Source organism: Ricinus communis, chromosome 6 (assembly GCF_019578655.1).
Source record: "Ricinus communis isolate WT05 ecotype wild-type chromosome 6, ASM1957865v1, whole genome shotgun sequence".
In the NCBI taxonomy this organism is placed as follows: domain Eukaryota; kingdom Viridiplantae; phylum Streptophyta; class Magnoliopsida; order Malpighiales; family Euphorbiaceae; genus Ricinus; species Ricinus communis.
In genome coordinates this window covers 972,023-1,044,111 of record NC_063261.1, presented here as the reverse complement: position 1 = coordinate 1,044,111, position 72,089 = coordinate 972,023, and the positions used below count along the sequence as shown (strand labels likewise).

Sequence of the window (72,089 nt, the reverse complement as noted above, 5' to 3'; positions counted from 1 at the left end):
AATTTGTTAATTGTTGAGTAATTTTAATAATTTGATTGACTTTGAGAAATTTAAAATTGCGTTGAGATGATTTTAGTCATGAAAGCCATTAATTTTTTTCTGTAAATTTTTTGAAAGGACAATAATAAAAGAAAGAAGAATAAAGAGAGCGGGAGAGGAGTATTTTTAATGAAGGAGAAAATGAAATGACAATATAAAGACTTTACTTTTTCATTGGTAAAAAAAGAAAAATGACATTTTCTTCATTTATCATTAAAATATAGACATGAACTTGATGTTTTTCATAATTTAGAAGTTTAAATACACCAAAAATTAGTCGAAGGATAAATTTATTGATTGCACCAAATATTGAGGGCGAAAATGCACATTTTCCTTGAATAACAATTAGTATGCTCCTTGGTCCAAAAAGGAAAAAATATTGGTAGGATCCACAATGTGGTGGATTCCATCATTTGTTTACGTCATTTAAATAATATATATTAAAAATAATAATAAAAAGCCATCACATCATATTTAATGCAACTATATTGCTAATAAATTAATACAAAGTTCTAAATTATCCGAACAGTCATATAATAAAATTAAATTATAAACTTTGAACTTAAATTTTTTATTTTAAATAATTAAATATATATTAATTATTTAATATTAATAATAAAATATAAACATATAAATACAAAATATGAAAAAATTACTAAATAAGCATATTAGAAAATAACAATATATTTTAACTTTTATCAACTTTTATTTATCTACCTCGTTATAATACTGTATTAATATTTTGAGATCATTATTTTAAGAATAAAAATAAAAAATTATATAATTTATTATTTTATAATTTTTTATATAAAATTTTAAATTATAATAAATTAATATTTTTTATTAAAAATTATTGATTAGTATGAATCTAATATTTTTACTTTTAAACTATCATTATTATGTTATCCGTATCTAATTATGTAAATTTAGAGTTTAATAATTTATAATTTTATTGTTTGGATGTTAAATTATAATTTAAAAAATTAGTAATATGCTGAAATTAATTTAACTGTCAAATAATAATATTTTTAGTAATTAAATTTTGAATTTTTATTATTAACTAAATATAATATTTAATACTGATTAATTGGAGTAAAAATTATTAAATTCTTACGAATGAAAAAAATTTAATACTAAATCTTTTTATTATAATTTATAATTAAATATTTTTATTATTAAAAAATATATATATTAAAATTATAAAACACTGAGACGATTTTTTTTTCTTTATTAATAAAGATGGTAGAAGATCTACAAAATGATAAAAATAAAAACAAATATGACGTGTTTCCATCATAGACCCAACAATACGCAACCCATTAATTAAATAGTCTTCTCTTCCTCTGTCATTGAAAACTTTTCAAAACCAGCAAACCAGTTTCAGTTTGAGGTCGGACGGGCGGTGTATAATCATGGGCAGTGAATTGGATGGGTTTAAGTTTGAGCAGAGACACGGTAAGGACAGAGTTAGGGTGACTAGAGTTTGGAGAAGAAACGATGGTAATCATTTCATGGTGGAGTGGAGTGTTAGTATCAGCCTCTTATCTGATTGCCTCAATGCATATTCAAGAGATGATAACTCTAATATTGTTGCTACTGATACCATGAAGAACACGGTATTCACTTTGTCATTTCTGTTTTATCAATTTGTTTTGGATACTGAATACAGGCTTTGATTTTTACTTTAGTTTCTTTAATTGGTCTTATATACATTCTCTCTGTTTATGATTCTTTTGTGTCATAGAGCTGTTACAGTTCAAGAAAGTTCACTGTTCTTGTGTACACTATATTGTCGAAAAAGTTCATTGCTTTTATTTGTACTGTGCTCTATGCTCTCTGATCTTCCATGTCTTTAGATCCCAGATCCCAGATCCCATTTCAGAAATTAATAGCATGGGGCTGAGCTCACATCATAATCCAATTCGTGTGCGGCTGGGCTTCACAACCACAGTCACGGGGCCAACGCTCTACGTCATGTTGTTATAAATTATTTCAATTATTTTTGTTTTGCTTGGGGTCTCAAGGATGGATGAGTGTATGAGACCAGACAGTAATTATCGTTAATGATAATAGCTGCCTACTGCTACTATTGCATTTTGAGTTGGTGACTTGGTAATAAGTGACCAGCTCAAATGAGGTTGTAGTCTTTTTAATAGTTTAGTTGGAATTTTTTACAGGTATATGTGAAAGCAAAGGAATGTACAGAACAACTTTCTGCAGAAAACTTTGCAATTTTGCTGGCTCAGCACTTCACTTCATTTTACAAGGAGGTAATTACTGCAGCATGTCATATTTGTTTGCTTTTAACATGTTTTTCATTTACTATATCCAAGAAAGTATCATATTGATTTTATTAGTATTTTCTGTACTGGAATAGAACGAAATTCTTTGGAGCAATTTTACAAGCAAGATGGATTGTTTTATGCATGTTGTGTTTTTGTTAGTTTTTGACTGAAAATATTTTTCAACTGCACCAAACATTTTGAATGAAAAGTCCTTGTAGTATGTGCAGATAAGATCAATTTTGATAAAGGTGGTTGATTTCATTTATAGTTTGATGAGATAAGTTCTTTAAAATCCTAAAAAGTAAACTTTATGGAATGGCAGTTAGGAAAAACTTTTTCAATTATTTTTAAAAGAAAAATTGGTACGGTGGACCTAGGTTGCCAGCATTTTGATTGATATAGGTGGGGAAGGGAAATTGTCTTTCTCTTTTTTCCTTGTGGGACACTAGCTCCTCTCTTTTCCTAAGTTTGGTCCGCCTTTTCCTTCTCAGTAATTATTTCCAAGCCTAGATTTCTTTCAACTGAAAGAATTTGCTTCTGTTTACTTGGATCTTATCCCTTACCCGCCACTTACCCTACTTGTCATTTCCATATGTGTATGCCCCAAACAAATTACTAAATACCATAATTGCCATTGGGCTCTGGCTTTGTCACCTTAAAAATTTATTTGTAGGTTGTGGTTGTGGTTCAGGGCTTTGGGATGGACCTTCAGAAAAGGAGATGCTTTCCATTAGGCCCAGTGATGATAACCTCTGCATAGAACCTAGTGCCTGTGTGGTCTAAGTGCATGGTCAAGCTACAGGCCCTTCCATTGGTAGATATTTACAATCAGCATTTAAACTAAAATTCTCTGATTTGTAACCCTATTTGCCAGTGTTTTTGGATTTTATTCTTGTGCCATTGACCATTTGTTGTATTTCTTTTTCTTATCTAAATGTCTAGTCACCTAGTCTTGTTTAATACATATTATATTGTTCTAAACTTTGTAGGTAACTACTGCTATCATAAAGATAGTAGAGAAGCCTTGGGAGCGTGTAAGCATAGATGACCAATTGCATACACATGGTAAGATTTCAGAGCTAGTTATGTAGAGAATTGATTCTTAATGCAAGATAACATCTGTGAATTTGCAGCAACAAAGAGAATAATATGGATGTTTGGGCTAAGAATGCAAACACAATAAAGGCATAGAAGAGAAAAAGAGATCTAAATCTATAGTGGAATATGTATGTATATATCTGTAAATAATATGTATAAGACCAAAATATTTGATGTATGCCTACTGAAAAATATGCCCCCTTTAGTGGCGAAGTGACATTGAATGGAAGGGGGGCACTTGCCCCCTTTATTTTTTTGTAAAGTGACATATTAGTACTTTTTTTTTTTTTTGAAAATGTACGTATTAGTATCCTTTAAAAATACTAATTGCCCCCTCTTGTTTTCTTTTCCGTTTAAGTCAATGAATGGAGACCATACATTTTTTTACCCCTCTTAATATTGGAATCTGGCTTCACCATTGGTATTTCATCCCTTTATAAGGAAATGTATGATCACATAGGCAACAGTATAATCCAAGTGAACTCACTAAATAAATCACTTGCTCAGACAGTTTCTAGGCTTGGCAATTACCATAGCCATATTTATTTTTTGTATATTAGAAAAGACTTTCCAACTAAAAGACCTACCAAAGATTATTTTATTCCTTGCAATTTCTTTCGTATCAACTGCAGTACTACTGTAAAATCCCTCAGCTCTATTTACATATTTATCAGTAGAGACCAGTTCGGGTAAATTTGTGAACATTCCATTGGGCAATCTAGTTTGGCAATTGTCAGTATGGCTTGTTACTCAACATAAACCGGATATCATTGCTTCTTTTCTTTTATTTTTTGCAGTAAATTGTGTTACATTCCATGGTTTTCCTTTCTCCTTTTTAAAATCCTCTAACCTTTTTGATGTACTTTAAAAGTAGTTTCCACATTGTCATGATATGGGATTATAAATGCTTATGCATGAATATACATATATATATCTGTATAATCACATTGGTTTTGGTCAGAACTATTTATGGCTTTCATATCTTTACTGCTGAAGGTTTTAAACTTGGATCTGAGAAGCACACAGCAGAGGTGACACTAACGAAGTCTGGAGACTTACAGCTGACCTCTGGCATTGTGGGACTGTCTGTACTGAAGACAACCAAGGTAAATTTAATCCTTTCCTCTTTATTAAATATTGCTTAACGCGAATGCACTCTCCTGTTATTCAAAATCCTCTATTTTGCTTCCATAGATTAAGAAACGTTCATCATCTGTTTTTTCGTCTTCATATAGATTTGCTTATTGTTCAACCTATTTATATGCCAATTCTCCATTTCTTGGATTTATGCTCTCAACAGTCAGGCTTTGAAGGGTTTATAAGGGATAAATATACGGCTTTGCCTGAAACACGAGAGAGGATGCTGGCAACAGAAGTCACTGCATCATGGAGGTATTATTTTTCCCATTATGTTCTGACTTAACAAGAAAGAATGCTGACCTTGGAAAAAGAAGGGTTTGGCATATCATTTTTTACTTAATTGATTACATAGCATATTTGGTTTCTGAAACATTAAAAGTTAAAAGAGAAGAATGTGGATGCATGTAATCACAGAAATCTGTATGTGTGGATACAGGTATTTGTATAGATCAGTCTCTACCATCCCTCAGAATCCACTTTACTTTACAGAGAAATATTTGGATGTGAAAAAAGTTTTGAGCAACACTTTCTTTGGTCATCCTAAGGAGGGAGTTTACAGCGCATCTGTTCAGTGCACTCTTTTTCACATGACAAAGGCTGTACTCAACAGGTTTCTCTTGCATCCCAATAACATAAAGACAAAAATTATCACTTGCTGAGGTGAATCGATTTCATATATGGCAATCTTCTGATATTGTTATCCTCTTAAAATTTGGTAGGTTTCCTGACATATCTTCAGTCCAATTGAAAATGCCAAATCTCCACTTTTTACCTGTTAACATATCAAGCAAGGATCACAATATTGTAAAGGTATGACTACCTATCCTCATCTAAATGCTAGATATAGAACTAAAGTATCGGAATCGTGTCTGAGAAAGTATGTTGCGTATGGACAAGTGGATTAATATTTTTTTTAAATTGTCTTTTTCTCACAATTAGTTTCTCTTTAGTCTGTGCACTTGGAGTTTCTTCTTTCTGAATGGGGTTAGGATTTTCATGTAAAATATCCAAGAATCATTCCTTTCTTGATTTTATTGAAATGAATCACATATAATGACTTACCATTCAGTTGGCTCTAATTTGAATTCCTTGAAGGGTGAGAGGTGAGGGAATGGATTTAGTGGTATTGTTCCAGATGTAATTTTTTTAGTCTGTCTGCATGTCCTTGCGAAGCCACCTAATATTTACCCCAATTATCTACTTTCTAAGTTGCATATTCACATAATGACTTATAAGGATCTTTTTAAATAAACACATCAAAATTAAGAAAGCTCGACTACAATGGTTTAGCTCTTGCAGATATTGATATGGCTCTAAATTGAGAATTGTGCTTCCTATCACATACCTGTAAAATAACGTAAATAATTTCTTTTTTCAAGAAATTGGAAGTTGGTTTGAAGGACAGCACGCATGTAACTTCTTCAAAATACATGTGTGTTTCCTTTTCATCTTTCAAATTAATAACCACTTATTCATTATTGACATGTTAACACTTATAAGAAAAGATAAATTTTGTGCATCCAATAACATTTACTTGAATGACAAAAGTTTCATAAGGGGAGCGGAGCTAGTAGTCGATTGAACTGAAAAATGATGAGGCTATTGGTGATCGACTTGTTTGGAAAATAACGGTGCTTATGGCTAAAAATATATGGTTTTGAAAGTCAGAAGTGATCAACTGATAAAAATTAAAATGGGAAGAAGATGAAACACAAAGATCTGATGTCTTAACTGAAATTTCCATGGGCTAAAATAAGTTTCTTTGGAATTTTTCTATGTGCATGTTATTGTGAATTTAGATATAAATTTACAACCTGAAATTAAACTAACTATTGATGATCACTGTGATGGATTTTGCAGTTCAATGATGATGTATATTTACCAACAGATGAGCCACATGGATCAATAGAAGCAACTTTGAGCCGTTTCTGGTCAAAGATGTAGAACATATGTCATGAAACATAGAACAATACTGTACTGTTACTATAGTGATGATCTTCCAGCTTCTAGTTTTTCTGAAATAATCCAGGGAGCTCTATTTTCCCTCCTAACTTTATGAAATAAACCAGGGATCCTATTTCCCCTTGTCTAAAAATGTTGCATCTATGTATAATGGTCATTTCCATGAAAATGTGTATCTTGACTTGGAGGATGGTCATTCCTTCTTATTTAAATAATATCCCACTGTAAAACTTTCCATTTGACATATTGCAGTTCAGCTCACGAGGAAGGTAGTCAAGGATGGCAGTATCGGATATGACATTTTCAGCACCAAGAGCATCTAACTAAAATGTGACCCTTTGTGTAGTCTCTTTCACTCTCTCTCTCTATTGGGTTAACCCGGCGTTAGGGTTCCCATATCTTTATAGAGCCCTATCTTGTTTTGCGTCAGTTTCATGTCTCTTCCTTTGTGCCTTTGTCACGTTTTGCACCTGTTATTTTCATATTTATATAATGACTAGAGAAAAAGAGAGATCGTGGCAGAAATTTTCACTCACCAATGAAGAGGAAGATGTTAGTTATTTAGAAATTCTGGTGCGATGAACAACAATCTCATTGCCTTATTGGTCGTCTCGCCTGTTAATGGGTAAACCTTCCAGTTTCAGTCTAAGATGTCAAATGCAATGATGGAGGCTTGAAAATTGAATAAGGGGTCATGTGCGAAAGAAATTGCGAATATGGAATCAGAATAAAAGAGGAGACGGGGCATGTGGAATCAGAACATATAAAGGAGGAGGCGGGGCGTGTGGAATAGAAACTACGCATGCAGGGCACTCTTCCACTCCCGGTGGTGATTATTCAGAGAGAGAAGATGGTGGTGGAGGTGCTGGTGATGGGGGACATTCAGGGACTGATGGGGACTGATGGAGGTGGCAAGCCTCAAGTTTATGAAACTGGGTGGGAGATAGATAGGTTGTGTTTGCTGTATAAGCTTGCCTGATCATTCGACTCTTTCTTTCTTAATTTTGTACTCTCTATTAATTCCATGCAGATTTTAAGAATGGGTTTGTGATCTTATCAGTTTGTATATAATGCAAGTGTTAGGAAATATGTTTCAGCTATGAGAAATTGCCACAAATTCATATTGATTTTGTTATTTTTCTAAACATTATCTCTTAAGCCTTTACTTCATAAGCTATAGAAAATTGCAGATTGATTTAGTATTTTCTCTAAACATTGTTAGTTTGAACTAGTAACACGAAAATCTGACTTTTGCCTTCTTGCTAATTCTTAATTCTTATTTTACTCATAGAAGTCATATGCTGACAAGACTGAACTGAACAACACTGTACCAAGAATTATCATTAATATATGAACTTCACTTCTAAGTTTTCTAATGATACCATTCGTCCAATATGTAACAAATTGAAAAATAAGACATCAATTGTTAGAGCATGCACCAAAATCAATTAATTAAACTATAAGTAACTATTCATTTGGCTTTCTGCTTAAATTGCTGAGCATGAGTACTATTGTGGAATTGATCAAAAGTCATATAACTGCAAATCAGAAAATCAGCCTTTTAGTTCCAGTCATTTCTTCATTATCTACTTGCTTGTACCAGTATATTAAACTGAGGTGGTAGGTTCTACACCAACTGGAAAAAATCCTTACCAAAATTATGTCGTTTTCTATAAGTGAATTCTGGCTAGGGACGGCGGCTAAGTAATTTTAACCTTTTAAAATAATCACAAAAGTATTGTTTACAAGGTATAACAAAGATAATCGAAATTTTTTTTATTTCTTAATAGTAAACAGTAAGTATCGATTACTATTTCCATATTAAATAAATTTATTTACTAAATCAATATATAGTAAAATAATAATTATTTCTTAATTTTGATTAAATCTAACTAATAAATAAAAAATAATTAGTATAAAAATATAACTCATATGTACATTAAGAAAATATAAAAAACGAAAAAAAGGGAATGTAACACTACATTATATATTCTGATGGTATTATAGGTATATAATGAATATATACTACTTTTTTTTTTTTGAAAAATTACATAGTACTAATTCTAAATAAATTAAAACTTATATAATAGCCACATAAATATTTTAAAATTAATTATAAGAGCAATTTAGTTTAAAAAAGTTATACTTAAAGAATAAAAAAGCATGGAAATGATATGAAGAATTGAATTACAAATTAAGAACCTATAATTATTCTTTAAATATAATAAAACATAAATAACCCTGAAGTTGAAGCCAATGAGCAATTAGCTAGTAATCTAATTTTATGATCGATGTACTTGGTAACTTGGCAAGAATAATCAATTCAATTCATTCAAAAGATTTAACTAATACAAGAAAATCCAATTAATCCGTGAATTTTATACTAAATGTCAAATTTAAAAAAAAATTCTATTGAGTTAAAATAAAATTACTTAATTTTGACATAATTTACTTTTATTATCCGATAAAATGATTAAATAATACTTTTAACTAAAAATATTAAATTAAATAATATTATCAAACTCATATAAGATTATACATTTATTTAGTTTAATATTGCTAAAGCTTATTTGAAATATTTTCTTTAATAATTTAGATTATTTATTGATGTGTGCTAAGTCAAGCAAGACTATGATCTAAGGCATTGTACCTATTAGTGGAGTATAGCTAACGGTGAGTACCAAGTGTCGTATTCCTCAAAGAATGTGTGAACCTAAATCTACTCAATCTTCTCTGTTATCTAATCACATAAAAAAATGGCGTTAATGAATAATTCCTAAATTAACTAATAGCTACTCTAATTATTGTCGAACTACGTATACTAGAAAATGATTAATTCAAGTAAAGGAATAACCCTTTGGGAATTCTTGTCTCTAAGGAATGGAAACTAAAGGTGGAATTGATTGATTGAATCCAATTTCCGTGGGAAAATCTCTACACAATTAATGCCTTTCTCAAGGACACTAACATCTTAACTTAGATTTATTAGGTTGAAATCTCTTCCTAACTCTAATTACCCAGATTAGCATTATGTACCATTTAACACTATTGAGAGTTGTTAATTCTCAAACCGGTAGAACGAACACCCTATCTCTAGGCGAATTCAATTATAGGTTGCAAAGGACAATCCAAACCTAAATGTCTTTGATACGAACTCAAACCGGATACGTTCAAACACTAAGATAAGTAATGATGAGAAAATCAAACTGATAAACGCTCTCCCTATTTAAGAGGAAGCACCCTTACCAATAAGTTCGAATTTGTCGCCCCAAAATCTAACTTGAAAGTTTGCAATTGATTATGGAACTAACAAACTTAGCAATAGAACTACTAAGCCCTTTAGTTATAAATAGATGAAGAATGTTCAAACAACCCAAGAAACTAATAAAAAGTTAATTGATTGATCAAACATGTAGATGTGAAACTAAATCAAACAAGTTAATTTAATATCAAGAAATTCAATAAGGAGCACCTTAAGGAATAAGAGTTAACAACTCAAATAAAACTTCATTCAGAAATATATATTGATCTTTTTGTTTTAGCCGAAATACATAGCTCTATTTATAGGGCTTTAAAGTGATTCTAAACCCTAAAAGGACTAAGAGATAAGGAATCAAAATCAAACCCTAAAAGATTCCTAATATATGGCCAATCTTATCCCTATAAGGAAGGATAAGATAAAAAGTAATCTAACCCTAATTAAAATCCTAAATTTATGGGAGGAAGTTCTCTTTATCCAATACTTCTAAAAATAGAGGAAATTAACTAAAAACGGATCCATTACGAATGTTTTCTTGAAAAATTCGAAGCTCTTTTTATAGGCAGCTTATATACTGTAAGGCGTGGTCACGCCTTATGGAAGTTGAGCTTCTGCCCCATTTCTGTGCAGCTCACAGGTTGTAAGGCGTGGTCACGCCTTATGGAAGTTGAGCTGCCCCCTTTGCTTATTAATAGCATTTGATGTCACTATCTTCAAGGCATTGTTATCATCATCAAAACCATCAAAAGCACCGTCATTAGCCATCTTCAAAACATGCTCCAAGAAAGAATTTAAGGCTTGCTTGAACTTCTTACTCCTTGCTCGTGTCATTGGTCCTCCACAGGCTAGTGGATCCATGCTAGTTGACTTAGATGCATCCTTGGTTGCATCAGTCTTTCTCAAGATCATTCAAATTTCAAAAATCATTCAACAACATATGAAGAACAAATCAATAAATACTTCCATTGCAAACCAATATTGACAATCAATACATTCAATTCAAAATTGAAGTACAAAAATCCCTAGATAAAGAACCCCAATGGGTTAATAAGTTTAGCTAATCATGTTCATAATCACAACCAACAAGAATTCAATTACAAAAAATGAGTAAAGGTAGAGGAGCCCGAATACACCTTTGGATGAGAATAAATAGCTCCAATTCCTCGTGCCCAATCTTGGATTGATTCTTGTTCCTCTTACTCGGATTGAAAACCAATCGACAATCCTTGCCAATCTTTGATCTTCGAAGAGAATCCAAGTGAAACCTTAATCCAATTCTCATTTTCCCTTAGTTTCAACTCAAAAAACCCTTAGACAGAGAAAAAGATGAGTTTTGGACATTCTAACCCTAGCTGCTTCCCTTTTTTTCTTTTCTTTCTTTTTAAATGAATTTGACCAGCTGCCATGAACATGGCCGTGTTGATGCCCGTGTTCCCAACACGTTCTGGTGTTGATGCCCGTGTTACTCTCTGTGGCCGTGCTCCCTAAGAACCTCTTTTTTCTTTGATGTTTGATGCATCCAACACGGCCGTGTTGGTGGCCGTGTTGGGAACACGGCCGTGTTAACCTTCCTCATGGGCATACTTAGCTTGTTTCGGCAGCTTTGACGTCCAATTATGCTTCAATTCTTTCCTTTATCATACTTTGACTTCTTTTGGACCTAATGCACACAAACAGACACATAGGGTGAGTGTTGGGACCAATTCATATCCAAATGTACATAAAATCAATCTTAAAAACTCCATTTAGATGTATGTATTTTACGCACATCAAATAACCCCACACTTAGCTCATTGCTTGTCCTCAAGCAATCAAAAGTAAAATAAGGAAAATAAACCACTAAGGAACAACACTTGAACTGACAGACAAGCTAGGGAGCTCCTGCACATATCCTTAACAAGCGTAAGTCAAACAAAAAAAAACGAAGCAATCAATTCAAGTATCACAACCAAGATGCCAATAATTCGTAAAACATTGTCTCAACAAAATTATTCAGAACCAACTCCTCACCAGATTCACTCTAAATCACTCAAAGTGTTTAAAGGGTAGTGTTTAATCGCTTAATGCATCAACTACTACCTTACTTACTATATGCTTGCTCTTAAATCCTACTCCTACCACTTATGGAGAGTCAACAACCATGTCAATAGGTCTTTATAAAGGTTGTAATGAGGATTAGGTAGGGGTAGGTAAATTTGGTTAGAGTTGAACCTATGGTGTTCTGCAATGAAATACATGACCTGCACACAAGCCACAATGATCACAAGGGGTAAACAATGGACAGTAGTCCAAGGTGGAAAATAGGAATCAAGTCAAAATGTAAACTCCGAGAAGCAATTAAACAATTAGCTTACTTACTTTCTTTCTTTTCATCACCCTTCCCTCTTATTCTTCTTATTATTTTTTTCTTCTTCTTTTTCTTTTTTTTTTCGTCTCTTTTTTTTTTTCTTTTTCATAAGGGAAGAACATGTTCTTTTGGATTGAAGTAAGCTACTACAAGATTCCAACGCTATTCCCAAGACAAATATTCCCAATAAAAACAACTCATGTGCAGAATCATAACCTAAAGCAGAATAAAACTAAGTGGCAATGAAATATGATAAAAAATGGTGAAAGAGGGGGTTATCTACAGAATCAATAAACGAATAAAGGCTATTTGGCTAGAATGAAAAACCTAAGTGCCTCTATCATACCAAAGTGTTAAACTCTCCTTGTGGCCCTCATAAGCATTACCGAGCAAGTTCTAAAAGTAAAGAGCGATGGTGGCACTCTCAACAAGAAATAAATACAAGCATATAAAGTGTATGCTTACAATTTAGGCTCAATTTCTCACAAGTGTGCTTTTGAGTAGGTTCCAAACAAAAATCATCAAAACAGAATTAGATAAACCAAAGCAACTTAGTACAAAACTCAAACTAATTATCTTACATTCTTCCGCAAGACTCAACACTATCGGTTTTACCCGATCACATGGACATAAACAGGATTTCCAAAAGCAAGTCAACAGTAAAAGCATCGAAACAAAGTGAAAAAATTTCAAAACTTTTATAAAAAATTGCACAAAGAATAAACAAATAACTGAGATGGGATAATTGAAATGCGATATATACACTAGAAAAGGATATGAATTTCATATACAAAACAATAAAACATGAAAGCAAGTGTATATTAATATCACCACCCCACACTTGAAGGACATACTGTCCTCAGTGTATAAAATATAAGAAATGCAAAAGGAAAAAGAAATAATACTGCCCTGACTATAGCTCCGGGGTGAAAAGAGGTGCATTATCAGGTATATCAAGGCGCTGGCTGGTCTGTGGTGGATGAGTGGTTGCTCTCTGAGGGTCGGAAGTAGTGTCACATGCAGGAGCAAAAACCAACTGATGGGAATTGTAGGTTTCATCAATTAACTCCCCAATAGCAAAAATACTATGATAAGTTGAATTAGAAGAAAACTAGAAATTACCAATTTAATCCACAAATTCAGATCGTTCAAATATTGAAGTAAGAAGATGGATGCTACTTAACCCCTTTACCAACAAGGATAAAGATACTAAGATAGACTTTGAATTTCCTCTTATGCCACAAACAAGAAAGTTTGATAAATAACAAGAAAACAAAGATTTAGATTTTGACACCACAAGCTAGAATAAAGCTTGATAAGTCACAAAGTTCAAGCAAGAAATTAAAGACAAAATTCCTCACAATAAAACTCAAACAAAATTTCATATATCAAATTCAATCCTCCTCCAAAAGAAAGAAAAGGACTTGTTTATATAGAGTACAAGTCCATGCACACACTACTAAAATAGACTCACACACATAGGATTACTTTTACTCTTAAATGGCCTTAGTAACCACTATCCACACTAATAGCCATTACTTGGTATTAATTACCCCATTAACTTGTATGTGGTGGCTCTTAATAACTACTACCCATATTGATAGCCATTACTTGGTATTAATTACCATATTAACTTGTATGGTGGCTACATATAACCCTAATTGTTATTAACATAAAAACAAGTTAAATATTATTTCTTGGGCCTCCATGGATGCCTTATTGTGATACGAACTCGAACCGGATACGTTCAAACACCAAGATAAGTAATGGTGAGAAAATCAAACTGATAAACGCTCTCCCTATTTAAGAGGAAGCACCCTTACCAATAAGTTCGAATTTGTCGCCCCAAAATCTAACTTGAAAGTTTGCAATTGATTATGGAACTAACAAACTTAGCAATAGAACTACTAAGCCCTTTAGTTATAAATAGATGAAGAATGTTCAAACAACTCAAGAAACTAATAAAAAGTTAATTGATTGATCAAACATGTAAATGTGAAACTAAATCAAACAAGTTAATTTAATCTCAAGAAATTCAATAAGGAACACCTTAAGGAATAAGAGTTAACAACTCAAATTAAACTTTATTCAGAAATGTATATTGATCTTATGTCCTTTAGCCGAAATACATAGCTCTATTTATAGAGTTTTGAAATGATTCTAACCCTAAAAAGGACTAAGAGATAAGCAATAAAGAATCAAACCCTAAAAGACTTCTAATGCGTCGCCTCCTTCTCTAAGCATAAGTGGTGGCCGCCCTAGGGTTAGTGAGACCTCCAATGCTTCTAGAAACCCTAATGCGCGGCCCAATGCTTCTAGAAACCCTAGGAAAGCCTGTTGACTTTGATCCCTGATCTTTGACCTTGACCTTGTTCCATGACCAGAAGTTTAAGCTTCATTAATAGCAATTAATGTCACTATCTTCAAGGCGTTGTTATCTTCATTAAAAGCACCATCATTAGCCATCTTTAAAACATGCTCCAAGTAAGAATTTAAGGCTTGCTTGAACCTTTTACTCCTTGCTCGTGTCATCGGTCCTCCATAGGCTAGTGGATCCATGCTAGTTGACTTAGATGCATCTTTGGTTGCATCAATCAACTTCATCCTTCACAAGAGACATCTCATGAGTTAGAAGCTTATCTATGAGAACATTCATAGGAATCTTCCTTAGGTCTTCATTTGCTTCTTCAATGCTAGTTCTTGAAGAACTTGTATTATAAATTTTAGTTCTTGAAAACTTATATTACAATTTTAGTTCTTAAGAACTAGTGTTATATATAATTTTTAAAGAACTTATATTATAAATTTTACTTCCTGAAGAACTTGTATTATAAATTTTAGTTCCTAAAGAACTAATATTAGTTGTAGTTCTTGAAGGACTAAATAAATAAATAACTAAAGGTATAAATTTATGAAGAATTTGACCATAACTTCCTGAAGAACTAAGTATCTTAAAATTTATTATCTTAATTTATTAAGGAATTAATATTTTATGTTCCTGAAGAAATAAATATATTAGTCTTTAAAAGATTGATACTAATTAAAGTGTTATTTATTTTTTTTTGTATAGAAAGATAAATTTTTTATGGATCCTACTCAATCATTAGTAGGATTAAGAACAAATGATGCAGATTTATGTCTTGCAGACAGTGCTACCATGCACACTATATTAAGAGATAATAAATATTTTTCTCACTTAACAATAGGAAAAACTTATATAAATACAACATATGGTAGTAAAAGAATAATTGAAGGCTCCGGAAGAGCAAATATATTACTACTTGGAGGTACATATTTCTTTATAAAAAATGCATTATTCTCCCCAAAATCTCTTAGAGATTTATTGAGCTTTAAAGATATTCACTGAAATGGATATCATGTTGAAACTCAAATGGTGAAAAATATAGAATATCTCTATATTACAACCCTTACAATGGGAAAGAAATGTGTATTGGAGAAATTACCTACTTTCTCTTCTGGCTTATATTACACATATATGTGCATTGTTGAAACAAATATGGTAGTAAACCATAAGTTTACTGACCCAAATATTTTTCTTCTTTGGCATGATCGATTAGATCATTTTTGTTGTCCCTTGGAATCAAGAAGGAGGGATTGAATTGGTGACCTCAAATTAAGGAAGTTAATGATTTAGGTAAAAATACAAGAGATTAAGGATAATACAAGGAGAGTAAGGGTTAGAGAAGATGATATAAGGGTTTACAGTGGTTCGGGAACAATCCTCCCTACATCCACTCCTCAAGATCACACTTGAGTATTCCACTATAATCACTAAGATTACAACCATTGAGATTTATAAGTTCACCAAACAACTTGATATTTTCAAGGCTCACACTAAACCTCTTCCCTTAGTGAATCAATCTCTTACTAAGTCTCTTAACCCTTGAGTATTAATGGTTACTCAACAACCAATTCCTTGTATTTTTAATACCTAGGCTCACATAACAACTCTTTAAGGTTTTAGTTGAATAAAGAGTTTCAAATTAATACACTTTATAAAGAAAAATATTTAGTATAGAAAGAGTTTTGGTATATTTAATGTATACACCTTTTTGTAGAGTCTTTAATAGGAGTATTTATACTCATATCAACCCCTTGAAGACATTATAATAAAGCCAAAAACTCTTTAATTGCAAGATTGATGACTTGAAAAAAATTGCCTAAAGTTATGGAAAGTGCCCTTGCGCTTTCCAAGCACGCTCGTGCTTTCTGAAAGAGACTTTGGGGCTCCAACAGCTCCAACCATGTGGCATTGATAGGGTGGCTGATATCTCAATGGTTATTGATATCGCATTAATTGTGAAAATCGCCCTCGCGCTTCTCATCATACTATCCTCTAACTATTTCTGTCTTAAGTTCTAATATGAAGCACCCTCACGCTTCTTGAAGCTTTGATACTTTGACTGCCAAGTGTCATGAGGCAATTGAAGCTTTAAAACTTTGATTGCCAAGTGTCATGAGGCAATTAAACCTTTTAGTCATACGAAAAGCGCTTATGTGCCTTGGAAGCGCCCTCGCACTTTTGTGGTCTTTTTACAATACTTCTTTCAAGGCTCAAGAATGTTTAATCTATACTTAGTTCCTTTGGTGCTCTGTCACTCAGTCATGATGTTAGTGATAATTAATTTAGTTTTTAGAATCAAAATAGAGATCAGTTGCACCTTAGGTCAACAATAATGGATCAACAATGATACAAATATTACTGAAAGCTCTTATGTCCACCCATTGAAGAACTATAAGATTCTTCAATATAATGAGTTCTCATATTCAGCTTGCTCTCAAGGAAAGCTGATTATTAGGTATTCACTAAGCAAAATTCAAAATGAATCACCTAGATTTCTAGAATGTATACAAGGTGATATTTATGGACCAATCCATCTACCATGCGAAATATTTAAATATTTTATGGTATTAATAGATGTATCAAAAAGATGGTCATATGTATGTTTATTATCAACTCAAAATATGGCATTATCAGATTACTTACTCAAATAATTTGATTAAGAGCACAGTTTCTAGAATATGCTATTAAGACAATTAGTCTTGATAATGCTGGTGAATTTACATCTAAAGCCTTTAATGATGATTGCATGTCAATTGGAATAACTATTGAACATCCAATAGCTCATGATCAGACTCAAAATAGTCTAGCAAAATCTTTTATTAAACGTCTCCAATTAATAGTTAGACCATTGCTTATGAAAGCAAATCTCCCAATAATTACTTAGGGATATGCAATTTTACATGCAGCAACTATTATTAGCATTAGGCCAACTAGTTATTATAAATTTTCACCATTACAATTGGTTTCTGGCCATAAGCTAAATATTTCCCATTTGAGAGTTTTTAGATGTATTGTTTATGTCCTAATTGACCCCCACATCGCACAAAAATAGGACCTCATAGGAGATTGAAAATATATATTGGATATGAATCTCCATCTATAATTAAATATCTTGAGCCATTAACGGGAGATGTCTTTATTGCGAGATTTAATGATTATCATTTTAATGAGGTTTTGTTTCCTAAGTTGGAGGAAGAGAACAAGCAATTAGAGAAACTAATTATTTGGAATGAGCTATCACTATCTTGATCATTATTCAAAATAATGTGAACTAGAAGTTCAAATGATCATTCATTTGCAAAGTATAGTAAACCAATTGCCAGATGCATTTTGTGATTCAAAAAGAGTTACTAAATCTCATATACCAACTGAAAATGCTCCAGCTAGAATTGATGTCCCAATAGGATAAAAAGATAATATTATAGCAAATGAGTCCATGACATGCCAGAAGCGTGGTAAGCCACCTGGTTTCAAGGATAAAAATCCAAGAAAGAAAAGGAAACAAAATAAAACAAATGACAGTCCCAAAACTGATGTTCCTAAAGAGTCTATAACAAAAGACATAGAAGAACAAATAACCCCATAAGAGGTTCAAGTGCCTGAAGATGATGAAAATAATAAGATATCAATCAACTATATTTTAGGTAAGAGATAGAACTGAAGTGAAACTATGTCGACATTGTATTTGCATATGTAGTGGCAATTGATATTGTAAAAGAAAATGAGAAAAATGAACCTAAGTCCGTCATTGAACGTCAATAAAGAAATTATTTGTCTAAATAAAAACACACAATCTAGGCAGAATTAAACTCATTAGAAAAAGGCCAAGTCTTTGGAGCCATTGTTTTTATACTTGAAGATATTAAGCTAGTAGGCTATAAATGGATTTTTATGCATAAATGCAATGAGTTAAATAGATTGTGAGATACAAAGCACGACTTGTAGTACAAGGGTTCTCGCAAAGACCTGGCATTGATTATGAAGAAACTTATTTTCCAGTAGTGAATGTAATTACATTTAAATTTTTAATTAGCCTGGCAAGTCTAGAACGACTTCATATGCATTTTAGGGATGTCGTTACAACTTATTTATATGGATCACTTGATTATGGCATTTATATGAAAGTTCCTTAAGGACTAAAAATGCCTAAAGCATGTAGCTCAAAACCTCGAGAAATGTATTTAATTAAGCTACAAAAATCCTTGTATGGATTAAAATAATCTGTACGAATATGGTATAACCGCCTAAGTGAATATCTTTTGAAGAAATGATATACTAACAATTTAATTTATCCATGTATTTTCATCAAGAAAACAAACTCTAGTTTTACTATGATTGCAATTATGTTGATGATTTAAACATCATTGGGACTCTTGAAGAGTTGACAGAAATAATAAATTATTTAAAAAGTGAATTTGAAATGAAAGATTTGGAACGAACAAAATTTGTCTCGGCCTGCAAATCGAACATTTATTTGGAGAGAATTTTATTTATCAATCAACTTATATTGAAAAGATATTAAAATATTTTAATATGGATAAATCTCATCCAATAAGTTCTCTTATGATTGTTAGACACTTGAATATGAAAAGGGATCCTTTTCGTCCTCAGAAAGATGGTGAAAAAATACTTGGTCCATAAGTACCATATCTTAATGCTATTGGAGCATTAATGTATCTTGTTAATTGTATAAGACTTGATATAGTATTTTCTATGAATTTTCTAGTAAGATATAGTTCTTCACCAACTCGAAGACATTGAAATTGTGTGAAATAAGTTTTTCATTATTTACGTGGTACATCAGATATGGGCTTATTTTATCCAAAAGACTCACGGTCAGAATTAATTGGATATGCAGATGCTGGATATTTATTTGATCCATATAAAGCTCGATCATGATTGAGTTACTTGTTTACATATGGTGGCACTACTATATCTTGGCATCTACTAAGCAAACTATAACTGCCACATCATCTAATCATGCTAAAATATTGGCAATGCACGAGAATAGCAAAGAATGCATATGTTTGAGATCTATGATCTAACATATCAAGAAAACATGTGATCTCCCATTTGATAAAGGAAGCCCAACGGTGCTATATGAAGATAATGCTGCTTGTATTGCCCAACTCAAAGGAGAATATATTAAAGGAAATAGATCCAAGCACATTTCGCCAAAGATTTTTGCACACATGAGCTTCAAAAGCAAGGAGTTGTAGATGTTTATCAAATTCGATCTATTGATAATTTTGCAGAATTGTTACAAAAGCACTTCCTACAATAACATTTGAGAAGTTGGTGAATAAAATTGTCATGCGCCGACTAAGAGATCTTTGTTAAAAGTCATATTTTTATAAAGGGAAAATTTTGATGCACTGCACTCTTTTTCCCTTAACTTAGGCTTTGTCTCATTGGATTTTCCTAGCGAGGTTTTTAATGAGGCACTGTTATAGCTCAAACTTCTACATGAATAATACTCTTTTTTCCTTCACTAAGATTTTTTTCTGTAGGTTTTTTTTATTAAGGTTTTAGCGAGGCATATTCACTGTAATAAACATCTAAGGGGGAGTGTTATGATAATATTATAGTATTTGGATTATATTGGATGTATATTATTATGTCCATAGATAGATTTTATTGTGTAAATAGAATTTTATATCTGTAACCCTTTACATCTATAAATAGGTGTTACAATCAATAGATGATACACATAAATACACATACATACGTATACATAATATAAAAAAATTACTCTCCCTTCTTCTTTATTTACTTTGTTCTTAATTCATTATTTTATAATACTCTTTATTCTTCTTCTAATTCTTTATTTTACAACATTTAAGAATTAATCCATCGTACCAAATGTTAGAGACTAATGTGCACCTTTGCCCCTGTGGAAATAATCATTTGGCACCGCTTATAGAGAAAAGCAAGTTTTTCTCTATTTGATTGATTTTTATAACCATAGCCTTAAACAAAGATATTCTAATCATTAACCCTTTGCTTCAGTAGTGATTATCTTTTAGATTTTGAAATTAATGTCAAAAATTATAGATTTACTTTTAAACATTAAATAAGAATATAAATAACCTAATTCATAAGAAATATAAAAAATTATAAGACATCGAAAATTTGATATTACACTATATATTATTACATTTTTAGTGAATTAAGTGGATAATTATCTCTCATTATAACCTATAATGTACTGAGCTTTTCATTAAAAAACGGCAAAATCATCTCATCTACCTGACTTTTGACCATTTTCGTAAATATATCATCATCTTCAAATTTTAGCATTTTGGTCAATTACTTTTGCATTACTAAATCTATCCAAGTTCATTTAGGTATGTGTCTTTGATGATGTGACTTATAGATATGTCTTATTTTTTATCAACACAAAATCCAGCCCATACTAGATCTTTGGTTATTTTCACAAATATACCTTCATAAAAAAGATAGATATAAACGACACCATTGTTCTTTTGATATAGAGATTTTAAAGAGAAAAAGCAAAGAAAGGTTTGTGTTTATAGAAAGAGAAAGAGAAAAAAAAAAGAGTAGCAACTATTATAAACACAGAAGAAAGAAAGAAAGACAATACAATCTTCCTCAAGAGTTTTTAAAGTATAAGAACAAGAACAAGAAAAATAGAAATATCAAATGGCGTCAAAAGTCATTATTTCTCACCAAGAGCTTAGATGTATAATAAATATATATGTGCTTTTAATGTCTTGATGTTTAATTTTCTGTCATTTTCTTTAATTTTATTTGTTTCTTTTCGGGTATTTGTTATTTTTATTATTTTTCTTGGGTCTATTCATCTTATAGTAATTGATTGTTTCTTGGATTTTCTTTAATTGTTTGATTAGTCTGTTCATAATAATATGATGTTTATTGTTCTTGTTTTCTTTTTCTTTTTTGTGATATAAATTAATTTTGACTACTATTTTTTATTAATTTTGTATGAATTCATATAGATGTTTTAATTAAATTTATATTTTATTTAGTAATTTTTCTTTCTGTACGTATAAACCTCTTTTTGCTTTCTCTCTTTAAAATATAGCTTAGACATATAATAAATATATATGTGCTTTTAATGTCTTGATGTTTAATTTTCTGTCATTTTCTTTAATTTTATTTGTTTCTTTTCGGGTATTTGTTATTTTTATTATTTTTCTTGGATCTATTCATCTTATAGTAATTGATTGTTTCTTGGATTTTTTTTAATTGTTTGATTAGTTTGTGATGTAAATTAATTTTGACTATTATTTTTTATTAATTTTGTGTAGATTCATATAAATGTTTTAATTAAATTTGTATTTTATTTAGTAATTTTTCTTTTTGTATATATAAACCTTTCTTTGCTTTCTCTCTTTAAAATATGTTTCTCTGTAAACATACTAATTGATCTATAAGACTTTGATAAAGAAGAAAAGATAGAGACAATGTCGTTTCTATCCTTCTTTTTTTCTTTTTTAATTTGATTAGTAAAATGGTATGTTTTAGCTTGATGATAGTATATTTATAAAAATGGCAAAAAATCAAGATAGATGAAATAGTTTTGGTCAAAATTGGATTCTATATTGGAAAAAAATAAGACATGCATGTATGTCATATCGTCAAAGGCACACGCGCAAATGAGATTAGATAGATTTGGTAGAAAACACAAAAATAATAAATTAAAATGCTAAAATTAAAAAAGGAGAATATATTTACAGATTTTGATATTTTTTCCCTTAAAAAAGAAAAAACCAATTCTCATTGGCCGAGCATCCGTAGGTAGAATCGTCAACAAAAACAAAACGTCAAAACAAATAAAAAGACAAAAGACGAAAGATTAATCATTGCCATGATGTGGGGACGTTGGAACATGATAAGCATAAACAGCTTTTAAAATGGTACAAGAGAAGGAGAAACGCCCAGAGCAGCTATGGAGGTAGAGGCAAACAATTTAATGGCAAATGAACTACACAAAGTGCTACACATGAATGGAGGAGATGGGTACAGTAGTTATGCCAATAACTCCGCATTTCAGGTCAATCTCTACATGAGTCTTTGGATTTTTCTTTTTTATAAGTAATCTTCCGTAATTTCTTTGTTTCTTTGAACAGAGCAGGGTGATCTTAAGAGCAAAGCCAGCATTACAAGCAAGCATTAAGGAGCTATGCGTCATTGAATTCCCAGAATGCATAACCATAGCAGACATGGGTTGCTCTTCAGGATCAAACACTTTCCTTCCCATATGAGAAATCATAGAAGCTGTTAATGAAATATGCCGTCCATTGAACAGGAAAACACCCATGTTGCAAGTGTTCTTAAATTATCTTCCTGAAAATGATTTCAACTTGGTCTTCAAGTCGTTGCCTGCATTTTATAAAAGACTTGAGGAAGTGAAAGGTGCAGAGTTTGGGCCCTGTTTCGTAGCTGCCATGCCGGGAAGTTTTCTATGGAAGGCTCTTTCCACCCGATTCCCTTCACTTCGTTCACTCTTCGTTTAGTCTGCATTGGTGCTCTCAGGTTAACCTTTTAACTCTTCTTAATTTATTATATATTTACATCTATTATTAGTGAAATTTTATACTTATAAGTTCTTTTTTATATATAAATAACAAGTGTGATTTACTAATATTTTTAATTGAAAAAGTATTTGTAAATAGATTTTAAGTTTTGTTTGTCTTTTTTTTCCTGGCTAGCATAGGCTATGTTTATGGCAGGGTCTGGCTCTATACAACTTGACCCAGAATTGTTAGAAAATTATGCATTGTAATTTATAGGATCTTACTCTTTTGACATAGTTGAACTTAAGCTTGATCACTCTAAAAGTTTAATTTAGATTAATGAGATGTGTGGTTGAAATATATAAAGAAATTTATTTTATTTTAAAAAAATAAAAATTATTAAGTTAAAAGAGATATTTTGAGAATATGAAATATATTAACTTATTAATTAAAATTTATTTAAAAATTCTATCTATTTTGTTAAAATTTAATTTAGCTGTAACTAATTCCATACAAATTTGATTATGTGAAACTTTCATTTCATTCAAAGCACATACACTTTATATTGAATGAATTCCATAAATCTTATAAATTTCAATTATATATAATGTAAGTTATCGTTCTTTTAATTATTTATTTTCAGCGTTCCCCGTAAAATTATTATTAAAAATACCAAAATTTGATTAAAATTTGAAGATTTAACTGTCTTGTTTGAAATTTAATATATTTAGATTTACATTTTAAAACATAATTGAAGAACTGAATCTAAATTGACTCGAGATTAAAACTGTTTATATTCAAAATATTTTAGATTCTAAATATTTTGAGAATGAAGTGACTCATGGCTCGAGTTTGAAACTAAACCATTCAAATAAAATAGTAAAAATAACTCAAATATAAAATAATCTAAATTTGAAATATACACCACTCAAAATTATCATTACAACTATTTAAATTAATAGTTTATTTGATTTAATATTTTAAACTAAGCGCAGAGGATTTATAAAAAAAAAAAAAAAGGTGCTGGATACTAGTCTAGTCTAACGTGTGGTGAGATATAAAATTGATGTAAGCACCTAACAAATTCAAGTCTCTCATTCAGAATTGTTGCTATATTGTCATGTTCATATATTTCAAGATTTCCGTTCCAATGATAACAGTTCCAATCGTAATGTCTTTGTTCCTCATCTTTTGTCTAAATATTGTCGGAAGAATTGCTCATGGACTGTTTTTTCTTAAAAAAAGAAAAAAGAAAAAGAGATATTCATGAAAGTAAATAATTTTCACGTGTCTAATAGATTTTGTAAAGAAAGATCATAGAAAAAATGTGTTTAAATCACATAAATGGATATATAAACAATTTCATTTAGAAAATAAAAGTACAAAACGAAAAAGATCGAGTTACTGTAATGTAAAGCTCAATAATAAAAAAATAGTATTTGATGGGGAAATGGACAAACGAACATATAATGTAAAGCTCAATAATAAAAAAATAGTGTTTGTATTCAAAATATTTTAGATTCTAAAAGTACAAACGAACATATAATGTAAAGCTCAATAATAAAAAAAGGTCTCTTTTTTTACATATATAGGGGAAATGGACTGTGCAAATTTATTCTTAAGGTTTAAATTTTTTTTATTTTTATGGTCTAAAATCTGTAAAAATATTATTTGTATTGCTTTCTTTAAAGTATTTTTTATTATTATTTTGATATCATTTTAGTATGATTTTCTTAATAAAGTTATGACAGTATCATCTTCATTTTTTATCTCTATTTACTTTTTCATTGTCATAAAAATTTCAAATAACCGCTATAAATATAAAATTACTATTTTTTTGGCACATTTAAATAACTCTTTTTAGTTTTATATTTTTTGAAACACACCTTTTCAATCCTATCAAAATACACTAGTTACTATAAAATACAATGTAATATCCTTTAAATCAAGGATATCAGATATAAAGATATAAAATAAAAAAATAACACATTATCTTAAAAATTAAATGATATTTTTTTGGTTTCTTTTTTGTATATTGTTAGTATTTTTGACACAATTTTAAAATATAAAAAAAATTGTATAAACAAAAAAAAAACTGGTATAAATAAAAAGAAATTTCTTTTTAAATCATCAAAACAAAATGTAAAATAAACTCAAAAAATTAAAAGTTTTAAAAGAACCACCATGAAATTTCCTCATAAAAAATGGGATTTCTATACAAATGCCTAAAAATCTATACCAACTAACTTTTATACTTTCATTTCTAAAATTTTATAAAATTACTCTAAAACTAAAAAATATTATTTTTATACGCTTAAACTGAAAAGCACATATTTCTTTCCTCAATCTTTTTCTTCTCTTCTCTTTTTTTATTCACAGTTCATTAGATAAAGAAAGATTGAAAAAAAAAAAGAGAAAACAAACTATAATTACTATAATGAGACTAAAAGATTAAAAAAGAATAAAACTATAAGAAGAAAAAAAGAAGAGAACCATGTAACAGAAGGAGGTAGAATTGAAGAAAAGATGAACATTGTTAATAAAAGAAGAAAGCAGTGCCATCGTTATTGTCATTTTTTATTCTCTGTTTCTCTAAACTTTTTCCTTACTAGTTGGATTATTTTGTTACATTCAAATATTTAGTTTTGATATGTAGTGATGGAAGATGATTTTTTGATGGCTAAAAACTTTTTTAAACAAAAATAAAAAAGAGAAGAGTAAAGAATCTAAAGCGACTTTAGTTTAGATTTATTTGAAAGAATTTAAACTATACTATTTCTTTTGTTCTTGTTGAGAATTGCTTGGGACACTAATAAAGATTTTCTCATAATCAAGGAAATAAAATTTCTTTTTTATATATTCTTTAGTATTTGTATTTTGAATTTTTATTTTAAATGAAAAATCACGTAGAAATATAACTGATTTTGTTAAACCAGATATTACAGTTTAGATGTTTGATAAAATGCTCGTATGAAAAGAACTAAATTTTTTATAGTATTGTTATTATTAACCCGAAAAAATATAGTAAACAATATATTATAAGTATATAACGAGTTTATTTCAGGTATATGATACTCTTATTCTTACTAAATCTTCTCCATTAAAATTTTAAAATTATTTTTTATACTTTTTATTTAAATATATACACAGTATCTATTTTTCTTCACCATAAGGGATATTGGCAATGTAAACTTAATGTAATAGACATTCTCATATCAAAGGACAACAACTTTTCAAACCTAATGTTTAACAGTATATAGTATACTCCGAGTATATTATGAGTATATAGTTGACACTGAGTTTCTTTTTCGAGTATACAAAGAGTATCATCAAAATATATTATAAGTATATTGTGAATATATAAAGGATATCTTCATAGTACATTCTGAGTATATTTAACTTACATTTAAACATGCTTAAATCTAAATATGCATTTGATGGCCAAAAGGACTAGCACTTACGTATTTAAACTAAAACAATAATTTTTTTCATATATACAAATCATTTATAACAAAATCAAACAAATAAAATTTACAACTAAAATCATATCTATGAGAAAATAATACCTACTTAGTATCAAAATCAATAATGTACAATGCGTCAACAAAAATACCATATAAAAATTACATCAAGTTTCTTTCCTAAATTTTCTTTTGTCTATCCACCTTCTTAAGCTTGCCACATGATTCAAACTCACTATCAAAACCTTCATCTTTTTTGGATTTTGCGTAAGAGAACAATATGATCACAAGCCTTTTCTGATAGTTATAAGCTTGTTGATTAAAAATCATAATTATACTTGATTTGTTTCTCATAAAAAAGAACCGTAATATGTAAAACTAGTAGAATATAAAAAAAAAATAAAGAAAAGCTACAAGTTCTATATTTTGAAGATCTAATAAAAAATTATAACAATATTTAAAATTTCCTCTTCAACAATATATAATATATGTTGATTATATTATGAGTATGATATGAGTGTCTACTGCCATTTTTTAATTTATTAAGACTTATATATTTATTGCAAAAGTACTATAGATTCTAATAAATAATTTTAACCACTCATAATAGTTATTAACTAATTATAAAAAAATATTTAGTTACACAAATTTTAATTCATTAAACAAAGTCATAAAATTGAATATAAAAGTTATTGCTATTAAATGTCATTTGTATCAAAGTCTATGTATCTCATTTTTTTTCCAATATCTATTGTGGTGAAGAAAAATAGATAGTCCATATATATATTAAAAAATAAGAGTATTTTTAAAAATTGAATGCAAAAAAAATAATGAAAATCATAATATCATATACCTAAAATAAACTCATTATATACTTACTATATACTTTTCAATATACTTAAAAAATTATCTTTATATTTTAGGAAAATAAATTTTTTTCTATATAATATACAAATAATTTATCCTTTTATATACCTATATCATATAATACTTAATATACAAAAATTTTATAAGTCATATATCAAGCACATATAATATAAAAATAAATTTACTAAATTTTAAAAATATATACTTATGATATATTTACATATACTATTTTTTGAATTTTCTATAAAATAGATCTAAGTACTTAGTTTTTGGTAGATCTTAGTTTTGAAATTCAACATTCATCTTTTATAACTTTAAAATATTTAATAAATCACAATGTGATAATTTTTGAAGTATTTTAATATATTAAATTTAAAATAACACAAAATCAACTAAATAAAAGTTTGAAATTAGATTTAATTAACTCTTATAAAGTTAAAGAACTAATGAATTTATCTTCAAAAAATCTCTAATTTTTTATTTTTCTATTTGATGAAGTGAATTTGTGAATTATTGATGAGATAGTTGTTAGATTTGCTGCAATCTTTTTAGAGTTTAGATCAAAAATTGAGAAAATAACAGTTAAAAGTTGTTCTGAAAATAAATCAAAGAAAAAAGAATAAATAGTAACAAAATGCGATGAAAAGTCCATAACCAAATACAAAGCTTCAAAACTACATCCAAAAAGAAAATAAGGATTAGCAAAAAAAAATAAAATTCAAAAGGTGTGGTATAAAAGTAAACATTATATGTAAAAAAAAAAAAAAAAAAACATACACCATGTAAATTCCTCGAAAAAGATTCATACTAAAAACTAACTCAAACCAATAATACACCCAATTCATTGTTTTTGGATGAATTTGGGTTAAGTTGGTTTACTAGTTAAGTTGGATACTGCCTAATGGATTGAATTTGTAATCAAGCCCAATACATCATTAACCGAATTAATAATTGATATAACAAGTAATCAAACAAGATAACTTAAGCACGGAAGTAGATTTTTCCATTTGCTATTTTGTAATTTAGTTTTTATTTTGATTTTTTGAAAAGAATATTTCTAATTATCGTATTATTTATCATAAAAACTGAGACTGAAAATTAAATCATATTTTAAATAAAAATTAAATTAATAATATTGTCAAATACTATTTTTAATAAAAGTTAAGAAACTTGAGTAAAAATGAGAAAATTAATTAAATAAATTTTCAACACTAACAATATTTGAATTTGAAATCTATTCTATTAGAGTAGTGATAGTATCATATTCCACATAAATTCAGAGTTAAGTACTTAAATTTTATAAATTAAATACCAGTTATTTTAGAATCCTTTTCTTTGCAAGGATAAAATTATGAAGTTATGAGTTAATGGAACAGATAATACCTGGAGAGTTTTAGTCTTGACATAGTTTATGAATTGGTCCATCATTATTGCTACTTCTCTTGAAGGGCTAAATTTGAGCCCAAGTTTCCGTAACCAGGAGGTCTATGATGATACCGTAATTCACATTAACCAACAGTCAATCTTATAAAACCAAAGTACAAGTCACAAATTTATAATGATACCGTAAATCACATGTCTATCTAAATTTCGATTTTCATATCAAAAAAGTTTTCTAATGTTAATTTCCATTAAATTCTAGACGAAAAAATAACATAGCAACCTGTAAATTTTTTTTTAGAAAAATACATATATTTAAATAAGACATATTAACAACACATGTATAGCAACCTGTAAATTTTTTTTTAGAAAAATACATATATTTAAATAAGACATATTAACAACACATGTCCTATTATTCAAATTCTCATCTCTTCCCTTCTTTTTCATTTCTTCTTCTTCATTTACTGTATATACTCTAAAATCCATCACATTACAGTCCCTAATTTTAAAGCTCAAAGTAAAAAAAAAAAAAAAAAATTTAATGATCTATCAAAATCAATATAGCAACTTCTGAAATTCTAAATTCATATCTAAAAACCACACTTCTATCTCCACTATCATTATTCTCTCGTCCACCATTACCACCACGAATCATCGTTTCCTTATTACAAAAGAAATAAGATCATAAACTAAAAATTATATATATATAAATAAGAAAAAAAAATTATTATTTTTCAAAATATATTAAACTAATTAAAAAAAATAAAGACCAGTAATTACAGATCAATTTAAACTCTTAAAAACAAAATTCATAAAATTAATTTCTACTGCTAAACTAAATTAAAAAGAAGAAGAAGATCTATAATCACAAATAAAAACTCACAAAAAAAGTATCCGTTCAACTAATTTCTCGTTCCTTTTGATTTTATTGTTGCTTGATCGACATGAATGATAGACACTAAAGAAGAGCAGTGGAACGAGACTGACAAGCAAACAATCAACATTATTTTTGTTGCATTGATGATGGAAAGAGCCTCCTACATTGCAAAAACCTAAAGATAGTGAAGAAGAAATTGTGGGATTTTTAAAATTTATAGTATTTGTATATTTGTGAATTTGATTTTGGTGAAAATAAAAGAAAATAATTTTTGAAAAGTTATTGTTGCTCAATCCACTTGAATGGTGGCTAAAGTTTTGAAAAATTAAAAGATGAAAAGATAAAGAAAAAGAGAAAGGTAGAGTAAAAAGAGGAAGAAAAAAGAAAAAGATAGAAAAGCTGAGAGAGAGAAAGAAATATAGAGAAAAGAAAATAAATGGGACTATGTATTTCACTAAAATAATGTGAATTTATTTATTTTAAAGAAAGTTTTTTATAAGTGGACTATCATATTATATTTCTATTATAGTACTTAACTAAATATGCGGTATGAAGTTTTTTGATATAAAGATAAAAATTTAGAGAATTTAATATTACAAATTGAAAATTAGAGACTTTGGTGGTACTAGCCTTAGAATTCTAGAATAGTGAAAATAATTTAGCCTAAAACCAAATGCAATTTTCCCTTATAAAAATCAAAACCATAAAGCCATAAAATGACAAAGAAAACAACACTATAAAAAGCATATGCTTACTTAGTTTATAGGTGATACATCATCAATTAGTACCACTAAATTAAGAATTATTCATACCAAATTTAGTTTTTATAAGCTTTTTATTATAAACAATTTAATTTCTATGCTTTCTTGTTTGATAGGTGATTCATTATCAATTAGTACCAAAAAATTAAGATTTTTTTTACCAAATTTAGTTTCTATATGCTTTTTATTATAAACAAGTTAATGTCTATGCTTTTTGTGTTTGATGATAATTATATCCTTGTCTTTTTTTTAATACAAACTAGATTTTTACTCACCTGTATTGCACGCGAATATTAATATTTAAACTCGTCTATAATAAAAAAATAAAATAATTACTAAATTTAGAATAATAAATACTATTAATATAAAATTGCATAATTCTTAAATTATAACTAGTTTATCTAAATTTTATTTTTGAAAACTAAGCTATTTATATCTATAAATGCATTAGCCAAGTTAATTTTTAAAATTTTTAAATAATTGAGCTCAATGTTTTCATAATTCAAATTAATTTTACGCTAACATTAATAATTTGTTATTAATAAATTGAAACATTATTAACCAAAATTAGAATTTTTTTTATCTAAACATCTAATCATATGTTTATTTGGTAAATATGACTCATTCGATTTAAATATCCATAGTATCCTAGATTAATATTCATTTTACAAACATATTGTATATTTGTTATTTATCTATATTACATCTAATGATATGTACTACAGGATAATCCTATCATACTTTTTTTAATATGTAAATAGAAATAATTCATCTGGTTCTATTTCACAATAAAAATACACATAAAATCAAATGAGTTTTCATTTATAGATTTTTTTTATATATATTTAGTCCATTTGATACAAATTTCTAATGGATAAATTGAAAGAGTTTCTTTGGATGAAATTCATTATTAGCATTCAATATAATCTAAATTATTTTTATGATTTTATCTATTTTAAATAAAATTTATGATTGAGTCAACATTTTAAAATATTGACTCATTTTCTTTAATTTTAGATAAAATAAATATAATTTTTATATAAATTTTTGATGTTATTTAAATATCTTCTCAAATTTTGGATTGATTATACAACTTCTTCAATATTTAATATATGCATATTTGTTCAATTTAGAAAACTTAAAGCTTCTGATATTAGCTAAAACATAATTCTATTGATATTTTATTAGAAAGATATAGTATTGATTTGATTTCTCTTAAATAATTTAGTTTTTCATTCAATAAAAATCAATAGTTCAGTTTTTAGTGATATGAAAAGTCCATCTAATTTATAAAAGAATGTAGATTTAGTACATAATTATTTTACCGGTTCTATCTTAATTATAATTTTTTATAAAATAATTTATATTTTATGTTTGTATATGCAATTATTCTCGATAATTAAATTTTATATTTATAAATTAAATTATAGTTAAAACTGATTATTTAATATTACTTAAGTAGTTAGACTTTTAGGCAATTAGTTCTATTTAAATACTTATAATCCATTAAATAAAAATAAAAATAATTTTTTTTATCTAACAGTAGTTAGACTTGTAAATAATAAAATAATTATTAAATGTAGACTGAATGAATATATAAATTTTATATAATTTCATAAGATAGAATCTAAATCCACCTCGATAACTAATTGAATATGTCTAATATTTATTATACTGTAAACTTTAAATAACTTAATATTTATTATTCTTGTTTTCCTTTTAAGAACAAAAATCTTAGATTTTTTATTGATTTTGAAATCGGATTTCTTTTGCTATTAGTTAATGCATGGCATATTACTTTTGTTTTTCTTCATTTCTTTCTCTCATGCACACACACTTATTAAGATACATGTTTGCTTTTTTACATTTAAGTAAATTTGGTATCCAATATATTAAATTTGGTATTTAAGTTTTTCATTATTTTCCCTTTTTAATAGAATTCTAGTTGTTTTTTATTTTTAATATTGTAGTGTGCTATTTCTATAAGAATGCTTATATATTATCTTTCTTATTAAATTAGTAAAAACAGTCTTTATAATCTTGTAGTGTCCTATTTCTATATAAGTTTTATCTTTATACTACTATGATCTATTATCTTTTCTATTAAATTATATTAAATGGATAAAGATTAAATTAATCAGTCTTAACAATACTAATTATAAGGGTTTTTTGATAAATTTATCTGTTCTCTCTTCTCTTCACACATTTAAATATACTAATTCTTTTACTCATATGCGTTGCATGTGAATATTAATAATTGAACTCGTTTATAATAAAGTAAATAAAATAATTACTAAATTTAGAATAATAAATACAATTAATGTAAAATTGCATAATTCTTAAATTATAACTGATTTATCTAAATTTTATTTTTGAAAACTAATAAAGCCATTTATATCTATAAATATATTACTTGAATTAATTTTTAAATTTTCAAATAATAAAACTCAATATTCTCATAATTCAAATTAGTTTTACACTAACATTAATAATTTATCATTAATAAGTTGATACATTATTAACCAAAATTAGAATTCTTTTTATCTAAACATCTTATCATATGTTTGTTTGGTAAATATGACTCATTCAATTTAAATATCTATAGTCTCCTATATTAATATTCATTTTACAAACATGTTGTATATTTTTATTTATCTATATTACATGCGATGATTTGTACTACAGGATAATCCCATCACACCCTTTTTTAATATGTAAGTAGAAATAGGTCATCCGATGCTATTTCACAATAGGAAAACAGCTGGTTAGGATAGAAAGCCAGATTCAGAGTTCTACTACAGTCTTGACCTCTGTTAGGTACAGTCGAGTCAAGTCTTAACAAAGGACCTATTAGTTTCAATTGTTTTCCAAATATTACAATTTCTTTATATGATAAAAATGTTTTAAAGAGTATTGTTCTCCATATTAAAACGCATAATTACAAAATGCTTGAAGGGTCTATCCCGATAGCTTTGATTTTCAAATACATTACAAAACCATGATTTCTACTTTTGGTTCGAAACACAAGCTTTAGAGCCAACAAGGTCCTTGGGAAGAGAAAGTTATTTGCATCAAAATTATTTTTGAACACATTTTAAACAAGTGTATTATATCTTTGTTGAACAAACTTGTTCATCTATGTACAGTAGTAAGACCCGTTTTTGACATAAGGGTAGTAAAATTGGTGGCTTGGTTCATGTTTGTTTAAAATAAAGTTATTTTAATTTGTTCCAAAATGAATTTAGAACCACTTTTCTGTAGATTGTCTTCCTTTTCAAACTCTTCTATCTCTGAATCTTCAAGATTCAAAGGTTTGGTAAACAGTGAAGAAATCACTATTGAAGATTTCACAAAGCATATTGATGATCGGGAAACACCCAAGATTTAAAAGAAGCAAATTTATGAGTTTTCAAAATTTCCTATCTTCAAAATAGATTTTACCATTAAAACTGAAGAAAGAGATATTCAAATTTCAAAAGCTTTTGAAGAGATCTATCTTCTAAATCCAAAAACCCTCCAGAAACATAAAGAAAAAGATTACAAATACATCCACAAAGGCCTTGTCCAGGTAGGAATAAAATCCCTTAACAAAGAAGGATTAAATACTTCCATCTTAGCAGTCTTTAGGGATGCTAGGTTTATAAATTTTTATGATTCTCTGTTAGGTACAGTCGAGTCAAGTCTTAACAAAGAATCTATTAGTTTCAATTGTTTTCCAAACATTACAATTTCTTTAAATGATAAAAATATTTTAAAGAGTATTGTTCTCCAGATTAAAACGCATAATTACAAAATGCTTGAAGGGTCTATCCCGATAGCTTTAATTTTTAAAATACATTACAAAACCATGATTTCTGCTTTTGGTTCGAAACATAAGCTTCACTCGCCAAAAAGAGAAAGATGGTATCAAGGAAAGATACTATGAATTTTGCATGCAAAATAAGATCCAAATTACATCTTTTGATTGGTTTCAAATTTATTACAAAGAAAATATTATTTTATATCATTTCAAAGATAAAGTCATTAGTCCAGTTACCATTAGGAACAAAGCCCCAGAATGGAAGGTCGAAAAAACCAAACCATCCAGTCCAAACATCCTCCTCTTAGGAAAATAACCATTTCTTATGGGGAAGACGAAATTGAAGCCACACCTTACAAACTAGTAGGAGAGGATTTTGAAGAGAATATTAAAAATATTGTTCAACAGAACAATTTTTTAGATACCTATCTTAACACAATAGGAAAAAATTTGGTTAGGATAGAAAGCCAAATGCAGAGACCTGCTACAGTCTTGACCTCTGTAATCTCCAATACTGATCATCCAAGGGAGACGAGTCAAACAGATAAATTGAAAAATCCCATCTTCAAACCCTATCAGATTTTAAAGCCTAGTCAAGACCAATTTCAGAAGAAAACTGAGTTTGCTAGAGCAGTCAGAGAACAGCTTAGCAAGTTAGCCACTTCCGAGTCTTCAAAAAACGTAGTACCAGACACTCCTCAATCCAGTAGGAATATCACTACTATAGAACAAGCCCAAAGTAGTGAATCTAATGATTCAGAACTAGAAAGTGTTACTGAAAAACCCTCATAGATCAGTAGATTGGGATGGCAAGCCCTTAGATTGACTTGGCATACTTCTAGGACTACTGCCTCTGACTTAAGCATAGAAAATAGAAATAATGTCCTTACCCAGTCTAGATTCAATGCCTCTTCCTTCTATGAATGGAATACAGATAGAATGTCTGAGTATAACATTCTTGGTCTTTTACAACATATGACCATGGCAACAAATGCCTACAAAGCCCAAAGCGGTACCTTTGATAGAGCCATAACTGAACTCTTTATAGCTGGTTTTTCAGGCTAGCTTAAAGGATGTTGGGATTACCATCTTACTCAAGCACAACAGCTACAAATCCTAGGTGCTATCCAAACCACAATAGAAGGAACCCCTATATTAGATGAATTAGGAAATCCAATTGAGGATGCTGTGTCAACCCTAATCCTTATGATTTCTCTCTACTTCATAGGAGATCCATCTTATCTCAAAGATAAGAATGTTGAACTTCTCAGCAATCTGACTTGCAAAAAACTTAGCAATTTTAAAGCCTACAAAGACACTTTCCTGACCAGAGTAATGCTTAGAGAAGACTCAAACCAACCTTTCTGGAAAGAAAAATTCTTAATTGGTTTACCTAAAATACCAGGTGAAAGAGTTAGGAATACTATCAAAGAAGCCCATAGTGGCCAAATCCCTTATGATCTCTATACTTATGGCAAATTAGTTAGCCTTACTCAGAAAGATGGACTAAAAATTTGACATGATCTTAAGCTTCAAAGACAACTCAAATGGAAAATGAAGAAAACTAAGCAAAAACTAGGTAGTCTTTGCAACTAGTTTGAGTATAATCCCATAGAACCTTCCCCCGCCTGCAAAGGAAAATGTAGAGAATATTTTTCAAAGCCTTATAAGAAAAAACGTTTTAACAAAAGTAGGAAGGTGCCAAAGAACAAAGAAATTTTTTACAAAAGGCCATCTTCTTCAAAATACACTAAACAAAATCCCAAAACTGATTTTAGCAAAATTAATTGCTACAAGTGTGGCAAGAAAGGCCATATTTCAAAGTATTGTAAGTTTTCTAAAAACTTCAGGAGCTCCAAATAGAAGAAGAAGTTTTAACCAAAATTTCAGCTCTTCTAGTTGAAACCTCTGAATTAGAGTTTTCTAATAACGAGGAAGAATTTCAAATTGATGAAATTAAAACCTCATCTGAATACTCTAAATCAGATTTTAATAAGATTCTAAAAAAATATTAATATGCTCACTAGACAACAAGAAGCTTTTCTTGAAGCTGTCAAGCATATTAATGACCCCCAAATTCAAAAGCAAGTTTTGAAAGAAATTTTAAAAACCGAAACTCTTATCGCTTCATCTAGTAAGAACACCTACGATCTTACTATGATTTAGAAAAAAGGAAAAGGCAAATGCATCCCCTTCCTACTATCCAAGAACTCTAGAAAGAAATTAAAACTATTAAAACAAAACTCAAAGAATTAAAAGAAAAGCACCAAAATGATTCTATTATACTCCAAAGCTTGATTCTAAAGCAAAATAGTGAATCAGATTCTGATGAAGAAAATGATTTTCAAAATCTTGAGGTTTCTAAAAATGTTCGAGAAAATTTTATTAATGTACTAAAAGAAATAACCTCAAGAAAATATCTGATTCAGATAAAACTCATTTTTCCTGATGATTTTCAAATAGAAACTATAGCCTTGTTCGATACAGGAGCAGACCTCAACTGTATCAATTATGAGTTAGTTCCTAGAAGATATCATCAAGAGACAAATGAAAGACTCATCTCTACTAATAATTCAAAGATTAAAATTGCCGGAAAAACTGAAGCTGCAATTTTAAATAAAGACATTGCTTTAAAATATTTTTATTCTTACAAAGGATTTGCATCAAACAGTTATTTTGGGGACTCCTTTCATTAATTTGATTACTCCCTTCAAAGTAACTACAGATGGTATCATTTTCAAAGCGAAGGGTTCAAAGTCATTTTTCCTTTTTTAGAAAAACCTAAGAAAATAAATCTCAATCTTATAAAAGCTCACTCGATTTATAATTTTGAGATACATGCTTTAATTAAGGAAAGCAAATCTAGCTATTACATTTGAAACAAGATATGTTTTAAAGAGAATTCAAAGCCAATTGCAAAATGATTTTGTTTAAAAAAGTATTTCTGATTTCTAAGAAAAAAATTGAAAGAGAAGTTTGTTAAGATCTTCCAAATGCTTTCTGGAAAAGAAAAAAACATATGGTAGATTTACCATATGAAAAGGAATTTAGTAAAAGACAAATCCTTACTAAAGCGAGGTCCATCCAAATGAATGAGACCTTAGAAAAGCATTGTATGATAAAAATCCAAGAATTAGAGAAGAAAGGTTTAATTACCAAATCATGATCCCCCTGGTCATGTGCAGCTTTCTATGTCAATAAAAATAGTGAAATAAAAAGAGGTACCCCTAGGTTGGTAATTAACTACAAACCTTTAAATAAAGCTCTTAAGTGGATTAGATATCCTATTCCAAATAAAAAAGATCTTCTTCAAAAGCTTCATTTTACTTTTATTTTTTCAAAATTTGATATATGAAGTCAGGATTTTGGCAAATCTAGATTCATCCTAAAGATCATTACAAAACTGCATTTATAGTTCCATTTGGCCAGTATGAATGGAATGTAATGCTATTTGGTTTAAAAAATGCTCATTCTGAATTTCAAAAAAATTATGAATGAAATTTTTAATCCCTATTCAAAGTTCTGCATTGTGTATATGGATGATGTACTAGTCTTTTCAAATTCTCTGGAACAACATTTCAAAATTTAGAGATACTTTTCTATGTTGTCAAGAAAAGTGGTTTAGTTGTTTCCAAATCCAAAGTCTCCTTAATCCAAATGAAGATTAGATTTCTTAGGTACTACATCTCCCGGGGAACTATTACTCCAATTGAAAGATCTCTAGCTTTTACTTCAAAGTTTTCTGATAAAATTTTGAAAAAAACTCAATTGCAAAGATTCCTTGGCAATTTAAATTATGTCATGGACTTTTATCCAAATTTAGAATGTCTAGCAAAAACTCTCCATGGTAGGTTGAAAAAAAATCCCCCTGTATGGCATGATGAGCATACAAAGATTGTTCAAAGCATTAAAAAATAAGTTTCTGAAATTCCATGTTTGCATCTAGCTGATCCATCTGCATTCAAAATAGTCAAAACTGATGCATCAGATTTAGGTTATGATGGAATTCTTAAACAAATTCAAGATAATAAAGAATGTATTGTCCAGTTTACTTCTACACACTGGAATGATACTCAAAGAAATTATTCAACCATCAAAAAAGAAATTCTTTCAATAGTCCTATGCATTTTAAAGTTTCAAAGTGATCTTTTAAATCAAAAATTTCTTTTAAGGATTGATTGTAAATCTGCAAAAGAAGTATTGCAAAAAGATGTTCAAAACATAGCTTCAAAGCAAATTTTTGCCAAATGGCAAGCTATTCTTTCTATTTTTGATTTTGAAATTGAATACTGATGTGCGTAAAATACACACATCTAAATGGGTTTTTTAAGATTGATTTTATGGACATTTGGATGTGAATTGGTCTCAACACTCACCTTATACATATGTTTGTGTGCATTAGGTCCAAAAGAGGTCAAAGGATGAAAAAGGAAAGAATTGGAGCATAATTGGACGTCAAAGTCACAAACGAGCTAAGTACGAGCATGAGGAAGCCGAACATGGCCGTGTTGATCTCAACACCGGCCGGTTCTCAACACGGCCACAACATGGGCCGTGTTACCAACACGGGGACAAACACTACCGTGTTAGACATCAAAGAAGAAGTAGATTCTAGGGAGCACGGCCACAGAGAGTAACACGTCCAGGAACACCATCCCGTGTTGAGAACACGGCCAGAACACTACCGTGTTGGAGGCTATGTGGGGGTATTAATTAAAAGAACGAAAAGAAGAGAAAAAGAAGAGGCTAGGGTTAGAACGTCCCAAAACCCTAATTTTTCTCTCCCTAAGGGTTTTCTGAGCTAAGACCAAGGGAAAAGGAGACTTGGATCAAGGTTTCAATCGGATTTCCTTGAAGGATCGAAGATTAGGCTAGGTTCGTTGATTGATTTTCAAATCGAGCAAGAGGAACAAGAATCGATTCAATTGGAGCAAAAGGATTTGGGGCTGTTTACTCTCATCCGAGGGTGTAATCGGGTTTTCTCTACCTTTGCTTATTGTTGTAATTGAATTCTTGTATATTTTAAGAATGAACATGATTAGCTAGATTGATTTAATCCATTGGGATTTCTTTACTATGTTGGCTTGATATTATATTGTTGGATTGTTCGAGTTGGTTTTGTATTCTTCTTGTTTTCAGTATTAATAAAATAATGCATTATTCATGAGACGTTGTGAATTGTGATGTTTAGATTGCTTTATGAGATTGAGAAATCCGTTTGGCAATTGGAATTTTGAATAGCAAGAACTGGTTAATAATCGGTTAGAGATAAGGATAATTAACTAGCCGGATTAAGAATTAACAAAGCTTAATAGAGGCGGATTAAAGATTAATGCTAATTTAAGAATCAATTGTTAGGAAGAGATTCCAACTTTAGGTTATTAGATTTAGGAATTCGGTTATCTCGAGAGAGAAACCGAATTCGGTTAAGAATTCGTCCACGGGTAGCATAATTAGACTCACCGATCCTTTATCTTTTGTTCGGATGCCAACTAGTTTAGATTCCCTTTGGGTTTTTCTTCTTGTCTTGATTATTTCGTTTATCAATCACTCTTGCATCTCCCTTAGGACTTAGCTTGTAGTTAATAGTTAGTTTAGAATTTATTCATCATCCATTTTAGGTTAATATAACAAAGAACAAAGGAGTAACTCTAGGCTTTCGCTTTCCCGAGGAATACGACCTTGATACTCGCCATTAGTGCTAGACTGCATCGATAGGTACACTGCCTTAGATTGTAGCTAACACGAGTAGCACCCATCAAATACATAAGAGGAGATTCAAATTCAATACCTGATGTGTGTAAAATACACACATCTAAATGGAGTTTTTAAGATTGATTTTATGGACATTTGGATGTGAATTGGTCTTAACACTCACCCTATACGTATGTTTATGTGCATTAGGTCCAAAAGAGGTCAAAGGATGATAAATGAAAGAATTGGAGCATAATTGAACGTCAAAGCTGCCGAAACGAGCTAAGTACGCCCATGCAGAAGGTTAACACGGCCGTGTTAGATTCAACATTGGCCGTGTTACCAACACGGCCACCAACACGGCCGTGTTGGATGCGTCAAACATGAAAGAAAAATAAGCTTTTAGGGAGCACGACCACAGAGAGTAACACGGCCAGGAACACGGCCGTGTTGGCTGGCGACAGGGGGAGTTAGTTAAAAGAAAAGAGAGAGGAAAGAAGAAGGAGGCTAGGGTTAGAACATCCCAAACCCTAATATTTCTCTCTCTAAGGGTTTTCTGAGCTGAAACCAAGAGAAAAGGAGACTTGGATCAAGGTTTCAATCGGATTCCCTTTAAAGATTGAAGATTGGGCGAGGTTCGTTGATTGGTTTTCAAATCGGGCAAGAGAAACAAGGATCGATTTAAGATTGAGCAAGAGGAATTGGGGCTGTTTACTCTCATCCAAGGGAGTAATCGGGTTTTCTCTACCTTTTTACTCATTGTTGTAATTGAATTCTTATGGATTTTGATAATGAACATGATTAGCTAGATTGATTTAATCCATTGGGATTTCTTTACTATGTTGGCTTGATATTATATTGTTGGATTGCTTGGGTTAATTTTGTATTCTTCTTATTTTCAGTATTAATAAGATAATGCATTATTCATGAGACGTTGTGAATTGTGTGTTTAGATTGCTTTGTGTGATTGAGAAGTCCATTTGGCAATTAGAATTTTGAATAGCAAGAACTGGTTAATAATCGCTTAGAGATAAGGATAATTAACTAGCCGGATTAAGAATTAATAAAGCTTAATAGAGGCGGATTAAAGCTTAATGCTAATTTAAGAATCAATCGTTAGGAAGAGATTCTAACTTTAGGTTATTAGGTTTAGGAATTCGGTTATCTCGAGAGAGAAACCGAATTCGGTTAAGAATTCGTCCACGGGTAGCATAATTAGACTCACCGATCCTTTATCTTTTGTTTGATTGCCAACTAGTTTAGATTCCTTTTGGGTTTGTCTTCTTGTCTTGATTATTTCGTTTATCAATTACTCTTGCATCTCCCTTAGGACTTAGCTTGTAGCTATTAGTTAGTTTAGAAATTATTTATCGCTAATTTTAGGTTAATATAACAAAGAACAAAGGAGTAACTTTGGGCTTTCACTTTCCCGAGGAATACGACCTTGATACTCGCCATTAGTGCTAGACTGCATCGATAGGTACACTGCCTTAGATTGTAGCTAACACGAGTAGCACCCATCAATACCAGACTTTCTAACTAGAGAGTTCCTTTAAAAATAGGAGTGACAATGCCACATAAAACAAAAGCAAAGGATAAAAAAGAAAAGCCAAAAGCTGAACAAAGCCCTAAAAAGGAGATTATTCCCTTCTCTTCAAAGCTATTAAAAACCCGGACTAAAATCATCCAGGAAGAAATAAACAAAAGCCAAGAAGATCAAACTCAAAAGCAATTTCAAATACAGGAATGGCTTGCACAACAACCTCTTGAGTTTTGAAAATGGTCCAAGAATATTCAAAGATAAACCTTGCGGCTGAAGTCCAGCCAGAGATTTCTCTGAAGTCATCTTCTTCTTCAACTAAGGGTAAAGGTATACTCCCTATCCCTCTTTCAAAGCCTGAGATAGCAATTTTCTCACAAAACCTATCTCACAACTCTCAAAGCATTTCAAAACCAAATTCTCAAGAAATAGTTTTGTCTCAAACAAAACTTTTTAAAGCTAATGAATATATAGAAAAACAAAGTTTCTAAAGCATTTTAACTGTTGAGGAAGGATTTTGTACAGAAAGCCCTTCAAAATTAATCTCAAATTTTTTTCCTCTTGGATGGTATTTTAAACCCTAGAATAAGGCTAAACCTCAGTCTTTTTACCAGTCTGTTATAGAGGTAACTGATTCTGCAAAGTTTAAACATTTTAGAAAACAGAAAGACCATAAAGACCTAGCCTATTCCACCTGTACTATTCAAAGAATCCTTCACCCTTCAGATTGAGGAATGGAATTACACTCTTCAAGATCTTTCCCAACCACTCTTCAAAACACCTATCCCTCAAGTCTCAGTACCACCTTTAATTACTGGGATTACCAGCAAGCCTGGTTCAATATCTTTCTCTTGCAAAATAAGGTTAAAGAAGCGTTCGCCAACTTTGTTTGATAGATATAGCATTGCAAGCAAATAGAGCAGAGAGCTTACCCTTTCTATTTATTAGAGTCGCGAGCTTGTTGTAGTCGGTCCTAAAGGCTAAAAGGAGAACCTTACTGCTTACTTGCTATATCCCCTTGTTCTTGCACGGCTCGGCTCGTTCTTCGAGCCCTACTTCTCCTTTCCACCTCTCTCCGTTCTATCATCCAAAACTGGCCTATGGAGTATAGCCAAGTCGTAAGGCATCGGTTTTTGGTACCGGCATGCAAAGGTACGAAATCCTTTTACTCCAGATTATGAACACCTGATCGGATCTGTCAAGAATAAGCTGACGACTACAAGGGAAACAGCTGACTGCAGTCCCTGAGCCTAGCTTGTAGTAAGTGACAAAACCATTCTTGGCTTTTCTACTTCGACACTAGCATAATCCAAACCTCAAAGATCTCTTATTGGTTTAAACAATGGTGGAACTATTATGGTAATGTTCCAGAAACCATAATACGAGAAGTACTCCCCTTGTTTAACCTTTTCAAAGCTCATTATAAACCGAACAAAATAGAAAGACTATTCCCCCCATTGCTTTTGTTTCGTTCAAACTTCTTGCTACCTTGGGTATGTGTGTGGTATTTCCATTTCAATCAAGCAGCAGATGGAGAAGTCATACTTACCCGCAGATTCAAAGTAAAATGGTGGGATAAATTCAACTACAAAGAAAAACTATCTCCAAAGATGGTCTAAAATTTAATTACAAAGAAAAGCTTCTTGCTAGCACCTAAAGAACAAACTACATTCTTGGCATAAAAGTCTTTTATACTTCCAACACTGGCAGCGGCTCAAACGGAAGAAGATTTCTTACAACTAATCAAACAGTTGTCAGAAACCGCCTCCTCTAAAGGAAGGTCTAAAGCCTAACCATCATCTTCAAGCACCAGCTCTGCAGCCATTGACTTAGATGGTGACTCGAATGAAGATGATTGTTTTGGGATATTTAATCCCATAAAATAAAATGCTCAAAAGCCTTGTAAAGTCCTTGGGCTGAAAAACAAGAATAGCGGCCCACGGTAACTTTCTGTAATGGGTCAAAAAAAAGAAGATAAAAGATTTTGTACCATTATTTCTAAAAAGAAAAAGACAAAGACTCCATTATTTGAAGCATGGTAGACAATTTCTGCTCCATTTCAAAATATTAATGAAGCCCCTTACTCCATTACCAAAAGCATCCAAAGAAAGGATTATTGAAGCTGAAGGCTAAAGACCTCTATAAATAGAGGAGATTTCAAAGAAGAAGGCAGACTGAAAAATCATAAGAAAGTCTTGTATTCTTCAAGTTCTCCGCACATCATTAGAAATATAGTGAGAAAAGAGTGATTGAGAGTGAGAAAGAAAACCTTCCTCTTGTATTCTACAACTCTTGTAAGTTATATTTCTTTTCAACGCTTTCATTTCAAAGCTTGTATATTTGTTTATTAATAAAAACTTGTTGTTTCCTTCTACTTATTGTGTATAATTCTATAACAAGTATATGCTTTGTGCTTGCCTCATTTGAGGATCTTGCACATAAAAAACTTGTTCATTTTCCTAACAAGTAACAAGTGTATGCTATATGCTTGCCTCATCTGAGGATCCTGCATATCAAAAACTTGTTCATTTTCACTATTTATTAGTAACAACCCCATTGTTGTACTTGCCTCATCTGAGGATCCCTTACAATAAAAAACTTGTTCATTTTCATTATTTATTAGTAACAACCCCATTGGTATTAGAGCCTACAAGGTCTCTGGGAAGAGAAGGTTATTTGCATTAAAAGTATTTTTGAACTCGTTTTAAACAAGTGTATCATATCTTTGTTGAACAAACTTGTTCATTTATGTACAGTAGTAAGACCCATTTTTGACATAAGGGTGATGTGCGTAGAATACACACATCTAAATGGGGATTTTAAGGTAGAATTTATGTACATTTGGATGTGAATTGGTCCCAACACTCACCCTGTGCATTTGTTTGTGTGCTTTAGGACCAAAAGAAGACAAAGAGTGATAAAGGAAAGAATTAGAGCAGAATTGGACTTCAAAGTTGCCAAAACAAGTTGAGTTTGTGCATCCCTAATCTGAACATGGCCGTGTTGGTTTTAACACTGGCCGTGTTCCCAACATGGGCACCAAAATGACCGTTTTGGGTGCATTTGACAACAGGAAAAAGATGCATTAAGGAGGACGACCACAGAGAGTAACACGGCCAGGAACACCAGACCGTGTTCCCAACATGGCCAGGAACACCAAACCATGTTCCCAACACGGCCAGGAACACGGCCATGTTCGCGGCGACAGGACGAAATAATTAAAAGAAAGAGCAAGAGGAAAGAAGAAAAAAACGGGGGGAGAACGTCCCAAACCCTAACTTTTCTCTCTCTAAGGGTTTTCTGAGTTGGAACCAAGGAAAAAGGAGACTTGGACTAAGGTTTAAATCAGATTCCCTTCAAAGATTGAAGATTGGGCGAGGTTCGTTGATTAGCTTCAATTTGAGCAAGAGGAACAAGAATCGATTCAAGATTGGGCAAGAGGAATTGGAGCTGTTTACTCTCATCCAAGGGTGTATTCGGGTTTCTCTACCTTTACTCATTTTTGTAATTGAATTCTTGTGGGTTTTGATAATGAACATGATTAGCTAGATTGATTAAATCCATTGGGATTTCTTTACTATGTTGGCTTAATATTATATTGTTGGATTGTTTGAGTTAGTTTTGTATTCTTCTTGCTTTCAGTATTAATAAGATAATGCATTATTCATGAGACGTGAATTATGGTGTTTAGATTGCTTTATGTGATTGAGAAGTCCATTTGGCAATTGGAATTTTGAATAGCAAGAACTGGTTAATAATCACTTAGAGATAAAGATAATTAACTAGCCGGATTAAGAATTAACAAAGCTTAATAGAGGCGGATTAAAGCTTAATGCTAATTTATGAATCAATCGTTAGGAAGAGATTCCAACTTTAGGTTATTAGGTTTAGAAATTTAGTTATCTCGAGAGAGAAACCGAATTCAGTTAAGAATTCATCCACAGGTAGCATAATTGGAATCATCAATCCTTTATCTTTTGTTTGATTGCCAACTAGTTTAGGTTCCTTTTGGGTTTGCTTTCTTGTCTTGGTTGTTTCATTTATCCATTTACTCCTGCATCTTCCTTAGAACTTAGCTTGTAGCTATTAGTTAGTTTAGAAATTATTCATCATTCATTTTAGGTTAATATAACAAAAAACAAAGGAGTAACTCTAGGCTTTCACTTTCCCGAGGAATACGACCTTGATACTCGCCATTAGTGCTAGACTGCATCGATAGGTACACTGCCTTAGATTATAGTTGCATAGATAGCAACCATAAAGTTTTTGGCGCCGTTGCCGGGGAATGTTTGAAAACTAGAGTGAAATTTGTTATTTGTTAATTTAGCCATTTTTTATGGTTTTTATCTATTTTTTTATTTATTTTATTTTATTTGTACATATTTATTTAGTTTAAGTTTATGATTCAGATAGTGAATTATAAGGAGGTTCAATGCTAAATTCAAACTCTTTGTATGACACGTTGGAAAACGGGATCTGGAACCAAGAGAGTGCAAAAAATTAGGATACCTGTGCATCTTTAGAAGCTCGAGTGGAATCATTTTGTAGGGTTACCGATCAACTCTCCACTCCTATCCTTTCATCTTAAGTTCTTTGTGAATTTTGTTGTGGTTTACATTTGAGTAATAATTGTCCATTGTATAGTGATGTTGCTCATTGTTCTTATAACTATGAACAGGTGAATTATATGGGAAATTGGCCAAATGACTCGTATGGAAGCACCTACAATCAAGAATGGAGCACTTATTCACCCCTTGGATGGAGCTTAGATGGCCAAGAACCACCAGAATTTCAGCAACTACATCAGCAGCCTAATCTTATACCTTCAACTCAAGATGAAGAGTTAGTGTCAGAGGAGCTGATGATGAGGTTCATTGCAAGTCTAGATGATAGATTCCAACAAACAGAAAGGGTACTTGAAAGTCAACAAGCCTCAATTGAGAACATAGAGCATCAAGTAGGCTTGATCTTCAAGTTACTAGCTGAAGAGCAATTGGGAACTCCATCAAACGCTACTGAATCCGAGGAACATTTGAGCGCCGTCACTTTGCGTTCAGGTGAGAATTTTTTTGGTTTATCTATTATGTTTGACGATGATGCTTATATGCAGGAATGTACAATTGATGATGCTGAATTGCAGTTAGAGGAATTTTTGATGGATTTTCCATAAGTCCCTTCGATGATGGAAGATGAGCACGAGTTATCCAATGAAGAAGTCTTGGAGGAGCTCGAGTTTCTTCTAGCAAGTGAACCAAGCCAAGGACTGGAGAAAACCGTTGACGTTCCTGAAGAAATTGCCCAACCATCGATCCTTCCAATTGGTGAAACTTCAGCTTTCAAATTAGAAGAGCCCCTAGAGCATCATGACTACGTGCAATTATACGAGGAGCGAGTTTTGCCCATTATACTGGCAGCTTGCTTGACAGTTGGGAAGAGAAAATTGATGATTATCCTTCTAAGCGGATACTTGAAGACATTTCCTTGGAAGAAGGATGGATGGTCGTCGATCACGCCTGTTTGCTTTTCACCATGAGTCCAGCTAAGAAGACTCATCACATCAAAAAGAAGCACTTTTGGGAGGCACCCCAATTTTTATCTTTAATCTCTAATATTTTAACTTTTTGTTTTGAAACATTTTATTAGTTTTAGTTTTCATATTTTATTTAATTTTTGTTTCAGTTTCGATTTTAATTCTTTATTTTATTATTTGCAGCCACTCCTCTACCACAGACTAGCCAACGCCCTGATATCCCTAATGATGCACCTCTTTTCACTCTGGAGCCATAGTCAGGGCAGTATTAGCTCTTTCTACTTTTTCATTTCTTATATTTTGTACACTGAGGACAGTGTGTCCTTCAAGTGTGGGGTGGCTGATATTTATCCAGTCTCAGTTACTTGTTTATTCTTTGTGCAAGTTTTTGTAAAATTTTGAAAATTTTTCACTTTGTTTTGATGCTCTTACTGTTGACTTGATTTAGAATTCCTGTTTATGTCCTTGTGATTGGGTAAAACCGATAGTGTTCAGTCTTGCAGAAGAATGTAAGTTATTTAGTTTGAGTTTTGTAATAAGTTGTTTTGGTTTATTTAATTCTGTTTTGATGATTTTGTTTGGAACCTACTCAAAAAGCACACTTGTGAGAAATTGAGCCTCAATTGTAAGCATACACTTTATATGCTTTTATTTATTTCTTGTTGAGAGTGCCACCATCGCCTTTACTTTTAGAACTTGCTCGGTAATGCTTTTGAGGGCCACAAGGAGAGTTTAACACTTTGGTATGATAGAGGCACTTAGGTTTTTCATTCTAGCCAAATAGCCTTCATTCGTTTATTGATTCTGTAGATAACCCCCTCTTTCACCATTTTTTATCATATTTCATTACCACTTAGTTTTATTCTACTTTGGGTTATGATTTTGCATATGAGTTATTTTTATTGGGAATTTTTGTCTTGGGAATAGCATTGGAAACTTGTAGTAGCTTCCTTCAATCCATAAGAAATTCACTATATTATGTGAATGTTTCTTCCCTTATATATTTCAAAAAAAAAGAAAGAAAAGAAAAGAAAAATAATAAGAAGAATAAGAGGGAAGGGTGATGAAAAGAAAGAAAGTAAGTGAGCTAATTGTTTAATTGCTTTTGGGAGTTTACATTTTGACTTGATTCCTATTTCCCAGCTTGGACTGCTGTTCATTGTTTATCCCTTGTGATTATTGTGGCTTGTGTGCAGGTCATTTATCTCATTGCAGAACACCATAGGTTCAACTCTTACCAAATTTACCTACCCCTACCTAATCCCCATTACAACCCTTATAAAGACCTCTTGACATGGTTGTTGACTCTCCATAAGTAGTAGGAGTAGGATTTAAGAGCAAGCATATAGTAAGTAAGGCAGTATTTGATGCATTGAGCGATTAAACACTACCCTTTAAACACATTGAGTGATTTAGAGTGAATCTTGTGAGGAGTTGGTTCTGAATAACTTTGTTGAGATAGTATTTTGTGAATCATTAGCATCTTGGTTATGATACTTGAATTGATTGCTTCCTTTCTTTTTGCTTGACTTATGCTTGTTAAGGATATGTGCAGGGGCTCTCTAGCTTGTTTATCAGTTTAAGTATTGTTCCTTAGTGGTTTATTTTCCTTATTTTACTTTTGATTGCTTGAGGACAAGCAATGAGCTAAGTGTGGGGTTATTTGATGTGCGTAGAATACACACATTTAAATGGGGATTTTAAGGCAGAATTTAGGTACATTTGGATGTGAATTGGTCCCAACACTCACCCTATGCGTTTGTTTATGTGCTTTAGCTCCAAAAGAAGTTAAAGAGTGATAAAGGGAAGAATTGGAGCAGAATTGGACGTCAAAGTTGCCGAAACAAGTCGAGTTTGTGCATCCCTAATCTGAACATGGCCGTGTTCCCAACACGGGCAGCAAAATGACCGTTTTGGGTGCATTTGACAACAGGAAAAAGATGCGTTAAGGAGCACAACCACAGAGAGTAACACGGCCAGGAACACCAGATCGTGTTCCCAACACGGCTAGGAACACCAGACCGTGTTCCCAACACGACCAGGAACACAGCCATGTTCGCAGCGACATGATGAATTAATTAAAAGAAAGAGCAAGAGGAAAGAAGAAAAAAAATGGGGGGAGAACGTCCCAAACCCTAACTTTTCTCTCTCTAAGGGTTTTCTGAGTTAGAACTAAGGAAAAAGGAGACTTGGACCGAGGTTTAAATCGGATTCCCTTCAAAGATTGAAGATTGGGCGAGGTTCGTTGATTGGCTTCAATTTGAGCAAGAGGAACAGGAATCGATTCAAGATTGGGCAAGAGGAATTGGAGCTGTTTATTCTCATCCAAGGGTGTATTCGGGTTTCTCTACCTTTACTCATTTTTGTAATTGAATTCTTGTGGGTTTTGATAATGAACATGATTAGCTAGATTGATTAAATCCATTGGGATTTCTTTACTATGTTGGCTTAATATTATATTATTGGATTGTTTGAGTTAGTTTTGTATTCTTCTTGCTTTCAGTATTAATAAGATAATGCATTATTCATGAGACGTTGTGAATTATGGTGTTTAGATTGCTTTATATGATTGAGAAGTCCATTTGGCAATTGGAATTTTGAATAACAAGAACTGGTTAATAATCACTTAGAGATAAGGATAATTAACTAGCCGGATTAAGAATTAACAAAGCTTAATAGAGGCGGATTAAAGCTTAATGCTAATTTAAGAATCAATCGTTAGGAAGAGATTCCAACTTTAGGTTATTAGGTTTAGGAATTCAGTTATCTCGAGAGAGAAACCGAATTCGGTTAAGAATTCGTCCATGGGTAGCATAATTGGAATCATCAATCCTTTATCTTTTGTTTGATTGCCAACTAGTTTAGGTTCCCTTTGGGTTTGCTTTCTTGTCTTAGTTGTTTCATTTATCCATTTACTCCTGCATTTCCCTTAGAACTTAGCTTGTAGCTATTAGTTAGCTTAGAAATTATTCATCATTCATTTTAGGTTAATATAACAAAAAACAAAGGAGTAACTCTGGGCTTTCACTTTCCCGAGGAATACGACCTTGATACTCGCCATTAGTGCTTGATAAGGACATGGCCAAGCTTAAAGATGGACTTGATGGAGAGGACAACAAGAAAACCAAAGATAAAGCTAAGGATCCATTGAGCATGCTACAAGGCCCAATTACAATAAGATAAAGCTAAGGATCCATTGAGCATGCTACAAGGCCCAATTACAAGGTCAAGGTCCAAGAAGCTACAAGAAGCCTTAATTGGCTATATGCAAGATCGGGCTAGTCAAGGAAGCCCAATTGGTCATGCTAGGATAGGCCCAAGTAAAGACACATATGAATGGGCTTTATTTAATGTTTTGCAAGTCCAAATACATGAAGACTAATGTGGGCTAATATTTGGGCTGAAATCTCTTATTTAAGTTCAGAACAATGTTATTGCCTATTTTTCTTATGTGGCAGCTAGGGTTAATAGTTTTACTAGGGTTTCTTATGTTAGGTGGCTATAAAAACGCCCCTTAAGTTGTGTTTTGAAAAATTCAGAATTTTGATAAAATTATAGTAGTTGTTTCCTTTGCATATTTGCTTGAATTCTTGAATTCTTGTTGAATGCATAAACCACTTATCAAGGAATTGATCTATCCTTGTGGGGTGTTAAGGGTTAGGGTTTAAAGAACTTAGTTTTCTTTAGGTTCTGATCTTGATCAACCATACCTTGCAATCTGATTTAAGCGGTTCTTGGGTTTTGAAACTCAATTTGTTCTTGGGTTTCTAAGATAGTAATTCACGGGTTCATAATCATTAGGGTTCGTGGTTCTAATCCTTGGAGGTTCTTAACAGTGCTAGACTGCATCGATAGGTACACTGCCTTAGATTGTAGCTGCATAGATAGCAACCATCAAAGGGCAGTAAAATTGGTGGCTTGGTGGTTCATATTTGTTTAAAATAAAGTTATTTAATTTGTTCTAAAATGAACTTAGAACCACTTTTCTATAGATCATTTTCCTTTTCAAACTCTTCTACCTTTAATTCTTCAAGATCCAAGGTTTGGTAAATAGTAAAGAAATCATTATTGAAGATTTTACAAAGCATATTGATGATTGGGAAATACCCAAGATTCAAAAGAAGCAAATTTATGAGTTTTGAAAGTTTCCTATCTTCAAAACAGATTTTACCATTAAAACTGAAGAAAGAGATATCCAAATTTCAAAGGCTTTTGAAGAAATCTATCTTTTAAATCCAAAAACCCTCCAGAAACATAAAGAAAAAGATTACAAATACATCCACATAGGCCTTGTCCAAGTAGGAATAAAAACCCTTACTAGAGAAGGATTAGATACTTCCATCTTAGCAGTCCTTAGGGATGCCAACTTTACAAATTTTTATGATTCTCTGTTAGGTACAGTCGAATTAAGTCTTAACAGAGGACCTATTAGTTTCAATTGTTTTTCAAACATTACAATTTCTGTAAGTGATAAAAATGTTTTAAAGAGTATTGTTCTCTAGATTAAAACACATAATTACAAAATGCTTGAAGGGTCTATCCCGATAGCTTTGATTTTTAAAATACATTACAAAGCTATGATTTCTGCTTTTGGTTCAAAACACAAGCTTCACTCGCCAAAAGGAGAAACCTTATTCCTCCAAACAGACCTTTCTAAAGCTAACGCAACTATTCCAAAAACCATTTAATGGAAAGATAGCACACTTCTAGAAGAGTGAATACTCGAAGGAGCAACCCAACCCGAATCTCTAAAACAGACAGAACCAAACACTAATCTCAGAAACATAACCCAGTTTTCAAATGGGAAAGTAAAGCTCACATTCAATAGAAAATCAACTTCCTTTAGATTTTCCGATGATAGTTCTTCAATTTCAACCATAGAGCCATTTTCATCATAAAAATTGCCAAGATTTTTAACATCAGATTTGCCAAGCTCAACCACCACATTATAAAATGTTGATTACCAAAGCAATGTCCCAAGACCTATTTACAGTGACAGCCAACCAAAGAAAGATGAAGACATAGAATCTATCTCTACCCCCTCTTCACCATTACCATCGGTAATAACCCAAAATCTAGAAGGAGAAATCAATATGATTTCAAAAGATTTTCAAATTAATAAAAAGCTTTTACATGAAGATTTCTATTCAAAGAAAAATCATTCCAAAAAACTTTGGTTTCTTAAAAAATTTTTAAAAGAGAAAGATGGTATCCACGAAAGATATAATGAATTTTACATGCAAAACAAGATCCAAATCACATTTTTTGATTGGTTTCAGATTTACTACAAAGAAAATAGTATTTCATATCCTTTCAAAGCTAAAGTCATTAGTCCAGTTACCATTAGGAACAAAGCCCCAGAATGGAAGGTCAGAGAAAACTAAACCATCCAGTCCGAACATCCTCCTCTTAGGAAAATAACCATTTCTTATGAGGATTTTGAAAAGAATATAAAAAATATTGTTCAATAAAACAATTTTTCAAATACCTATCTTAACACAATAGGAAAACAGCTGGTTAGGATAGAAAGCTAGATTCAGAGACCTACTACAATCTTGACCTCTGTAATCTCCAATACTTGTCATCCAAGGGAGACGAGTCAAACAGAGAAACTAAAAAATCCCGTCTTTAAACCCTATCATATTTCAAAGCCTAGTCAATACCACTTTCAGAAGCAAACTGAGTTTGCTAGAGCAGTTAGAGAACAACTTAGCAATTTAGCCACTTTCGAGTCTTCACAAAACGTAGTACCAAATACTTCTCAATCTAGTAGGAATATCAGTGCTATAGAACAATCCCAAAGCAGTGAATCTAATGATTCAGAACTAGAAAGTGTTACTGAAAAACCCTCCTAGATCAGTAGATTGGGATGGCAAGCCCCTAGATTGACTTGGCATACTTTTAGGACTACTGCCCCTGATTTAAGTATAGAAAACAAGAATAATGTCCTTACCCAGTCTAGATTCAATGCTTCTTCCTTCTATTAGAATATAGATGGAATATCTAAGTAAAACATTCTTGGTCTCTTGCAATAGATGACCATGGCAGCAAATGCCTATAAAACCTAAAGCGGTACCTCTGATAGAGCCATAACTGAACTCCTTATAGCTGGTTTTTTAGCCCAGCTTAAATAATGGTGGGATTACCATCTCACTCATTTTCTCACTATATTTCTAAAGACTTTCTTGTGATTTTTCAGTCTGCCTTCTTCTTTGAAATCTCCTCTATTTATAGAGGTCTTCAGCCTTCAGCTTCAATAATTCTTTCTTTGGATGCTTTTGGTAATGGAGTAAGGGGCTTCATTATTGTTCTAAAATGGAGCAGAAATTGTCTGCCATGCTTCAACATAATGGAGTCTTTGCCTTTTTCTTTTAAGAAATAATGGTGCAGAATCTTTTGTCTTCTTTCTTTTGAAAAGACTTTTTTTTATATATGGGTTTTTTGACTCATTACAGAAAGTTACCGTGGGCCGCCATTCCTGGTTTTCAGCCCAAAGGCTTTACAAGGCTTTTGAACATTTTATTTTATGGGCTTAAATATCCCAAAACAATCATCTTCATTTGAGTCACCATCTAAGTCAATGGCTGCAAAGCTGGTGCTTGAAGAGGATGATGAGGCTTTAGACCTTCCTTTATAGGAGGCGGTTTCTGACAACTGTTTGATTAGTTATAGGAAATCTTCTTCTGTTTGAGCCGCTGCCAATTTTGAAAGTATAAAAGACGTCTATGCCAGGAAGGTAGTTTGTTCTTTAGGTGCTGGCAAGAAGCTGTTCTTTGTAAGGAAATTTTGGACCATCTTTAGAGATAACTTTTCTTAGTGGTTGAATTTGTCCCACTATTTTGCTTTAATCTGCAGGTAAGTATGACTTCTCCATCTGTTGCTTGATTGAAATGGAAATACCACACACATACCCAAGGGAGGAAGAAGTTTGAACAAAACAAAAGCAAGGGGGGGAATTATCTTTCTATTTTGTTCGGTTTGTAATGAGCTTTGAAGAGGTTAAACAAGGGGAGTACTTCTAGTATTATGGTTTCTAGAATATTACCATAATAGTTCCACCATTGTTTAAACCAATAAGAGATCTTTGAGGTTTAGATTGTGCTAATGTTGAAGTAGAAAAGCCAAGAATGGCTTTATCCTTCATTTTGCAAAAGAAATGTATTGAATCAGGCTTACTGGTAATCCAAGTAAATTAAGGTGGTACTGAGACTTGAGGGATAGGTGTTTTGAAGGGTGGTTGGGAAAGATCTTGAAGAGTGTAATTTCATTCCCCAATCTGAAGGGTGAAGGATTCTTTGAATAGTACAGGTAGAATAGGCTGGGTCTTTATGGTCTTTGTGTTTTTTGAAATGTTTAAACTTTGTAGAACCAGTTACCTCTAGGATAGACTGGTAATAAGACTGAGGTTTAGCCTTATTATAGGGTTTAAAATACCATCCTGGAGGAAAAACTTTTGAGATTAATTTTGAGGGGCTTTCTATACAGAATCCTTCCTCAACAGTTAAAATGCTTTGGAAACTTTATTTTTCTATATATTCATTAGCTTTAAAAAGTTTTGTTTGAGACAACTATTTCTTGAGAATTTAGGTTTGAAATGCTGTGAGAGTTGTGAGATAGGTGTTGTGAGAAAATTGCTATCTCAGGCTTTGAAAGAGGGATAAGGAATATACCTTTACCCTTAGTTGAAGAAGAAGATGACTTCGGAGAAATCTTTGGCTGGAATTCAGCCGCAGGCTTTGTCTTTAAATATTCTTGGACCATTTTCAAGAACTCAAGAGGTTGCTGTGCAAGCCATTCCTGTATTTGAAATTGCTTTTGAGCTGGATCTTCTTGGCTTTTGTTTATTTCTTCCTGGATGATTTCAGTCCAGGTTTTAATTGGCTTTGAAGAGGAGGGAATAATCTACTTTTTAGGGCTTTGTTCGGCTTTCGAATTTGCTTTTGGCTTTTCTTCTTTATCCTTTGCTTTTGTTTTACATGGCATTGTCACTCCTATTTTTTAAGGAACTCTCTGGTTAAAAAGTCTGGTATCTCCTCTTATGTATTCAATTTCAAAATCAAAAATAGAAAGAATAGCTTGCCATTTGGAAAAAATTTGCTTTGAAGCTATGTTTTGAACATCTTTTTGCAATACTTTTGCAGATTTACAATCAATCCTTAAAAGAAATTTTTGATTTAACAGATCACTTTGAAACTTTGAAATGCATAGGACTATAAAAAGAATTTTTTTTAATGGTTGAATAATTTCTTTGAGTATCATTCCAGTGTGCAGAAGTAAACTGGACAATGTATTCTTTATTATCTTGAATTTGTTTAAGAATTCCACCATAACCTAAATCTGATGCATCAGTTTCGACTATTTTGAATGCAAATGGATCAGCTAGATGTAAACATGAAATTTCAGAAACTTGTTTTTTGATGCTTTGAACAATATTTGTATGCTCATCAGACCATGCAGGGGGATTTTTCTTCAACCTACCATGGAGAGGTTTTGCTAGACACTCTAAATTTGGATAAAAGTCCAAGACATAATTTAAACTGCCAAGGAATCTTTGCAATTGAGTTTTTTTAAAAATTTTATCAGGATTCTTTAAAGTAAAAGCTAGAGATCTTTCAAGTGGAGTAATAGTTCTCCGAGAGATGTAGTGCCCAAGAAATCTAATCTTCATTTGGAATAAGGAGACTTTGGATTTGGAAACAACTAAACCACTTTTCTTGACAACATAGAAAATTGTCTCTAAATGTTTGAAATGTTGTTCCGGAGAATTTAAAAAGACTAGTACATCATCCATATACACAATGCAGAACTTTGAATAAGGATGAAAAGTGTCATTCATAATTTTTTGAAATTCAGAAGGAGCATTTTTTAAACCAAATGGCATTACATTCCATTCATACTCGCCAAATGGAACTGTAAATGTAGTTTTGTAACGATCTCTAGGATAAATCTAGATTTGCCAAAATCCTGACTTTATATCAAATTTTGAAAAAATGAAAGCAGAATGAAGCTTTTGAAGAAGATCTTTTTTGTTTGGAATAGGATATCTAATCCACTTAAGAGCTTTATTTAAAGGTTTGTAGTAAATTACCAACCTAGGGGTACCTTTTTCTATTTCACTATTTTTATTGACATAGAAAGCTGCACATGACCAGGGGGATTGTGATTTGGTAATTAAACCTTTCTTCTCTAAGTCTTGGATTTCTATCCTACAATGCTTTTCTAAGGCCTCATTCATTTGGATGGGCTTGGCTTTGGTAGGGATTTGTCTTTCACTAAATTCCTTTTCATATGGTAAATCTACCATATGTTGTTTTCTTTTGTAGAAAGCATTTTGAAGATCTGAACAAACTTCTCTTTGATTTTTTCTTAAAAATCAGAAATCCTTTTTTGAAGAAAATCATTTTGCAATTGGCTTTGGATTCTCTTTAAACTTATATCTTGTTTCAAATGTAATAGCTGGGTTTGCTTTCCTTTAATTAAAGCATTTATCTCAAATTATAAATCGAGTGAGCTTTTATAAGATTGAGATTTCTTTCTTTAGGTTTTTCTAAAAAAGGAAAAACGACTTTTGAACCCTTAGCTTTGAAAATGATACCATCTACAGTTACTTTGAAGGGAGTAATCAAATTAATGAAATGAGTCCCTAAAATAACTGTTTGATGCAAATCCTTTGTAAGAATGAAAATATTTTTTAAACTCGACAGAGTTCTCTATAATCAATATAAATATAGGGAGATAAGAGTGTTAGAGTAAGAGAGATCCCTTTCCTCTTGCATTCTACAACTCTACTCTTACAAGGGGTTTTATTCCTACCTGAACAAGACCTATGTGGATGTATTTGTAATCTTTGTTTTTAAGTTTCTGTAGGGTCTTTGAATTTAGAAGACAGATTTCCTTAAAAGATTTGGAAATTGCTAAGCTTTTTACAGGTTAGGTTGCTGAAAAGTTCAGCATTCTTATCTTTGAGGTGAGATGGATCTCCTATGAAGTGAAGGGAAATTGTAAGGATAAGGGTTGACACAATATCCTCAACTGGATTTCCTAATTCATCTAGGATAGTGGTTCCTTCTACTGTGGTTTGGATAGCACCTAAGATTTGTAGTTGTTGGGTTTGAGTGAGATGGTAATCCCACCATCCTTTAAGCTGTCTTAAAAACTGGCTATAAGGAGTTCAACTATGGCTCTATTAGAGGTACCGCTTTGGATTTTGTAGGCATTTTCCGCCATGGTCATCTGTTGTAAGAGACCAAGAATGTTATATTCAGACATTCCATCTATATTCCATTCATAGACGAAAGAGGCATTGAATCTAGACTGGGTAAGGACATTATTCCTATTTTCTATGCTCAGGTCAGGGGCAGTAGTTCTAGGAGTATGCCGGGTCAATCTAGGGACTTGCTATCCCAATCTATTAATTTAGAGGGCTTCTTCAATAATACTTTTTGGTCCTGAATCATTATATTCACTGCTTTGGGCTTGCTCTATAGCACTAATATTCCTACTGGATTGAGGAGTATTTGGTACTACGTTCTTCGAAGACTCGAAAGTGGCTAACTTACTGAGTTTTTCTCTGACGCTCTAGCAAACTCAGTTTGCTTTTGAAATTGGTCTTGACTAGGCTTTGAAATCTAATAGGGTTTGAAGAAAGGGTTTTTAAGTTTTTCTATTTAATTCTTTTCTTCTGGATGACCAGTATTAGAGACTACTGAGGTCAAGACTGTAGCAGGTCTTTGAATCTGGCTTTCTATCCTAACCAGTTGCTTTCCTATTGTGTTGAGACATGTACTTGAAAAATTATTCTGTTGAAGAATATTTGACATTCTTTTCAAAATCCTAACCTAGTAGCTTGTAAGGTATGGCTTCAATTTCCTTTTCTCCATAAGAAAGGTTTATCTTCCTAAGAGGAGGATATTTAGACTGGATGGTTTAGTTCTCTCCGACCTTCCACTCCGGGGCTTTGTTCCTAATGGTAACACGACTAGTGACCTTATCTTTGAAAGAGTATGAAATGTGATTTGGACTTTGTTTTGTAAACAAAATTCATAGTATCTTTCCTAGATACTATCCTTTTCTTTTAAAGGTTGAGGAAGGTTATTTACATCATAAGGGATTTAAACTCATTGTATTCATCTACATCATATCTTTGATAAACAAGCCTGTTCATTTATGCACAGTAGTAAGACCTGTTTTTGCAGATAAGGGCAGAAAAACTGGTGGCTTGGTTCATGTTTGTTTAAGACAAAGTTATTTTGTTATGTTCTAAAACGAATTTAGAACCACTTTTCTGTAGATCGTCTTCCTTTTCAAACTCTTCTACCTCTGACTCCTCAAGATCCAAAGTTTGGTAAGTAGTAAAGAAATCACTTTTGAATATTTTACAAAGCATATTGATGATTGGAAAATATCCAAGATTAAAAGGAAGCAAATTTATGAGTTTTGAAAGTTTCCTATCTTCAAAACAGATTTTACCATTAAGACTGAAGAAAGGGATATTCAAATTTTGAAGCCTTTTGAGGAAATGTATCTTCTAAATCCAAAGATCCTATAGAAACATAAAGAAAAGGATTACAAATACATCCACATAGATCTTGTTCAGGTAGGAATAAAACCCCTTACCAGAGAAGGATTAGATACTTCTATCTTAGTAGTCCTTAGGGATGCTAGGTTTACAAATTTCTATGATTCCCTGTTAGGCGCTGTGAGTCAAGTCTTAACAAAGGACCTATTAGTTTCAATTATTTTCCAAATATTACAATCTCTTTAAATGATAAAAATGTTTTAAAGAGTATTGTTCTTCAGATTAAAATGCATAATTATAAAATGCTTGATGGATCTATTCCGATAGCTTTGATTGTTAAAATCCATTACAAAGCCATGATTTATGCTTTTGGTTCCAAACACAAGCTTCATTCACCAAAAGGAGAAATCTTATTCCTCCAAACAGACCTCTCTAAAGCTAACGCAACTATTCGAAAGACCATTTAATGGAAAGACATCACACTTCCAGAAGAATGGACACTCGAATGAACCCAACCTGAATCTCTAAAGCAGACGGAGCCAAATACTAACTTCAGAATCACTACCCAATTTCCAGATGGGAAAGTAAAGCTCACATTCAACAGAAGATCAACTTCCTTTAGATTTTCTGATGGTACTTCTTCCACTTCAATTATAGATATTGGGAGGGTTTCAAACATACTCATTGTCATCTATGCCCCTTACAAAGAACCTATTCCAACTGAAGCTTGCCAAGATTTTCAACATCAGACTTGCTGAGCTCAAACACCATATTACAAAATGTTGATTACCAAAGCAATGTCCCAAGACCTGTTTACAATGAAAAGCCAACCAAAGAAAGAAGCTGACATGGAATCTACCTTTACACCCTCTTCACCATCACCATCAGTAATAACCCAAAATCTAGAAACAAAAAAATCAATATGATTTCAAAAGATTTTCAAATCAATTAAAAGCTTTTATAAGAAGATTTCTATTCAAAGAAAAAACCATTCCAGAAAAACTCTGGGCTTTTAAAAAATTTAAAAGAAAAAAATAGTATCCAGGAAAGATACTATGAATTTTATTTACAAAACAAAGTCCATTACAAAGAAAATGGTATTCCATACCCTTTCAAAGATAAGGTCATTAGTCCTGTTACCATTAGAAACAAAGTCCCAGAGTGGAAGGTCGGAGAGAACCAAACCATCCAGTCTGAACATCCTCCTCTTAGGAAGATAACCATTCCTTATGGAGAAAAGGAAATTGAATCCACAGCTTACAAGCTAGTAGGTGAGGATTTTGAAAAGAATGTCAAAAATATTGTTCAACAAAAAATACCTGTCTTAACACGATAGGAAAGCAGCTGGTTAGGATAAAAAGCCAGATTCAAAGACCTGCTATAGAACAAACCCAAAGAAATGAATATAATGATTCAGGACCAGAAAGTGTTACTGAAGAAGCCCTCCAAATCAATAGATTGGGATGACAAGCCCCTAGATTAACTTGGCATACTCCTAGAACTACTGCTCCTGAACTGAGCATAGAAAACAGGAATAATATCCTTACCCAATCTAGATTCAACGCCTCTTCCGTCTATTAATGGAATATAGATGGAATGTTTGAGTATAACATTCTTGGTCTCTTACAATAGATGACCATGGTGGCAAATGCGTACAAAACCCAAAGCGGTACCTTTGATAGAGCCACAGTTGAACTCCTTATAGCCGGCTTTTCAGGCAAGGTTAAAGGATGGTGGGATTACCACCTCACTCAAACGCAATAGCTACAAATCTTAGGTGGTATCCAAACCACAGTAGAAGGAACCCCTATCCTAGATGAATTAGGAAATCCAGTTTAGGATGCTGTATTAACCCTTATCCTTACGATTTCCCTTCATTTTATAGGAGATCCATCTCACCTCAAAGATAAGAATGTTAAACTTCTTAGCAACCTGACCTATAAAAAGCTTAGCAATTTCCAAGCCTACAAAGACACTTTCCTAACTAGAGTCATGCTTAGGCAAGACTCCAACCAGCCATTCTGAAAAGAGAAATTCTTAGTCGGTTTACCTAAAATACTAGGTGAGAGAGTTAGGAATGTTATCAGAGAAGCCCATAATGGCCAAATCCCTTATGATCTCTATACTTATGATGAAATAGTTAGCCTTACTCAAAAGGACGGACTTAAAATTTGCCATGAGCTTAAGCTTCAAAGACAGCTCAAATAGGAAATGAAGAAAACTAAGTAAGGACTAGGTAGTTTTTGTAACTAGTTTTAGTATAATCCCATAGAGCCATCCCCTGTCTACAAAGGAAAATGTAAGGAAGATTCTTCAAAATCTTATAAGAAAAAATATTTTCACAAAAGCAGGAAGGTCCCAAATAACAAAGGAAATTTTTACAAAAAGCCATCTTCTTCAAAAAAATCTTCAAAACAGAAGCCCAAAAAAGATTTTAGCAAAATTACTTGCTACAAGTGTGGCAAGAAAGGCCACATTTCAAAGTATTGTAAGTTTTCTAAAAAGCTTCAGGAGCTTCAAATAGAAGAACAAGTTTTAAACAAAATTTATGCTCTTCTAGTTGAAACCTCTGAATCAGAGTTTTCTAATCCCTCTAATAACGAAGAAGAATTGCAAATTGATGAAATTAAAACCTCATCTAGATATTCTGGATAAGATTCTGAAAAATTTTCAAAGACTTAATATGCTTACTAGGCAACAAGAAGCTCTTCTTGAAGTTGTCAAGCATATTAATGACCCTCAATTTCAAAAACAAGTTTTGAAAGAAATTTGAAAAACTGAAACCCTTATCTCTTCATCTAGTAGGAACACCTATGATCTTACTACGATTTTGGAAAAAGGAAAAAAGCAAAAGCATCTCTTTCCTATTGTCCAAGAATTCCAAAAAGAAATTAAAACTATTAAAACAGAACTCAAAGAATAGAAAGAAAAGCAACAAAATGATTCTGTTTTTTTCTAAAGCCTGATTTTAAAGCAAAATAGTGAATCAGATTCTGATGAAGAAAATGATTTTTAAAATTTTGAGGTTTCTGAGAGTGTTCCAAAAAATTTCATAAATGTTCTAAAAGAAATAATCTCAAGAAAATATATGATTCAGATAAAACTTATTTTCCCTTATCATTTTCAAATAGAAACTATATCCTTGTTTGATACCGCAACAGACCTTAATTATATCAATTATGAGTTAGTTCCTAGAAGATATCATCAAGAGACAAATAAAAAACTCACTTTTGCTAATAATTCAAAGATTAAAATTGCCGAAAAAACTGAAGCTGTAATTTAAAGCAAAGACGTTGCCTTAAAAATATTATCATTCTTACAAAGAATTTACATCAAACTGTTAGTTTGGAAACTCCTTTTATTAATCTGATTACTCCCTTCAAAGTAACTACATATGGTATCATTTTCAAAGCTAAGAATTCAAAAGTTTTTTTTGCTTTTTTAGAAAAACCTAAAAAAAAAATCTCAATCTTATAAAGGCTCACTTGATTTATAATTTTGAGATAAATGCTTTAATTAAAGGAAAGCAAACCCAGCTAGGTTCACAAAGAATTCAAAGCCAATTACAAAGTGAGTCTACTCGAAAATAGATTTCTCATTTTCAAAGAAAAATTGAAAGAGAAATTTGTTCAGATCTTCCAAATGCTTTATGGAAAAGAAAACAACATATGGTGGATTTACAATATGAAAAAGAATTTAGTGAAAGACAAATCCCTACCAAAGTCAGGTCCATTCAAATGAACGAGGCCTTAGAAAACCATAGTAGGATAGAAATCCAAGACTTAGAAAAAAAATATTTAATTACCAAATCACGATCCCCCTAGTCTTATGCAACTTTTTATTTCAATAAAAATAGTGAAATAGAAAGAGGTACCCTTTCTGAATTTCAAAGAATTATGAATATTTTTAATTCCTATTCAAAGTTCTGCATTGTGTACATTGATGATGTACTGATTTTTTCAAATTCTCTTGAACAACATTTTAAACATTTAGAGACATTTTTTTATGTTGTCTTGAAAAATGGCTTAGTTGTTTCAAAATCCAAAATCTGTTAATTCCAAACAAAGATCAGATTTCTTGGGCATTACATCTTTCGGGTAATTATTATTCCAATTGAAAGATCTCTAGCCTTTACTTCAAAATTTCCTGATAAAATTTAGAAAAAACTCAATCATAAAGATTTCTTGGCACTTTAATTATGTAATGGACTTTTATCACAATTTAAACTGTTTGGCAAAGCCTCTCCATGATAGGTTGAAGAAAAATCCCCCTACATGGTCCAATGAACATACAAAGATTGTTTAAAGCATCAAAAAGCAAGTTTCTGAAATTCCATGTTTTCATCTTGCTAATCCATTTGCATTTAAAATAGTTGAAACTGATGCATCAGATTTAGGTTATGGTGGAATTCTAAAATAAATTTAAAGCAATAAAGAATGCATTGTCTAGTTTACTTCTGCACACTAGAATGACACATAAAACAATTATTCAACTATCAAAAAATAAATTCTTTCAATAGTCCTATGCATTTCAAAGTATCAAAGTGATCTTTTAAATTAAAATTTTTTCTTAAGGACTGATTGTAAATCTGTAAAAGAAGTATTGCAAAAAAATGTTCAAAACATAGCTTCAAAGTAGATTTTTACTAGATGGCAAGCTATTCTTTCTATTTTCTATTTTGAAATTGAATACATGTGAGGAGATTCAAATTCAATATCAGACTTTCTAACTAGAAAGTTCCTTCAAAAACAGGAGTGACAATGCTCCGAAAAACAAAAGTAAAGGATAATGAAGAAAAAGCCAAAAGGAAGTTCAAAAACAGTATAAAGCCCAAAGAAGAAGATAATTCCATCCTCTTTAAACCCAATTAAAACCTGGACAAAAATCATCCAGGAAGAAATAATTTCTAACAAAGAAGATCCTGCTCACAAGCAATTTCAAATACAGGAATGGCTTGCACAACAACCTCCTAAATTTTTAGAAATGGTATAGAAATATTCAAAGACAAAGACTGTGGTTGACCTTTAGCCGAAAATCTCTCCAAAGTATGCTATTCTTCAGCTAAAGATAAAGGTATACCACCTATCCCTCTTTCAAAGCCTAAAATAGTAGTCTTCCCACAAAAATTATCTTACGATTCTCAAAGCATTTCAAAACCAAATTCTCAAGAAATTTTTTTGTCCCAAACATAACTTTTTAAAGCAAATGAATATGTAGAAAAACAAAATTTCCAAAGAATTTTAACTGTCGAGGAAGGATTCTGTGCAGAAAAGCCTTTCAAAGTTAGTTTCAAAAGTTTTCCTAACACGATGGTATTTTAAACCCTGGAATAAGGCTAAACCTCACTCTTATTACCAGTCTATCTTATAGGTGACTGCTTATGCAAAGTTCAAACATTTTAAAAAATAGAAAGACCACAAAGACTCAGCCTATTCTACTTGTACTATTCAAATAATCCTTCACCCTTCAGATTGCGGAATGGAATTGCATTCTTCAAGATCTTTCCCAACGACCCTTCAGAACACCTATCCCTCAAGTCTCAGTACCATCTTCAATTACTGGTATTACCAAAAAGCCTGGTTCAATGCTTTTCTCTTACAAAATAACAGATAAAGCCATTCCTGGCTTTTTTACTTCGATACTAGCAATATCCAGCCTTCAAAGGTCCCTTACTGGTTTAAATAATGGTGGAATTATTATGGTAATGTTTCAAAAACTATAGTACCCGAAGTACTCTCCATTTTTAACCTCTTCAAAGCTCATTATAAACCAAACAAAATAGAAAGATAATTTCCACCATTGCTTCTATTCTGTTCAAACTTCTTCCTCCCTTGGGTATGCATGTGGTATTTCTATTTTAATCAAGTAGCTGATGGAGAAGTCATTCTTACCCGTAGATTTAAAGTAAAGTGGTGGGACAAAGTCAACCACCAAGAAAAGCTATCTACAAAGATGGTTCAAAATTTCCTTCCAAAATTGGCAGCGGCCCAAACGGAAGATGACTTCCTACGATTCATCAGACAATTGTCAGAAACTGCCTCCTCTAAAGGAAAGTCTAAAGCCTCATTATCTTCTTCAAGTACCAACTCTGCAGCCATTCACTTAGATGGTGATTCCAATGAAGATGATTGTTTTAGAATATTCAAGCCCATAAAATAAAATGTTGTAAAGCTTTGTAAAGCCCCTAGGTTGAAAACCAGAAATGGCGGCTCACGGTGATATTTTGTAACAGGCTAAAAGCCTGAATGAAAAAAAAAAGGTATTTTCAAAGGAAAAAAAGAGATTCTCTTATCCTGCACCATTATTTCAAAGAAGAAAAAGAGAAGGACTCCATTATTTGAAAGCATGGCAGACAACTTTTGCTCCATCTCAAGAAAAGAAAGAAGCCTCCTGTCTCATTATCAAAAGCATTCAAAGAATGAATTATTGAAGCTGAAGGCTCAAGACCTTTATAAATAGAGGAGGTCTCAAAGAACAAGGTGGAACGAAAAACTAGAATAAAATATTATATTCTTCAAGTTCTCTGTAATCAGTAGAAATATAGGAAGAGAAGTGTTGAGAGTAAGAGAGATCCCTTTCCTCTTGTATTCTAAAACTCTACTCTTATAAGTTATATTTCTTTCCAAAGCTTTTATTGTTATTTATCTATAATTAGATAACAAGTGTATGCTATGTGCTTGCCTCATCTGAGGATCCTACATATCAAAAACTTATTTTTTTTCTCTATATTAATAAGTGTATGCTCTGTGCTTGCCTCATCTGAGGATCCTACACATCAGAAACTTATTTTTTCTCTGTATTATTTCTCTGTATGATTACTGCTCTTATCTCCAAAAATGAGTCTTACTACTATGCATAAGTGAACAAGATTGTTTATCAAAGATATGATACAGATGAATAAAATGAGTTTAAATCCCTTATGATGTAAATAACCTTCCTCAACCGTGGCTCTGATACCAATACTTAGTCAGGATCTAAGAGAAGGGAACAATGGAGAAAACAGATAAATAACAAGTTTCTAATATGCAGGATCCTCAAATGAGGCAAGCACAGAGCATACACTTGTTATCTAATTATGCAAAAAGAGTAAAGAAAAGAAAGTGAGTGTTTATAACAAGTTTTTGATATGCAGGATCCTCAGATGAGGTAAGCACAAAGCATATACTTGTTATCTAATTATGCACAAAGAGTAAAGAAAAGAAAGCGAGTGTTTATTTATTAAACAAATATACAATCTTTGAAATAAAAGCTTTGAAAAGAAATATAACTTACAAAAATAGAGTTATAGAATACAAGAGGAAAGGGATCTCTCTTACTCTCAACACTCTTATCTCCCTATATTTCTATTGATTACAGAGAACTTTACCTAATACAATGCTCCTCCTCCTCTATTTATAGAGGTCTTGAGCCTTCAACTTCAATAATTCGTTCTTTGGATGCTTTTGATAATGGGGCAAGAGGCTTTTTTCTTTTTCTGAGATGGAGCAAACATTGTCTACCATGCTTTGAAATAATGGAGTCCTTTTCTTTTTCTACTTTGAAATAATGATGCAGGATAAGAGAATCTTTTGTTTTCTTTTTTCCTTTGAAAAGACTTTTCCTTTTTCATTCGGGCTTTTGGCTCGTTACAAAATGTCACCATGGGCCGCCATCTTTGGTTTTCAACCTAAGGCCTTTACAAAGCTTGACAATATTTTATTTTATAGGATTAAATATTCCAAAACAATCATCTTCATTGGAGTCACCATCTAAGTAAATGGCTGCAGAGCTGGTGTTTGAAGAAGATGATGAGGTTTTAGACTTTCCTTTATAGGAGGCGGTTTCTAACAATTGTCAGATTAGTTGTAGGAAGTCATCTTCCATTTGGACCACCGCTAATTTTGCAAGTATGAAAGAGTTCTATGCCATGAAGGTAGTTTGCTCTTTAGGTGCTGGCAATAAGCTGTTTTTTGTAAGAAAATTTTGAACCATCTTTTAATTGGGGTAATAGTTCCCCGAGAGATGTAATACTCAAGAAATCTGATCTTTGTTTGGAATAAAGAGATTTTGGATTTTGAAACAACTAAGCCATTTTTCTTGACAACATAGAAAAATATCTTTAAATGTTTAAAATGTTGTTCAAGAGAATTTGTAAAAATCAGTACATCATCAATGTACACAATGCTGAACTTTGAATATGGATCATTCATAATTCTTTGAAATTCAGAAGGGACGTTTTTTTAAATCAAATGGCATTATATTCCATTCATACTGGTCAAATGGAACTGTAAATGCAGTTTTGTGACAGTCTCTGGAATGAATCTAGATTTGTCAAAATCCCGACCTCATATCAAACTTTGAAAAAATAAAAGCATAATGAAGCTTTTGAAGAAGATTTCTTTTTGTTTGGAATAGGATATCTAATCCACTTAAGAGCTTTGTTTAAAGGTTTATAGTTAATTACTAACCTAGGAATACCTCTTCCTATTTCATTATTTTTATTGACATAGAAAGCTGCACAAGACGAGGGGGATCATGATTTGGTAATTAAATCTTTTTTTTCTAAGTCTTGGATTTCTATCCTATAATGGTTTTCTAAGGCCTCATTCATTTGAATGGGCCTGGCTTTGGTAGGGATTTATCTTTCACTAAATTTCTTTTCATATGGTAAATCTACCATATGTTGTTTTCTTTTCCAGAAAGCATTTGGAAAATCTGAACAAACTTCTCTTTTAATTTTTTTTGAAAATCAGAAATCCTTTTTTGAGTAAAATCACTTTGTAATTGGCTTTGAATTCTTTGTAAACCCATATCTTACTTCAAATGGAGTAGTTGGATTTGCTTTCCTTTAATTAATGCATTTATCTCAAAATTATAAATTGAGTGAGCCTTTATAAAATTGAGATTTCTTTTCTTAGATTTTTCTAAAAAAAGAAAAATAACTTTTGAATTCTTAGCTTTGAAAATGATACCATCTGTAGTTACTTTGAAGGGAGTAATCAAATTAATGAAAGGAGTCCCCGAAATAACTATTTAATGTAAATCCTTTGTAAGAATGAAAATATTTTGTTAAAGCAACGTCTTTGCTTAAAATTACGGCTTCAGTTTTTTCGGCAATTTTAATCTTTGAATTATTGGCAGAAGTGAGTTTTCATTTGTCTCTTGATAATACTTTTTAGGAACTAACTCATAATTGATACAATTAAGGTTTGTCTAATATCAAATAAGACTATAGTTTCTATTTGAAAATCACTCGAGAAAAGTTTTTGGAACACTCTTAGAAACATCAAGATTTTGAAAATCATTTTTTTCATCAAAATCTGATTCACTGTTTTGCTTTAAGATTAGTCTTTGTAGTAAAACAGAATCATTTTGTTTCTTTTCTTTTAATTCTTTGAGTTCTTTTTTAACGGCTTTAATTTCTTTTTTGAGTTCTTGGACAGTAGGAAGGGGATGCTTTTGTTTATTTTCCTTTTTCCAAAATCTTAGTAAGATCGAAGATGTTCCTACTAGATGAAGGGATAAGGGTTTCGGTTTTTAAAATTTATTTGAAAACTTATTTTTGAATTTAGGGGTCGTTAATATACTTAACAGCTTCAAGAAGAGCTTCTTGTTGCCTAGTGAGCATATTCATGGTCTTTGGAACTTTGTTAGAATCCGATTCAGAATATTCAGAGGAGGTTTTAACTTCATCAATTTGGAGTTCTTCTTCATTATCAGAGGGATTAGAAAACTTTGATCTAGAGGTTTCAACTAGAAGAGCAAAAATTTTGTTTAAAACTTCTTCTATTTGAAGCAAGTAATTTTGCTAAAATATTTTTTCGGCTTTTGTTTTAAAGATTTTTTTGAAGATGGCTTTTTGTAAAAACTTCCTTTGTTATTTAGGACCTTCCTGCTTTTGTGAAAACGTTTTTTCTTATAAGATTTTGAGGAATCTTCCTTATATTTTCCTTTGCAGGCAAGAGATGGCTTTATAAGATTATACTCAAACTGGTTACAAAAACTACCTAGTTCTTGCTTAGTTTTCTTCATTTCCCATTTGAGCTATCTTTGAAGCTTAAGGTCATGGAAAATTTTAAGTCCTTCCTTCTAAGTAAGGCTAACTAATTCACCATAAGTATAGAGATCAAACGGGATTTGGTCATTATGGGCTTTTCTGATAACATTCCTAACTCTCTCACCTAGTATTTTAAGTAAACTGGCTAAGAATTTCTCTTTCCATAATGGCTGGTTGGAGTCTTCCCTAAGCTTGACTCTGGTTAGGAAAGTGTCTTTAATGGCTTGGAAATTGCTAAGCTTTTTACAGGTCAGGTTGCTGAGAAGTTCAACATTCTTATCTTTGAGGTGAGATGGATCTCCTATGAAGTGAAGAGAATCGTAAGGACAAGGGTTGACACAGCATCCTCAACTGGATTTCCTAATTCATTTAGGATAGGGTTTCCTTCTACTGTGGTTTGGATAGCACCTAATATTTGTAGCTATTGGGTTTGAGTGAGATGGTAATCCCACCATCCTTTAAGCTCGCCTGAAAAATTGGCTATAAGGAGTTCAGCTATGTCTCTATCAGAGGTACTAGTTTGAGTTTTGTAGGCATTTGCTGCCATGGTCATCTATTGTAAGAGATCAAGAATGTTATACTCAGACATTCCATTTATATTTCATTCATAGATGGAAGAGGCATTGAATCTATACTGGGGTAAGGACATTATTCCTGTTTTCTATGCTCAAGTTAGTGGCAGTAGTTTTAAGAGTATGCCAGGTCAATCTAGGGGCTTTCCATCCCAATCTATTGATTTGGGGGGCTTCTTCACTAACACATTCTAGTCCTAAATCATTATATTCGTTGCTTTGGGCTTGCTCTATAGCACTATTATTCCTACTGGATTGAGGAGTATTTGGTACTATGTTCTTCGAAGACTCAAAAGTGGCTAATTTACTGAGTTGTTCTCTGACTACTCTAGCAAACTCAGTTTGCTTTTGAAATTGGTCTTGACTAGGCTTTGAAATCTGATAGGGTTTGAAGATAGAGTTTTGAAGTTTTTCTGTTTGACTCTTTTCTTCTGGATGACCAGTATTAGAGACTACGGAGGTCAAGACTGTAGCAAGTCTTTGAATATGGTTTTCTATCCTAATCAACTACTTTCCTATCATGTTAAGACAGGTATTTGAAGAAATCACTATTGAATATTTTACAAAGCATATTGTTGATTGGAAAATACTCAAGATTCAAAAGAAGTAAATTTATAAGTTTTCAAAATTTTCTATCTTTAAAACAGATTTTACCATCAAGACTGAAGAAAGGGATATCCAAATTTCGAAGCCTTTTGAGAAATCTATCTTCTAAATCCAAAGATCCTGCAGAAACATAAATAAAAGGATTACAAATACATCCACATAGATCTTGTTCAGGTAGGAATAAAACCCCTTACTAGAGAAGGATTAGATACTTCTATCTTAGTAGTCCTTAGGGATGCTAGGTTTATAAATATCTGTGATTCCCTGTTAGGCAATGTTGAGTCGAGTCTTAATAAAGGACTTATCAGTTTCAATTGTTTCCCAAATATTACAATCTCTTTAAATGATAAGAATGTTTTAAAGAGTATTGTTCTCTAGATTAAAATGCATAATTACAAAATGCTTGAAGGATCTATCCCGATGACTTTAATTTTCAAAATCCATTACAAAGCCATGATTTCTGCTTTTATTTCCAAACACAAGCTTCATTCACCAAAGGAGAATTCTTATTGCTCCAAACAAACCTCTCTAAAGCTAAGGCAACTATTCCAAAGACCATTCAATGGAAAGACATCACACTTCTAGAAGAATGGATACTCGAAGTAGCAATCGAACTTGAATCTCCAAAGCAGACAGAGGCAATCACTAACCTTAGAGACATAACCCAGTTTCCAGATGGGAAATTAAAGCTCACATTCGACAAAAGATCAACTTTCTCTAGATTTTCTGATGATACCTCTTCCACTTCAACCATAGATATTGGGAGGTCATCTATGCCCCTTACAAAGAACCTGTTCCAACACAAAGCTTGCCAAGATTTCCGACATCAGACTTGCCAAGCCCAAACACCACATTACAAAATGTTTATTACCAAAGCAATGTTCCAAGACCTGTTTACAATGAAAGCCAACCAAGGAAAGAAATATAACTTGCAAGAGTAGAGTTTTAGAATATAAGAGGAAAGGGATCTCTCTTACTCCCAACACTCTTCTCTTCCTATATTTCTATTAAGAATGGAAAACTAGAAGAAAATATTATATTCTTCAAGTTCTCTATAATCAGTAGAAATATAGGAAGAGAAAAGTGTTGAGAGTAAGAGAGATCCATTTCCTCTTGCGTTCTAGAACTCTACCCTTGCAAGTTATATTTCTTTCCAATACTTTTATTATTATTTATCTATAATTAGATAACAAGTGTATGCTTTATGCTTGCCTCATCTAAGGATCTTGCACATCATAAACTTGTTTTTGGATTTGGAGATCATTAATATGCTTGAAAGCTTTAAGAAGAGCTTTATGTTGCTTAATGAGCATATTAATGGTCTTTGGAACTCTATCAGAATCTGATTAAGAATATTCATATGAGGTTTTAATTTCATCAATTTGGAATTGTTCTTCGTTATTAGAGGGATTAGAAGACTCTGATTCAAAGGTTTCAACTAGAAGAGCATAAATTTTGTTTAAAACTTCTTCTTCTTCTATGTGAAGCTCTTGAAGCTTTTTAGAAAACTTACAATACTTTGAAGTAATGGCCTTTCTTGCCACACTTATAGCAAGTAATTTTGCTAAAATCTTTTTTGGGCTTCTATTTTGAAGATTTTTTTTGAAGAAGATGGCTTTTTATAAAGACTTTCATTATTATTTAGGACCTTCCTGCTTTTGTGAAGACGTTTATTCTTATAAGATTTTGAAGAATCTTCCTTACATTTTCCTTTATAGGTAAGGGATGGCTCTATGGGATTATACTGAAACTGATTACAAAAATTACCTAGTTCTTGCTTAGTTTTCTTCATTTCCCATCTGAATTATTTGTTTACCCGATCACATGGACATAAACAGGATTTCAAAAGCAATCAGTAAAAGCATCGAAACAAGGTAAAAAATTTTCAAAATTTTACAAAATATTGCATAAAGAATAAACAAATTACTAAGATTGGATAAATGAAATGCGATATATACACTAGAAGAGGATCTGAATTTCATATACAAAACAATAAAAATACAAAAACAAGTGTATATAAATATCACCACCTCACACTTGAAGGACACACTGTCCTCAGTGTACAAAATATAAGAAATGCAAAAGGAAAAAGAACTAATACTGCCCTGACTATAGCTCCGGAGTGAAAAGAGGTGCATCATTAGGTATATCAGGGTGCTGGCTGGTCTGTAGTGGAGGAGTGGCTGCTCTATGAGGGTCGGAAGTAGTGTCACATGCAGGAGCTGGTGGATCAGCAAGAGCAGCGTCAATAGGAGGCTCGTCAGGCTGCTGTATTGAAGGGTGCTCAGTCGGAGAGGGAGGGCCAGTTGGATCATCCGCTAGAGGGATGTCAAAATGGCTCTGTGCTGGAACCCGGCTCTGTGGACAGGCAGGGGAAAAGTCTGTAGCAAAAATATCATCAAACATGTCATTGGCCATAGAGGCCTCTAACATACCGCTCTGCTCAATC

At 31.6% G+C, this 72,089-nt stretch overlaps 1 protein-coding gene and 1 pseudogene across 1 annotated transcript; both read left to right on the top strand.

The window, feature by feature from the left end:
* The first annotated feature begins 1,319 nt into the window (after window positions 1–1,319).
* LOC8272393 (uricase-2) lies at window positions 1,320–6,768 on the top strand. Its single transcript, XM_015717702.3, has 8 exons — window positions 1,320–1,655; window positions 2,217–2,309; window positions 3,314–3,389; window positions 4,419–4,528; window positions 4,723–4,814; window positions 4,999–5,172; window positions 5,282–5,372; window positions 6,423–6,768. The coding sequence occupies exons 1-8, from the start codon at window positions 1,452–1,454 to the stop codon at window positions 6,504–6,506; spliced, it is 924 nt and encodes a 307-aa protein (XP_015573188.1). The 5' UTR covers window positions 1,320–1,451; the 3' UTR covers window positions 6,507–6,768.
* Window positions 6,769–20,888: 14,120 nt separating this feature from the next.
* On the top strand, window positions 20,889–30,628 carry LOC125370340 (annotated as a pseudogene).
* The last annotated feature ends 41,461 nt before the right edge of the window (window positions 30,629–72,089 follow it).

What these genes read in the sequence shown, in the direction of transcription:
- LOC8272393 (XM_015717702.3), top strand. Translation starts at nt 1,452, where the DNA reads ATGGGCAGTGAATTGGATGGGTTTAAGTTTGAGCAGAGACACGGTAAG. An exon ending in TGACCAATTGCATACACATG is followed by an intron (nt 3,390 to 4,418) that starts GTAAGATTTCAG and finishes TTACTGCTGAAG; the next exon opens with GTTTTAAACTTGGATCTGAG. An exon ending in CTGTACTGAAGACAACCAAG is followed by an intron (nt 4,529 to 4,722) that starts GTAAATTTAATC and finishes TGCTCTCAACAG; the next exon opens with TCAGGCTTTGAAGGGTTTAT.